Source organism: Staurois parvus, unplaced genomic scaffold, assembly GCF_062004578.1.
Source record: "Staurois parvus isolate SC_StPar_1 unplaced genomic scaffold, SC_StPar_1.0 ptg001471l, whole genome shotgun sequence".
NCBI classification, from domain to species: domain Eukaryota; kingdom Metazoa; phylum Chordata; class Amphibia; order Anura; family Ranidae; genus Staurois; species Staurois parvus.
Genome location: NW_028319267.1, coordinates 258072 through 330160, shown reverse-complemented (window position 1 = coordinate 330160; position 72089 = coordinate 258072). Strand labels below are relative to the sequence as shown.

Sequence of the window (72089 nt, the reverse complement as noted above, 5' to 3'; positions counted from 1 at the left end):
CCTCTGCCCTCCATCCTCCGCCCTCTTCCCTCCGTCCTCTTCCCTCCACCCTCTGCTCTCTATCCTCTGCCCTCTTCCCTCTGTCCTCCATCCTCCACCCTCTTCCCTCCATCCTCCGCCCTCTTCCTTCTGCCCTTCACCCTCTGCCCTCTTCCCTCCGCCCTCTTCCCTCCAGCCTCCACCCTCTTCCCTCTGCCCTCCATCCTTCGTCCTCTTCCCGCCGCCCTCTTCCCTCTGCCCTCTTCCCTCCGCCCTCTTCCTTCCATCCTCTGCCCTCTTCCCTCTGCCCTTCACCCTCCGCCCTCTTCCCTCCATCCTCCGCCCTCTGCCCTCCACCCTCCGCTCTCTTCCCTCCGTCCTCTTCCCTCCACCCTCTGCCCTTCATCCTCCGCCCTCTTCCCTCCGCCCTCTTCCCTCCACCATCTGCCCTCCATCCTCCGCCCTCTTCCCTCCGTCCTCTTCCCTCCGTCCTCTGCCCTCCATCCTCCGCCCTCTTCCCTCCACCCTCTGCTCTCTATCCTCCGCCCTCTGCCGTCCATTCTCAACCCTCTTCCCTCCATCCTCCGCCCTCTTCTCTCTGCCCTTCACCCTCCGCCCTCTTCCCTCCGCTCTCTTCCCTCCATCCTCCACCCTCTTCCCTCTGCCTTCCATCCTTCGCCCTCTTCCCTCCGCCCTCTTCCTTCAATCCTCCGCCCTCTTCCCTCTGCCCTTCACCCTCCGCCCTCTTCCCTCCATCCTCCGCCCTCTGCCCTCCACCCTCCGCCCTCTTCCCTCCGTCCTCTTCCCTCCACCCTCTGCCCTCCATCCTCCGCCCTCTTCCCTCCGTCCTCTTCCCTCCACCCTCCATCCTCCGCCCTCTTCCCTCCGCCCTCTTCCCTCCATCCTCCGCCCTCTTCCCTCCACCCTCCATCCTCCACCCTCTTCCCTCTATCCTCCACCCTCTTCTCTCTGCCCTTCACCCTCCGCCCTCTTCCCTCCGCCCTCTTCCCTCCATCCTCCACCCTCTTCCTTCTGCCCTCCATCCTTCGTCCTCTTCCCTCCGCCCTCTTCCCTCCATCCTCCGCCCTCTGCCCTTCACCCTCCGCCCTCTTCCCTCCATCCTCCGCCCTCTTCCCTGTGCCCTCCACCCTCTGCCCTCTTCCCTCCGTCCTCTTCCCTCCACCCTCTGCCCTCCATCCTCCGCCCTCTTCCCTCCGCCCTCTTCCCTCCACCCTCTGCTCTCTATCCTCCGCCCTCTTCCCTCCGCCCTCTTCCCTCCATCCTCCGCCCTCTTCCCTGTGCCCTTCACCCTCTTCCCTCCGCCCTCCGCCCTCTTCCCTCTGCCCTTCACCCTCCGCCTTCTTCCCTCCATGCTCCGCCCTCTTCCCTCCATCCTCCGCCCTCTTCCCTCTGCCCTTCACCCTCCGCCCTCTTCCCTCCATCCTCTTCCCTCCGCCCTCTTCCCTCCATCCTCCGCCCTCTTCCCTCCACCCTCTTCCCTCTGCCCTCCATCCTTTGTCCTCTTCCCTCCACCCTCTTCCCTCTGCCCTCCACCCTCCGCCCTCTTCCCTCAGATCCCCCCTTTGGCAGCTAGCTGGTAGACCTTCTCCCCCACTAGCTGTCACAATCTGACAAAAAGTCGGCCATGCGGCGCCCCACCCTTCTGGCCACATCACCCATTCACAGTGCTCCCTGAATGAGACAACAACAAATCCCGAGAACCTCTGCGGCTGTCAGCTTGTAGTTGTCAATATGCTATCATGGAGCTGGTGAGCACCTCAGGTAGGTCATTGAACCTCCTGTCAGTGTGTGACTACCTGCCTGTGTTGGATGGACAGACAGCTACACGGACAGTCTACAGGACAGTGGCATTCCACCCACCATCTGCTGACCATGGGGGCAATCTTTACAGGTCCCTAACAAGAAAAATAACAAATGCAGATTTTTTACCTGTTTATTTATTTTTTGTAAAGATCAACATATCAGGGGAGTAACGGGGGGGTTACTCCACAGCGAAAACTATCATTCTACCTCTTTACACGACTCTGGTCCGGCCACATCCGGAGTATTCAGTCCACTTCTGGTCACCAGTCCTCAGGAAGGATGAGCTGGAACTGGAGAGAGTCCACAGAAGGGCAACAAAGCTGATAAGGGGGATGGAGGAGCTCAGTTATGGGGGGTGGGGGAGCTTGGTTATGGGGGATGGAGGACACCAGTTATGGGGGATGGAGGATCCCAGGTATGGGGGATGGAGGATCCCAGCTATGGAGAACCTCAGGTTTTGGGGATGGAGGACCTCAGTTATGGGGGATGGTGGACTTCAGTTATGGGGGATGCAGGACCTCAGTTAAGGGGGATGGAGGACCCCAGTTATGGGGAATGGAGGATCCTAGTTATGGGGAATGGAGGAGCTCAGTTATCGGGGATGGAGGAGCTCAGTTACGGGGGATGGAGATGTTCATATTTGGGGGATGCAGGAGCTCAGTTATGGGGGCTGGAGGAGCTCAGTTATGGGGAATGGAGGCGCTCAGCTATGGAGGAGCCCATTTATGGGGAAAGGAGGAGCTCAGATAAGGGACATGAAGGACCTCAGTTATAGGGGATGGAGGAGTTCAGCTATGGAGGACAGAGGAAAACCTCAGGTATGTGGGCTGGAGGAGCTCATTTATGGTGAATGGAGGAGCCCAGTTGTGGGGACAGAGGAGCCCAGTTGTGGGGACAGAGGAGCCCAGTTGTGGGGAATGGAGGAGCCCAGTTGTGGGGGACGAAGGAGCCCAGTTGTGGGGAATGGAGGAGCCCAGTTGTGGGGGATGGAGGAGCCCAGTTGTGGGGGACGGAGGACCTTGGGTATGGGGGGTGGATGAGCTCAGTTATGAGAAATGACTGCACACAATAAATGTATTCTCCTGGAGGAAGAGATGCTAGAGGGGATAGCAATGTACAAACCTGTGAACGGACATTGGATGGAAACGTTTTCACGTAAGGTCATTCAAGAAGACACACGGCCACACGGATGGATGGGAAGCACTTCAATCTCACCCTGTGGAAGGGGATCTTTACCATCAGAGCAGTAAGGATGTGGAACTCCCTTCCATGGTTGGTGGTGTCAGGGAGGAGTGTTGATGAATTCAGAAAGGTCTGGATGTATCTCTCAGTGAACACAATGTAAGGAGATATGGAGGATGGCGGTGACATAAACACACACTCAGGTGGAAGATGAACATATACAGCCTAGTAGTGTCACACCCCCACTAGTTCAATACAAAGGGTGTCAGAAAACATGGCAGGACTTTAAAGGAATCACACAATTTATCACAAAAATTATTAATCTTTATTCACATTGAAAAGCAGTTTTAAAAAGACGGTATATATAAAAGCACAAGATATGATTTCACATCATCGTTGTAATTCAATGGATTTCTGCATGGGCAAAATAACTCAGGAATTTAAGTCAGTTAAGTTATTTTTATAAATTATGATTGTATCTATTTAGCTGACTAAATTAATTGTTCAGATATTCTGTGACAAATTTTAGTTCATTACCCTTGTGTCAGTCCACCAAGTTCAGCCTGAGAAATGGTTTCAAAAAACATGGCGGGATTTTAAAGGAATCACACAATTTATTTTGAAATGATTAATTTTTATTCACGTTGAAAAGCATTTTTAAAAAGATGGTATCTCTGCGCATGAATAAAAGCCTGAGATATGATTTCACATTACAGCGGGTTATCTCTTTGGTGTAACCTTCTGCCAATTATATTCTGTCCTTATTAACATGTACATGTATATCTGTTCCTTATGCTCAACGAGTTTCTTGAAAAATCTTCACTTCATCAGGAGCCATAGATAAGGTGTATGATTGTTCTAAATGTAAAAAAAAAAAGCATAATTACCAAAATCGTACAAATAACAAAATGTATTGTGTTTCAGCAATTAGACCCACATAGTTACCCAAATGTAAGCCGCATCCAGAGAAATGTGAACCACATTCAAAGCAACTGGTCATAACTAGGTGACTGTGGTGGAGTGATACTGTATATAGCTGTAATAGCCCACATGGAAGAAAAATATCGTTTAAATATATTTTAAAAATATTCTTCCCAAATATATTGACATATATTTGAAATACTACAATTTTGGCCGTATTGAATATATTTTATATATATATATATATACACATATATATATATATACATATATATATATACACACACACACACACATATACAAAAAATGCATTTCAACATTATTTTTTTTTAAATTGTTCATATTTGCTGTAATATATATATATATATATTTTAATATATTCTTATATTCTTCAGATTTTTCTAACATATGAAAAAAGTAAATTTAACATATATTTGTAGATGCATTCCAAAAATGTAGATTAAATGTATTTTTAAAGACATACAATATATTTGAAAATGTATTTTTAAATATTTTTTATATATATTTTGTAATAAAAATGCATTGCAACCTTCTGTGTCTGTGTCTGTGTGTATGTGTGTATATATATATATAATTTTTTTTAAATATATTGAATAAGGTCAAAATTGTAGTATTTCAAATATATGTCAATATATTTGGGAAGGATATTTTTTAAATATATTTTTTCTCCATGTGGGGGGGCATCAATTCTTTAATGGTGGTGGAGTAATACTGTATATAGCTGTAATAGCCCACATGGAAGAGAAATATATTTGAAATACTACAATTTTGGCCATACTCAATATATTTAAAAAAAAATATATATATATATAATTTTTTTTTTTTTTTATGAGTGACCTTGTTCGTTATTACATTTAAACGGAATTGTATAGAGAAATGTTTTTCCTCCAAACCCCATTTATGTGGTAATAAACACAGATTTGTATACTTCTTATGCACAGGTGAATAAAATAAGAGCCCTTATCAGTGAATTCCATGTTTTTGGTTTCTCAGGTCAATATACATAATATACACAATATACATAATATACACAATATACATAATATACACAATATACATAATATATACATAATATTGCCCCAAGTACGCTATAAACAAAAAAAGAGCAAAAAATTTGAAGAAAAAAAAAGTTTTTCATTGTTTCTATTATAAAATTTTGCAAACAGGTAACTTATCTCCCTCACTGATGTGTGTTGATGAGCCTTCACTGATAGGCAGCACTGATGGACACTGATAGGCAGCACTGATGGGCACTGATAGACAGCAATGATGGGCACTGATGGGCACTGATAGGCAGCACTGATGGGCACTGATAGGCAGCACTGATGGGCACTGATAGGCAGCACTGATGGGCACTGATAGACAGCAATGATGGGCACTGATGGGCACTGATAGGCAGCACTGATGGGCACTGATAGGCAGCACTGATGGGCACTGATAGGCAGCACTGATTAGCACTGATAGACAGCACTGATGAGGTAGCACCACTGAAGTGGCGCTGATGAAGCGGCACTGGTGAGCATTTATGAGGAGGTACTGATGATGTGCTGATATTCAGCACTGGTGGGCACTGATAGGCGGCACTGATGGACATGGATAGGTGGTAATGATGGGCACTGATGGGCGCACTGACAGATAGCACTGATGGGTGGCATTGCTGGGCACTGATGGGTGGCACTGCTGGGGACAACTGCTTGGTGGCACTGATGGGTGGCACTGCTGGGCACAACTGCTTGGCAACACTGCTGGGCAGTGCTGATCGGTAGCACTGGGCACTGATGGGTGGCACTGCTGGGCACAACTGCTTGGCTGCACTTCTGGGAAGTGCTGATGGGTAGCACTGCTGGGCACTGGTGGGAAGCACTACTGGGCACTGATCATCCCCAACAGGAGACTTGGCAAGGGGCTGGATTCCCTTAAAAAGTGTTGGAGCCTGCTCAGTAGCAGGAGAGTGGTGGAGGGAGAGAGGTGTGAGACAGAAAGATTTGAGACTGGAGGAAGAAGTCTGCCAGGAGGCCTGCTGGGATGGGGCCTGCCTGCGAGCCAGGAGCTGGAAAGGAGGAAAGCTCAGGACTCACTGGCCCACTAAGAGAGGACCACTGGTGAGGCAAGGAAGCCTTTTCTGCAAGCTGTGCAGGAGAGGATCGGACTGAGTACTCCTACACCCCCTGGGTGGATAGGGGAAGGAGCACTCTGGTGGGAAACCAGATTACCACCCTACTCGTGACTGTGCACTTTGCTTAAAGGAACAGGATCCAGGTCCCCTGCTCAGGAAGGAAAGCTGCCAGATTGCTGGGTGGAAGAGGAGTTCATGTTCAAGAGGAGGGAGGGGAGAGTGGTACAGGAGGAAGCGGCTGTGGGGGATGGAGTGGTAGGAAAAGTGGAGGAGATCGGCTGTTAGGTGAGGGTGGGGTAGGCTTCCCTGAAGAGATGGGTTTTCAGGGTGCGCCTAAAGGAGAGGAGAGTAGGTGATAGTCTGATGGGTTGGGGCAGGAAGTTCCAGAGGATGGGGGAAGTCCTGGAGAAGTCCTGCAGTCAGGCGTGGGAGGTGGAGACCAGGGAGCTAGAAAGTAGGAGGTCTTGTGAGGAGCGGAGATTACGGATTGGGTAGTATTTGGGTATCAGGTCGGTGAGGCAGTTTGGGGCGGAGTTATGAATGGCTTTGTATGTCTGTGTTAGTAGTTTGAATTTGATGCGTTGGGCAATCGGGAGCCAGTGGAGGGAATGACAGAGGGGGGTGGAAGACACTGAGTGGAGGCCAGTGGAGGGATTGGCAGAGAGGGGTGGAGGACACTGAATGGAGGCCAGTGGAGGGATTGGCAGAGAGGGGTGGAAGACACTGAGTGGAGGCCAGTGGAGGGATTGGCAGAGGGGGGTGGAAGACTCTGAGTGGAGGCCAGTGGAGGGATTGGCAGAGGGGGGTGGAGGACACTGAGTGGAGGCCAGTGGAGGGATTGGCAGAGAGGGGTGGAGGACACTGAATGGAGGCCAGTGGAGGGATTGGCAGAGGGGGGTGGAAGACACTGAGTGGAGGCCAGTGGAGGGATTGGCAGAGGGGGGTGGAAGACACTGAATGGAGGCCAGTGGAGGGATTGGCAGAGGGGGGTGGAGGACACTGAGTGGAGACCAGTGGAGGGATTGGCAGAGGGGGGTGGAAGACACTGAGTGGAGGCCAGTGGAGGGATTGGCAGAGGGGGGTGGAGGTCAGTGGAGGGATTGCAGAGAGGGGTGGAAGACACTGAGTGGAGGCCAGTGGAGGGATTGGCAGAGGGGGGTGGAGGACACTGAGTGGAGGTCAGTGGAGGGAATGACAGAGGGGGGTGGAGGACACTGAGTGGAGACCAGTGGAGGGATTGGCAGAGGGGGGTGGAAGACACTGAGTGGAGGCCAGTGGAGGGATTGGCAGAGGGGGGTGGAGGACACTGAGTGGAGGTCAGTGGAGGGATTGCAGAGAGGGGTGGAAGACACTGAGTGGAGGCCAGTGGAGGGATTGGCAGAGGGGGGTGGAGGACACTGAGTGGAGGTCAGTGGAGGGAATGACAGAGGGGGGTGGAGGACACTGAGTGGAGACCAGTGGAGGGATTGGCAGAGAGGGGGTGGAGGACACTGAGTGGAGACCAGTGGAGGGAATGACAGAGGGGGGTGGAGGACACTGAATGGAGGCCAGTGGAGGGATTGGCAGAGGGGGGTGGAGGACACTGAGTGGAGGTCAGTGGAGGGAATGACAGAGGGGGGTGGAGGACACTGAGTGGAGGCCAGTGGAGGGATTGGCAGAGGGGGGTGGAGGACACTGAGTGGAGGCCAGTGGAGGGATTGGCAGAGAGGGGTGGAGGACACTGAATGGAGGCCAGTGGAGGGATTGGCAGAGGGGGGAGGCAGATGCGGAGCGGTTGGTAAGGTGGATGAGTCTGGTCATTGAGTTCAGGATAGACTGAAGCAGGGATAGCCTGTGATGAGGTAGGCCGGTGAGGAGGGAGTTGCAGTAGTCCAGATGTGAGATAATAAGGGAGTCAATGAGTAGTTTAGTAGTGTCTGGGGTGAGGAACGAACGTATTTTGGAGATGTTGCGGAGGTGGAGCCTGCATGGGTTTGCCAACGATTGGACATGGGGTTGGAAGGACAGGTCTGAGTCTAGAGTGACACCCAGGACTTTGGCTTGTGGGGTGGGGACTGATGGTGGCGTTGTTGGTCATGATGGAGAGGGTGGGGGGGAGGGGGGCACGGGCTGGGGGGAAAATCAGGAGCTCGGTTTTGGAAAGGTTCAATTTGAGGAAATGGAGCGACATCCAGTCTGATATTCAAACCAAAATCTCTGTGTATCCCCAAAGAAAAGTAAATCTTTCACCCTTGAAAGTACAAACATCATAAACCTTTTCTACAATCCTTCCCCAAAACTCAGATTCTCTACTAGAGATTCCCCAAATGAATTCAAAGCAATGTCCACAAAAAGTCCACAAAATGTCCACAACGCAAAGTCCACAAAATGTCCACAACGCAAAGTCCACAAAATGTCCACTCTATTCAATCTTCCAGACGTGATAAGTATCCAATTCCCTACTTCAGGTCCAAGATACCTCAAAAAAATGAAACTAAATATAGTGCATTATCTTTCAAATAATATAATAATCTGTGAAGTCATGCAAAAAACACTGACAGGAGAGAGGAAGAGAAAAAATATATATATAAATGAAATAAATATATCCCAAATGATACAATATTGTAAACAATGTGTATGAAGTGAACCCACCGATATACCCAACGCGGGAGGTTAATATAGTTCACAAAAACCCAACTCGTGACATCGTGTATTAATCTCTCCAACAGGTGACATCACAGCAAATCCAATGATATAACTAATGATAAGGTGCACTAGTCCAAATTGGAGCCCCCACTCTGCTAGGATAACATGCGATACCCTCTTGCAGCTTGCACAGGCGTGTCACACAATCCAGAGGGAGAGATAACTTTCCTCTTATGGAATCCTCCGCGCTCCTCACACGGCAGAGAAGAGAACACTCAGTGGAGTAAATGAATAAAAATTCAAAATGTAATAACTGCTTACATATGAATAGATATAACCGTCCATCCTATTCAGAAAAGGTTTATGACATCCAGTCTGATACGTCGTTCAGTAGGTGGGTGATTCGGGCGGAGACTGAAGGGGTGAGGTGGGGGGCGGAGACTGAAGGGGTGAGGTGGGGGGTGGAGAGGTAAATTTGTGTGTCGTCGGCATAGAGGTGATAGCTGAAGCCGTGGGAGTGTATGAGTTGGCCGAAGGAGGAGGTGTAGATGGAGAAGAGAAGGGGCCCGAGGACCAAGCCTTGGGGGACCCCAACAGAGAGGGGGAGAGAGGAGGAGGTGGTGGCGTTATAGGTAACGCTGAAGGAGCGTTGGGATAGATAGGAGGAGAACCAGGAGAGGGCGGAGTCTTTGATGCAGAGGGAGTGCAGTTTATTAAGGAGGAGGGGGTGGTGGATGGTGTCGAAGGCAGCGGAGAGGTCGAGGAGTAGGAGGACTGAATAGTGGCCATTAGCTTTGGTGGTTAGCAGGTCGTTGGTGAGTTTGAGTAGGGCGGTTTCGGTAGAGTGTAGGGAGGTTTCGGTGGAGTGTAGGGCGGTTTCGGTAGAGTGTAGGGCGGTTTCGGTAGAGTGTAGGGCGGTTTTGGTGGAGTGTAGGGCGGTTTCGGTGGAGTGTAGGGGACGGAAGCCGGACTGTAGGGGATCGAGGCGGATGTTGTCAGTGAGGTGAGAGCATAGGCGGGTGTAGACTAGGGGCTCGAGGAGTTTGGATGTGAATGGCAGCAGGGAGATGGGTCTGAGGTTGTTTAGGTCGGTGGGGTCCAGGGAGGGTTTTTTGAGTATGGGGGTGATGTGCGCGTGCTTTAGGGGGGAGGGGAATGCACCAGTAGAGAGGGAGAGATTGAAGATGTGGGTGAGGGAGCGTAGGATGGAGGAGGGTGACCGGAGGAGTTGTGTGGGGACAGGGTCAAGGGGGCAAGTGGTGAGGCGGGCTTCTGAGAAGACCTTAGTGACCTCCTCAGTGGTGGCAAGGCTGAAGGAGCGGAGTGTTGGCGAGGTTATAGTGTGCGGGATGTTAGGTGTGGTGGGGGGCAGGGCGGTTGCAAGGTCAGAGGAGGGGAGAGTTGATGGGGTTATAGTGGGAGGAAGGCCAGGTGGGGAGGTAGGTTGAGCACTGGCGATGTCCTTACGGATTGCGTCAATCTTGTTTTGGAAGTGATTGGCAATCTCGTGGGCAGTGAGTGAGGTACTGGGTGGGGGTGAGAGTAGGGAGTTGAAAGTGGAGAAGAGCCGGCAAGGACAGTTGGAGAGGGTGTTGATGAGGGTTACGAAGTAGGCTTGTTTGGTGGGATGGAGGGAGGTGTAGGTGAGGAAGGCGGATTTGTAGAGGGAGAACGCTCGAGGCGATCTGGTTTTGCGCCATAATCGCTCGTCATGTAAGATTTTTAGTGTGGTCGTTCTGCCAGGGTTGAAGTGGTCGGGGTCCGATGTTACGTGTGGTCAGAGGTGCCAGGGAGTCTAAGGCAGCTGACAGCGAGTCGTTGTACGCAGTAGTGGCCAGGTCAGGGCATGACAGGGGAAGGATTCTGTCATACAGACGGTCAGCTGCAGAGTGGAGAGGGGCCGGGTTCAGGTTGCGGAGGTTACGGCTGGTGATGGTTTGACGTTTGGAGGGGTAGGTGTTAGAGGACGGGGAGACGGGAGAACTGTCTTGGAAATTCGCTTTAACGAATTTCTCCTTACCGTGAGTACTCGCAGTTGGATGTGCAGAAATCCCCCATAAAGCTGTGCGAATCTCGCTTACCACGACTGCAGCCAAACTACACGATTCCTGCCCATCCAAATACTTTGGTTCTGTTGAATTTGTGGGTGATGGAGCTCCGTTACCCTAGAATGATCACACGACACTCTAAGGCTGGTTGCAATCCACATAAGGGCCGGCTTTAGGCTCAGCTCTCTGTTTTATTAAGAATACACACATGCCCCCCACATGAATAAAGTCAAACCCTCCCACCGAACAATACAATGGGGATTGCCTATACAGAGGATATACATTCCAATTGGAGCATAGCCTTTGCTATTATCTATCACTGGTCCCCCCCCATGAGTCTTCTGAGGTCAGCAGACTTCCTCCCCTTCCCCCCTATGAGCCATCTGAGGTCATATTTCCTGTCCTACTAGCTTCTATTGGTATGTAAAAGCATCTCCCTAAAAATATCAGTCTGTACCTGGATGGGCCCGATACGATCTTTATTAAAACACATCCATCCAAGATACAGTTTCAAGTTGGTAATGGGTTGTAAGATATGCATAAGCCTACACGTGGAGTTCACACCACTTGCGCCTTGCGTTATGAAGCCCACGTGGTACCATGCTGCTGATATGTGGATACAGGCCCACGGTCTACTGACAGCAGCATTCGCATGGAATGCCGTGGTGGTATACACGCCGGTCTATAAGCGCAGATCTGCCATCTCATCCATTACCAAGCTGAGTACTGTAATACATACATTGTACATGCGCATGGCCCAATTGCAGCCTTCAGAGCTTTAATTAAGCCACACGAGAGACATATGAATAACACGAATACATGACACATTTAAAGTTCGACCAACAATACAAAATTTCCATGACAGAACGTAATGAGGTTGTGGTCAGAGAGAGGGAAGGGGGTGTTTGTGAGGTTGTGGAGGGTGCAGAGATGGGAGAAAATGAGGTCCAGGGTGTTTCCATTGGTGTGGGTGGAGGACTGTGTGCTGTGTGAGTGGAAAAGAAGAGGTTAGGTGGAGGAGTTGGGATGTAGCCGGATTGTTGGGATTGATAGGGATATTGAAGTCCCCAAGGATGATGGTGGGTAGCTCAGAGGAGAGGAAGAAGGGTAGCCAGGCGGAAAAGTCATCAAGGAAGCGGGGTACGGGTCCAGGAGGCCGATAGATGACTGCAATCCTCAGAGGGGTGGGAGGGAAGAGCCGGATGCAGTGGGCCTCGAAAGAGAAGGATAGAGAGGGGGGTTTGGGAGGACCTGGAAGGTGGTCAGCGGTGACAGGAGCACACCGACCCCACCACCTCTACGGCCGTTCGGTCTGGGTGAATGGGACCAGAGGAGACCTCCATAGGAGAGTGCCGCAGGGGAGGCGGAGTCAGTGGCTTGGACCCAGGTTTCAGTGACCGCTAGGAGGTTGAGGGAATCGGAGATAAAGAGGTCATGAATGGCGGTGAGCTTGTTGCAAACCAATCCGGCGTTCAGAAGTGCAACTGAGAGTGGAGGGGTGGATGCAGGGAGGAGGGGGACAGGTATAAGGTTGAGGGGGTTGCAGCGGTTCGTGGGGGTAGGAGGGTGCCTAGTGGGTGAGTGAGGTGGTGAAGGACCAGATCATTTGAGCCACAGTGCCTCCAATACAATCATAATTTATAAAAATAACTTAAGTGACTTAAATAATTATTCCTGAGTTATTTTGCCCAATCATATCTCAGGCTTTTATATATGTGCAGAGATACCGTCTTTTTAAAAATGCTTTTCAATGTGAATACAAATTAATCATTTTTAATATAAATTGTGTGATGCCTTTAAAATCCTGCCATGCTTTTAAAAACCCTTTCTCAGGCTGAACTTGATGGACTAGTGCAGGGGTGATGAACTAAAATTTGTCACAGAATATCTGAACAATAAAGTTAGTCAGCTAAATTTATTTTTTTCATAGATCAATGAAGCATAGCGGCTCCAATACAAACATAATTTCTAAAAATAATTTAACTGAGTTAAATAAATATTCCTGAGTTATTTTGCCCATGCAGAAATCCTTTGAATAACAACGATAAGATCAGTGTAAGTATGTACTGAGACTGAAAAAAAAAAAATGATATTTATTTACAATAAGTCACTTTACAAACACCTCTAACAGCCGGATTAATAGATTGATACAGACGCTTTATTTAAGTGTTGTTGCCTGGCGACCACTTCCTGTTATCTCACATATATATTCTTATTATTATAGCCAAATTTACCCCCCTAACTCCTCCCACAGTCCTTACACTCCATAGACAGTAATATACGGAAACGTGCGGATTGTTCCCGATTGGTGGGCTATTACTTTGTGGAACGTTTTGCCGAATGTTTCAGGAAATATCGCCGTTTTTGTGGTGAAATTGGTCCCATAGGAATGAATGGCGGAATGTTCAACACTAGAGTGTGAGCTGAAAAATCAGGACATGATATCTGAACTGCCGTCACTCCCTCATTGTCCCGCCCACCTATACAAATCTTATATGGAAACGTTCAGCTATCCCTCCTGCCACTAAAAATGTCCACGGCTAAGCCATAGTCCTGATAGTTTTCACAATGTGACCATTTGTTTGCAACTCACGCCGCCCATTGACATTCATTGACACTCCACTCTAGCCCAGTGGCAGACTGACCATTTGGAAACTCGGGCACTGCCGAGGGCCCGGGGTCAGTAGGGGGCCCCATGAGATGCCCCTGGTACCTTTTTCATAGGCTTTTGTGAGTTTGGGCAAGGACACAGGGGCCCCATGATCCCCTATTGCCCGGGGGCCCCATGAGTTGTCAGTCCGCCCCTGCTCTAGCCACCTCAAATTTGGAGGGCAATTTCTAAACTGCAACTGCGCCTTCGTTTTTAATATTTCAGAGACATACTATGCATCAAAATGTAGGTCTGGGTCTTGTGATTCTCACAATATAAAGCTCTTCTGTGTAGGATTTATAATTTTGAAACTACAACCGTTTGAAGGTGCCATCTGCCAGTGAAGTGAGCAAGTTGGAGCAGTTTGTTTTTAACCGCTCTTCTCTGCCCTTGCTGTAGAGTGAGTTGCCGTAGGAACCCAGGTGTGTGAGCAGGCAGCAGAGTGACAAGCCACTCCCCCCAGTTACTCCGCCCACTCTAGTTGTAGACTACTGGTGGAGGCAAGAACACTTCACACAGTTTCCCCAGAAATTGTAGCTTTTCTAGGTTGTAGGGAATTGCTTAGACTACTTGGATAAAACTCGGGGATCCATATATTGGATTGTGTTGAATAATTAATATTCCCTTTTGTAGATATCCTAAGTTATTCTAAAAAATATGTCCTAGCGTGATGAAGTCTCCCAATCTGTGTCTTCCGATGTGCCCCCCCCCCCCCCCCCCCCCGTCTACCTGACTTACTATTAATTACTATTATATTCAGTTGCAGATGATACAGTTGCAAGAAAAAGTATGTGAACCCCTTGGGATTCCGTGGAGTTTTGCATGAATTGGGCATAAAATGTGCTCTGAACGTCATCTAAGTCACAACAATAGAAGAACACAGTCTGCTGAACATAATACTACACAAACATTAGATGTTGCCATGGTTTCATTGCACATAACATGTAAACATTCACAGCGCAGGGAGGAAAAAGTATGTGAGGCCCTAGCTTAATGACTTCTCCCAGAGCTAATTGGAGCCAGGAGTGAGCCAACCTTGACTCCAATCAGTGTGATGATATTGGATGTGTTGCTGACACCTGTTTTGGGTTTACTGGTTTCAAGAAGCACTGTCTGATGTGAACCATGCCTCGCAGAAAAGAGCTCTCAGAAGACCTACGATCAAGAATTGTTGACTTGCATGAAGCTGGAAAGGGTTACAAAAGTATCTCCTTGAGCCTTGATGTTCCTGTGTCCACGGTAAGACAGACTGTCTACAAATGGAGAAAGTTTAGCACTGTTGCTACTCTCCCTAGGCGTGGTCGTCCTGTAAAAATGACTGCAAGAGCACAGCGCAGAATGCTGCATGAGGTAAAGAAGAATCCCAGAGTGTCAGCTAAAGACCTACAGAAATCTCTGGCACATGCTAACATTTTTGTTGACACATCTACAATAAGGAAAACATGAAACAAGAATGGAGTACATGGGAGGACACCACGGAGGAAGCCATTGCTGTCCAAAAAGAAGATTGCAGCACGTTTGAAGTTTGCAAAAGAGCACCTGGATGTTCCACAGCACTACTGGCAGAATATACTGTGGACAGATGACACCAAGATTGAGTTGTTTGGGAAGAACACACAACACTATGTGTGGAGAAAAAAAGGCCCAGCACACCAACATCAAAACCTCATCCCCACTGTGAAACATGGCGGAGGGAGCATCATGGTTTGGGGCTGCTTTGCTGCCTCAGGGCTGGACGGATTGTTGTCATTGATGGGAAAATGAATTGCAGAGTTTATCAAGACATTTTGCAGGAAAACGTACGACCATCTGTCCGCCAACTGAAGCTCCGCAGAGGATGGGTGATGCAACAGGACAATGATGACCCAAAGCATACAAGTCATTCAACAAAACAATGGCTGCAACAGCACAGAATACGCCTTCTGGAGTGGCCCAGTCAGAGTCCTGACCTCAACCCCATTGAAATGCTGTGGCATGACCTTAAGAGAGCGATTCACACCAGACATCCCAAGAATATTGCTACACTGAAACAGTTTTGTGAAGAGGAGTGGTCCAAAATGACTCCAGATCGTTGTGCAGGTCTGATCTGCAACTACAGGAAACGTTTGGTTGAGGTTATTGCTGCCAAAGGAGGGTCAACCAGTTATTAAGTCCAAAGGTTCACATACTTTTTCCTCCCTGCACTGTGAATGTTTATATGGTATGTGCAATGAAACCATGGCAACATCTAATGTTTGTGTAGTATTATGTTCAGCAGACTGTGTTCTTCTATTGTTGTGACTTAGATGACGTTCAGAGCACATTTTATGTCCAATTCATGCAAAACTCCACGTAATCCTAAGGGGTTCACATACTTTTTCTTGCAACTGTATATTCATAAACAAATCTCAGAAACCTGTCGCAGAAGGTGTCACCTCCTTTCTGATTGGTGGATCAGGTCGCTATTCCGGTGTATCTACGCATTATCTCACTTTGCCTCCGGGTGGCTCTCCGAGACTAGAAATCTTTGTACTCAGATTTTCAGAGAGAATGAATTTCCTACAACACCTCATCCTATAGCAACTCTTTTCTCATGTGATACTTCAATCATTTCCTATTAAGTTATGTTCGTTGGCCTGAAAACATAAAATGTCTTAGATCAGCGGTTGTCAACCTGGGGGTCGGGGCCCCTTTGGGGGTCGAACGACCATTTCCCAGGGGTCGCCTAAGACCATCGGAAAACACATATTTCCGATGGTCTTAGGAACCGAGACGCCGCTCCTGTCTCCGGCGATGTGTGGGCGGGATGATATGCTGCCCCTGTCACCGCCTCCTCGCCGCTGATTGGCCACCGGAACTGTAGCTCAGGAGAGGCACACAGGCGGCCAATCACCGGCGAGAAGGTGGAGCTTGGAGAGGAGGAGCCGAGCGGCAGCGCGCGGAGATCGAAGAAGATTGAGGGAGCTGCAGGAACGAGTGAAGAGAGAGGCCAGAGAAGGAAGACAGCTGACAGGTAAGTGCAAATTTTGCTGCTGCAGCCAGGAATGCAGGTTGTAGATGGGAGAGGGAGAGAGCGAGCCCAGGCTGGAGCAGGGGTCAGCAAGGTAAGTATCATTGGTGTCAGTGGGAGGGATAGTGCCCCATCATTTGTGTCACTAATACCAACGATGGGGCACTATTCCTCCCCCCACTGACACCAACGATGGGGCACTATTCCTCCCCCCACTGACACCAACGATGGGGCACTATTCCTCCCCCCACTGACACCAACGATGGGGCACTATTCCTCCCACTGACACCCACAATAGGGCACTATTCCTCCCACTGACACCCACAATAGGGCACTATTCCTCCCACTGACACCAATGATGGGGCACTATTCCTCCCACTGACACCAATGATGGGACACTATTCCTCCCACTGACACCAATGATGGGGCACTATTCCTCCCACTGACACCAATGATGGGGCACTATTCCTCCCACTCATACCAATGATGGGGCACTATTCCTCCCACTGACACCAATGATGGGGCACTATTCCTCCCACTGACACCAATGATGGGGCACTATTCCTCCCACTGACACCAATGATGGGGCACTATTCCTCCCACTGACACCAATGATGGGACACTATTCCTCCCACTGACACCAACGATGGGGCACTATTCCTCCCACTGACACCAATGATGGGGCACTATTCCTCCCACTGACACCAATGATGGGGCTCTATTCCTCCCACTGATACCGATGATGGGGCACTATTCCTCCCACTGATACCAATGACGGGGCACTATTCCTCCCACTGACACCAATGATGGGGCACTATTCCTCCCACTGATACCAATGATGGGGCACTATTCCTCCCACTGACACCAATGATGGGGCATTATTCCTCCCACTCATACCAATGATGGGGCACTATTCCTCCCACTGACACCAATGATGGGGCACTATTCCTCCCACTGATACCAATGATGGGGCACTATTCCTCCCACTGACACCAATGATGGGGCACTATTCCTCCCACTGATACCAATGATGGGGCACTATTCCTCCCACTGACACCAATGATGGGGCACTATTCCTCCCACTGATACCAATGATGGAGCACTACTCCCCCCACTGACACCAATGATGGGGCACTATTCCTCCCACTGACACCAATGATGGGACACTATTCCTCCCACTGACACCAATGATGGGGCACTATTCCTCCCACTGACACCAACGATGGGACACTATTCCTCCCACTGACACCAACGATGGGGCACTATTCCTTCCCCCACTGACACCAACGATGGGGCACTATTCCTCCCCCCACTGACACCAACGATGGGGCACTATTCCTCCCCCCACTGACACCAACGATGGGGCACTATTCCTCCCCCCACTGACACCAACGATGGGGCACTATTCCTCCCCCCACTGACACCAACGATGGGGCACTATTCCTCCCACTGACACCCACAATGGGGCACTATTCCCCCCACTGACACCCACAATAGGGCACTATTCCTCCCACTGATACCAATGATGGGGCACTATTCCTCCCACTGACACCAATGATGGGGCACTATTCCTCCCACTGACACCAACGATGGGGCACTATTCCTCCCACTGACACCCACAATGGGGCACTATTCCTCCCACTGACACCAATGATGGGGCACTATTCCTCCCACTGACACCAACGATGGGGCACTATTCCTCCCACTGACACCAATGATGGGACACTATTCCTCCCACTGACACCAATGATGGGGCACTATTCCTCCCACTGACACCAATGATGGGGCACTATTCCTCCCACTGACACCAATGATGGGGCACTATTCCTCCCACTGACACCAACGATGGGGCACTATTCCTCCCACTGACACCAATGATGGGACACTATTCCTCCCACTGACACCAATGATGGGACACTATTCCTCCCACTGACACCAATGATGGGGCACTATTCCTCCCACTGACACCAATGATGGGACACTATTCCTCCCACTGACACCAATGATGAGGCACTATTCCTCCCACTGACACCAATGATGGAGCACTATTCCCCCCACTGACACCAATGATGGGACACTATTCCTCCCACTGACACCAATGATGGGGCACTATTCCTCCCACTGACACCAATGATGGGGCACTATTCCTCCCACTGACACCAATGATGGGGCACTATTCCTCCCACTGACACCAATGATGGGGCACTATTCCTCCCACTGACACCAATGATGGGGCACTATTCCTCCCACTGACACCAATGATGGGGCACTATTCCCCCCACTGACACCAATGATGGGGCACTATTCCTCCCACTGACACCAATGATGGGGCACTATTCCTCCCACTGACACCAATGATGGGGCACTATTCCTCCCACTGACACCAATGATGGGGCACTATTCCTCCCACTGACACCAATGATGGGGCACTATTCCTCCCACTGACACCAATGATGGGGCACTATTCCTCCCACTGACACCAATGATGGGGCACTATTCCTCCCACTGACACCAATGATGGGGCACTATTCCTCCCACTGCAAAATTACAGTTATGAAGTAGCAACGAAAATAATTTTCTGGTTGGGGGTCACCACAACATGAGGAACTGTATTAAGGGGTCGCGGCATTAGAAAGGTTGAGAACCACTGCCTTAGAGGGTCCGGCCATTTTTTAATTTGTGGTCTCAGCATTTAAACGGATTTTTTTTTTAACTATCAAGAGATACATTTTATTCCATAATTACAATATTGATGATACACATAAAAGAAATACAATAATTTGCATACTTAAACCACGGCTTGATTGTGGCTACATTGTAACACCCCATATATGCAGTATATAAATAATGATTCAGGATAACTATAGTAGGTCTAATAAATCTTATTTAGATAATTTGATATTTTATATATATATATACAGTTGCAAGAAAAAGTATGTGAACCCCTTGGGATTCCGTGGAGTTTTGCATGAATTGGGCATAAAATGTGCTCTGAATGTCATCTAAGTCACAACAATAGAAGAACACAGTCTGCTGAACATAATACTACACAAACATTAGATGTTGCCATGGTTTCATTGCACATAACATGTAAACATTCACAGTGCAGGGAGGAAAAAGTATGTGAGGCCCTAGCTTAATGACTTCTCCCAGAGCTGATTGGAGCCAGGAGTGAGCCAACCTTGACTCCAATCAGTGGGATGATATTGGATGTGTTGCTGACACCTGTTTTGGGTTTACTGGTTTCAAGAAGCACTGTCTGATGTGAACCATGCCTTGCAGAAAAGAGCTCTCAGAAGACCTACGATCAAGAATTGTTGACTTGCATGAAGCTGGAAAGGGTTACAAAAGTATCTCCTTGAGCCTTGATGTTCATGTGTCCACGGTAAGACAGACTGTCTACAAATGGAGAAAGTTTAGCACTGCTGCTACTCTCCCTAGGCGAGGTCGTCCTGTAAAAATGACTGCAAGAGCCCAGCGCAGAATGCTGCATGAGGTAAAGAAGAATCCCAGAGTGTCAGCTAAAGACCTACAGAAATCTCTGGCACATGCTAACATTTTTGTTGACACATCTACAATCAGGAAAACATGAAACAAGAATGGAGTACATGGGAGGACACCACGGAGGAAGCCATTGCTGGCCAAAAAGAATATTGCAGCACGTTTGAAGTTTGCAAAAGAGCCCCTGGATGTTCCACAGCACTACTGGCAAAATATACTGTGGACAGATGACACCAAGATTGAGTTGTTTGGGAAGAACACACAACACTATGTGTGGAGAAAAAGAGGCACAGCACACCAACATCAAAACCTCATCCCCACTGTGAAACATGGCGGAGGGAGCATCATGGTTTGGGGCTGCTTTGCTGCCTCAGGGCTGGACGGATTGTTGTCATTGATGGGAAAATGAATTCCAGAGTTTAGACATTTTGCAGGAAAACGTACGACCATCTGTCCGCCAACTGAAGCTCCGCAGAGGATGGGTGATGCAACAGGACAATGATGACCCAAAGCATACAAGTCATTCAACAAAACAATGGCTGCAACAGCACAGAATACGCCTTCTGGAGTGGCCCAGTCAGAGTCCTGACCTCAACCCCATTGAAATGCTGTGGCATGACCTTAAGAGAGCGATTCACACCAGACATCCCAAGAATATTGCTACACTGAAACAGTTTTGTGAAGAGGAGTGGTCCAAAATGACTCCAGATCGTTGTGCAGGTCTGATCTGCAACTACAGGAAACGTTTGGTTGGGGTTATTGCTGCCAAAGGAGGGTCAACCACTTATTAAGTCCAAAGGATCACATACTTTTTCCTCCCTGCACTGTGAATGTTTACATGTTATGTGCAATTAAACCATGGCAACATCTAATGTTTGTGTAGTATTATGTTCAGCAGACTGTGTTCTTGGCTTGTTTACTGACCACACTTCTTCCTGATCCCAACCTGCGGCTGCTCCTTACCGACCTTGGCTTGTTTACTGACCACGCTTCCCCTTGATCCTTACCTGCTTATATGCTACTGGACCTCCACTTGCTCACCTCCTGGTGGGGGGATCCTGAGGACCGCGACCTGGTGCTAACACTCAGCAAAATCCATCTCCACCATCAGAAGCTCTGGTGAGCACCGGTTGGTACTTAGACTCCGCACCTCAGGTGAGCCCACTCCTCCACCACGGTGACCTGCCTGTGTACCTATCCTGCTGGTTTCAGGTGAGCCTTTCCACTGCTATAGCAACTGGTCTTCGAGTCTGACCCCGGATCATGACAGCCACACAGCTTGCTGAACACATCCCCACACACGCCAGCCAGAATGCTCACATTTGGCCAGCAACTAGGGTAAGTCCAAGTCCTTCAGCACTGTCATGCCCAAAACAATAGGTACCACTGAACTCAATGTGCTACAATTCACCACTACAGCTATTGACACCACCACCTAGTAGACTAGCTGAGTCTTCACCCAGCTGACAGCCTTCTATCAGGATGGGCAGGTTATTGGCCTCCTTGAGGAATAGCAAAGAGGGTTCCAGATGGTCTTGCGCCAAAATCCACTGAGCGTAGAAGTCATACTCTATGACAGTGGTATCAGAACCTGGGTCAATCAGGCACAAGACCTCTTGTCCATATTGATGGCGATCACTACTGGACTTGGCATGACCATAGACTCTGATTGGCTGGGACCTTGCTAACTCTCCCAGGGGTCATTTCTCTCCCATCTCACCCCAGGAGCTACTAGTTTAATGGTAGCCTGTATGTACTTTTGGATTTAGGCCAGCCAGTTCTTAGCTACATGTCCTGCATTTACTCCTCTGGGTCCCTCCATAATGGATTCTTCCCCTTAGAAGGAGGGGCGATTCCCATTTGAATGAGGACATTTCCTGTTTCAAGGAGGACATGTCCTGGGCAAGTTCCCTTAATGGCATATGTATGACCAAGGGGTCAAGGCCTCCTCTTTCGGGTGCAATGGGGTGATTCAAGAGAGCCATAGCCCATGGGCTGCTCCCTTGGTCTTGGTGCAATAGAAAGAAGGAAGTCTGTGATTCTGTGTGGACTACTGCAAGATTAATGCCCACTTATTGCCCAAGTGGAGGAGTCAGTCATAGCACTGGGCCAAGCTAAGTATTTCTCCACCCTTGAATTGGCAAGCAGCTACTGGCAAGTCCCAGTGAGAGATCAAGACCACGAAAAACTGCCTTCATCACATCTCTGGGACTATTCCAGTTAAACCATCTGCCCTTCGGGCTGAGCAATGGCCCAGTACAGAGCCTAATGGAGTGATTCCTGGCAGATTTAAACTTTGAGACTGTACTAGTCTACTTGGACGATATCATCATTTTCTCCAAAGCCTTTGAAGGCCATTTTAGGCACCTGGACTGGGTGTTGGTGAAGAATACCAAAAACAAAAGAGGCAGTGAACTGGATCCCAAGTAGGAGCGCACCCTCTATCAGGTTGAGAAGCAGCCCTTTCCTCTGACTCCAGTTTATGACATAATTTTGGAGGGCCCCAACCCTATCAAGAGATGGCTTCACCACAACCTGCTGAGCCCCTTTTTACATGGTGATTGCTCTTCCAAACCTGCTGGAGATAGAGAGGACTCAGACTCCATGGTTGTCCCACCAGTACAAGAAGTTCCCTATGAATGGTACCGACCTCCTCTCATGCTAGAGCCTCCAGCCCTGTCACTCTCAGAAGGAGGGAGCCCCAGTGCAGTGCCTGTGAACAGCCCATGGGCCCCTGCAGATCCAACTGATCGAGTAGCCTGTATGAAAGGAATTGTGACTACTCCATACAACTCCCAGCTACCTGAGGGTCCAGAATGACCAGCAGAAGATGATTATGCAATTGGAGATTTCACAGTGGACACTGAATCTTGCCTCCCCGAGCAGTGTAACCATGGCAGCGTCCTGCAAAGTACTCGGATTAGTTGTTTGAAATGTTACCCATGTTTATTATCACTTCCATTGTCCTTTGCAGTGTTACGATGCCGAGGACCAGCATGTGGGGTGGGGGAGCGTAGGCAGATGCAGTCTATTTTCTCCACTGCAGTCACCTGTAGCAACAATGCAGGTGGAGGAGGAAATCGAGAGGCGTCTTGCTCCTTTATGATCTCCTTGGTCACAGAGAGGCAGCATCCGATCCCATGCTGGCATCCTATGTGATCTTGGCAGCCATCTTGGGTCAGGCAGAGTCTATTTAAGTAGGGACAGATCACCCATCTACAGAGACACTATTTAGAGCCAGGAAAATGTTCCAGAAGAGTGTCACGTACCTGATTGGAGACTGAAATGACGAGGTCGGCCTCACTTGTGTCACTATCCCTGACCCCAATGGAAGCGGAACAGAGGGAGTCTAGGGACCAGGGGGACAAGAGCGCCAGCAGATGTTTGAAGCACTTGTAGGTGGAGTCTTTAAAAGACTGATGGACTGATGGACCACCGATTCAGGAACAGTAGTGGTATGCTGGTATGGTAGGTCACCAGGCTCAAGGCATGAGGCAAGGTCTCTGGTACTCACAAACCCAGTCAGCTGGGAGCTGATGAATGTCCAATGGCTGGAGGTGACCAAGGTCCCATTGCTCAGTCGTAAGAGACAAGCACTGAAGCAATGCCAACAGCTCTGGACCTAGAAAGAACCACATTTTAGCAGCACTTGGTGTCTTCAAAAGGCCAGGAGGCTGGGATGGGAGATAGGAGCAGTGTCATAGTAATAGCCGAGGACATCAACGGGCGGACAGCGAGGTACCAAATCATAAGCAAGCCAAAGTCAGGAGCAGAGCCGAAGTCAGGAACCAGTATCAAGCAGGAGAGCAATCAGAGTCAGGTCAGGAACAAGCCGGGTCAGCAACAAGGAAATCACACAGGAACAAGCAGGAAACTGGGAACAGCTGAAGACCAGTCAGCACTCAGCACAGGCAGAGGCACCTTTTAAATAGTCCATCTGGTGCCAATTTATGCGTGTGCGCGATCGTGCATTTCTATGCGCATGCGCACGACTGGTCACTCTTCTCCGGACATTTCCGTGCGCATTTGTATTCGCCAACCGTCCCACAGGAATTCCCTTTTGGTAAGGAAAGTGCCGAGACACGCCATCCTTCTGGAACTCTCCCCACTTGGGATTGGACCAGCCAGGCCACATTCAGACCCTCAACTTAGATGCTGTCAGCTGATCCGAGACCTTCTGCCACTTCTGTGAGCGCCCCCGCCTGCCTTCCTGCCGGGCTTGTTGTGTTTCTGCCACTTCTGTGAGCGCCCCCGCCTGCCTTCCTGCCTTCCTGCCTTCCTGCCGGGCTTGTTGTGTTTCTGCCACTTCTGTGAGCGCCCCCGCCTGCCTTCCTGCCGGGCTTGTTGTGTTTCTGCCACTTCTGTGAGCGCCCCCGCCTGCCTTCCTGCCTTCCTGCCGGGCTTGTTGTGTTTCTGCCACTTCTGTGAGCGCCCCCGCCTGCCTTCCTGCCTTCCTGCCGGGCTTGTTGTGTTTCTGCCACTTCTGTGAGCGCCCCCGCCTGCCTTCCTGCCGGGCTTGTTGTGCAGAACTAAACTTCAATTTCAATACAGTTCTGTTTTCTGTAACCCGCACCACCCCGCACCATTCTGCACCTCCCCGCACCACCCTGCACCTCCCCGCACCTCCCCGCACCACTCTGCATCACCCCGCACCACCCTGCACCACCCCGCACCACCCTGCACCACCCCGCACCTCCCCGCACCACCCTGCATCACCCCGCACCACTCCGCACCTCCCCGCACCACCCTGCATCACCCCGCACCTCCCCGCACCACCCTGCATCACCCCGCACCTCCCCGCACCACCCCGCACCACTGTGCATCACCCTGCACCACCCCGCACCACTCTGCATCACCCCGCACCACCCCGCATCACCCCGCACCTCCCTGCACCACCCTGCATCACCCCGCACCACCCCGCACCACCCCGCACCTCCCCGCATCACCAAAAAAACCTAAAAACGTGTATACATGTAAAAGACGTGAAGACTGGCTGAGCGATGGTCTGTTATCTGCCGTCACTCTTTTATGTTTCTATGGAACTATTTGATGCAGAAATGTTCTGTTTGGGTGGAAAGATGAATCCTGAGAATGAAGTGAATTCTAAACGATTTTCTCTTTGCAGCTCTTCCCGGATCGAACAAATCGGAACATGAAAAAGCAGTTGGTGGTTATGGTTAGTAAAGTATTGCAGACATTTCTATATCTACACAGTCCAGGATAGGAGGAGATATCTCCAGTAGGTGGGGCTCCCTCCATAATTGGTATGGTCTCTGCATTTCTATTGGTGTTCCTCATCATCCCATCCAATAGGATTCTCACACCCTCAATACCTCAACATTCCCTGACCACTGCGTCTACACTCCTCAACACTGCCTGACCACTGCGTCTACACTCCTCAACACTGCCTGACCACTGCGTCTACACTCCTCAACACTGCCTGACCACTGCGTCTACACTCCTCAACATTCCCTGACCACTGCGTCTACACTCCTCAACACTGCCTGACCACTGCGTCTACACTCCTCAACGTTCCCCCACCACTGCGTCTACACTCCTCAACATTCCCCCACCACTGCGTCTACACTCCTCAACGTTCCCCCACCACTGCGTCTACACTCCTCAACGTTACCCCACCACTGCGTCTACACTCCTCAACATTACCCCACCACTGCGTCTACACTCCTCAACATTCCCCACCACTGCGTCTACACTCCTCAACACTGCCTGACCACTGCGTCTACACTCCTCAACACTGCCTGACCACTGCATCTACACTCCTCAACATTCCCCCACCACTGCATCTACACTCCTCAACACTGCCTGACCACTGCGTCTACACTCCTCAACATTACCCCACCACTGCGTCTACACTCCTCAACATTCCCCCACCACTGCATCTACACTCCTCAACATTACCCCACCACTGCGTCTACACTCCTCAACATTCCCCCACCACTGCGTCTACACTCCTCAACGTTCCCCGACCACTGCGTCTACACTCCTCAACGTTCCCCCACCACTGCGTCTACACTCCTCAACGTTACCCCACCACTGCGTCTACACTCCTCAACATTCCCTGACCACTGCGTCTACACTCCTCAACGTTCCCCCACCACTGCGTCTACACTCCTCAACACTGCCTGACCACTGCGTCTACACTCCTCAACACTGCCTGACCACTGCGTCTACACTCCTCAACGTTCCCCCACCACTGCGTCTACACTCCTCAACACTGCCTGACCACTGCGTCTACACTCCTCAACGTTCCCCCACCACTGCGTCTACACTCCTCAACGTTCCCCCACCACTGCGTCTACACTCCTCAACACTGCCTGACCACTGCGTCTACACTCCTCAACACTGCCTGACCACTGCGTCTACACTCCTCAACACTGCCTGACCACTGCGTCTACACTCCTCAACGTTCCCCCACCACTGCGTCTACACTCCTCAACGTTCCCCCACCACTGCGTCTACACTCCTCAACGTTACCCCACCACTGCGTCTACACTCCTCAACATTACCCCACCACTGCGTCTACCCTCCTCAACATTACCCCACCACTGCGTCTACACTCCTCAACGTTACCCCACCACTGCGTCTACACTCCTCAACATTACCCCACCACTGCGTCTACACTCCTCAACGTTACCCCACCACTGCGTCTACACTCCTCAACATTACCCCACCACTGCGTCTACACTCCTCAACATTCCCCCACCACTGCGTCTACACTCCTCAACGTTACCCCACCACTGCGTCTACACTCCTCAATGTTACCCCACCACTGCGTCTACACTCCTCAACGTTCCCCCACCACTGCGTCTACACTCCTCAACATTACCCCACCACTGCGTCTACACTCCTCAACATTCCCCCACCACTGCGTCTACACTCCTCAACGTTCCCCCACCACTGCGTCTACACTCCTCAACGTTACCCCACCACTGCATCTACACTCCTCAACATTACCCCACCACTGCGTCTACCCTCCTCAACGTTCCCCCACCACTGCGTCTACACTCCTCAACGTTCCCCCACCACTGCGTCTACACTCCTCAACATTACCCCACCACTGCATCTACACTCCTCAACATTACCCCACCACTGCGTCTACCCTCCTCAACGTTCCCCCACCACTGCGTCTACACTCCTCAACGTTCCCCCACCACTGCGTCTACACTCCTCAACGTTCCCCCACCACTGCGTCTACACTCCTCAACATTACCCCACCACTGCGTCTACACTCCTCAACATTACCCCCACCACTGCGTCTACACTCCTCAACACTGCCTGACCACTGCATCTACACTCCTCAACATTACCCCACCACTGCGTCTACACTCCTCAACATTACCCCACCACTGCGTCTACACTCCTCAACATTACCCCCACCACTGCATCTACACTCCTCAACACTGCCTGACCACTGCGTCTACACTCCTCAACATTACCCCACCACTGCGTCTACACTCCTCAACATTACCCCACCACTGCGTCTACACTCCTCAACGTTACCCCACCACTGCGTCTACACTCCTCAACGTTACCCCACCACTGCGTCTACACTCCTCAACACTGCCTGACCACTGCGTCTACACTCCTCAACGTTACCCCACCACTGCATCTACACTCCTCAACACTGCCTGACCACTGCGTCTACACTCCTCAACACTGCCTGACCACTGCGTCTACACTCCTCAACATTCCCCCACCACTGCGTCTACACTCCTCAACACTGCCTGACCACTGCGTCTACACTCCTCAACATTCCCCCACCACTGCGTCTACACTCCTCAACATTACCCCACCACTGCGTCTACACTCCTCAACATTACCCCACCACTGCGTCTACACTCCTCAACATTACCCCACCACTGCGTCTACACTCCTCAACACTGCCTGACCACTGCGTCTACCCTCCTCAACATTACCCCACCACTGCATCTACACTCCTCAACATTACCCCACCACTGCGTCTACCCTCCTCAACGTTCCCCCACCACTGCGTCTACACTCCTCAACGTTCCCCCACCACTGCGTCTACACTCCTCAACGTTCCCCCACCACTGCGTCTACACTCCTCAACATTACCCCACCACTGCGTCTACACTCCTCAACATTACCCCCACCACTGCGTCTACACTCCTCAACACTGCCTGACCACTGCATCTACACTCCTCAACATTACCCCACCACTGCGTCTACACTCCTCAACATTACCCCACCACTGCGTCTACACTCCTCAACATTACCCCACCACTGCGTCTACACTCCTCAACATTACCCCACCACTGCGTCTACACTCCTCAACGTTACCCCACCACTGCGTCTACACTCCTCAACGTTACCCCACCACTGCGTCTACACTCCTCAACACTGCCTGACCACTGCGTCTACACTCCTCAACACTGCCTGACCACTGCGTCTACACTCCTCAACGTTCCCCCACCACTGCGTCTACACTCCTCAACGTTCCCCGACCACTGCGTCTACACTCCTCAACGTTCCCCCACCACTGCATCTACACTCCTCAACGTTACCCCACCACTGCGTCTACACTCCTCAACATTCCCTGACCACTGCGTCTACACTCCTCAACGTTCCCCCACCACTGCGTCTACACTCCTCAACACTGCCTGACCACTGCGTCTACACTCCTCAACACTGCCTGACCACTGCGTCTACACTCCTCAACGTTCCCCCACCACTGCGTCTACACTCCTCAACACTGCCTGACCACTGCGTCTACACTCCTCAACGTTCCCCCACCACTGCGTCTACACTCCTCAACGTTCCCCCACCACTGCGTCTACACTCCTCAACACTGCCTGACCACTGCGTCTACACTCCTCAACACTGCCTGACCACTGCGTCTACACTCCTCAACACTGCCTGACCACTGCGTCTACACTCCTCAACGTTCCCCCACCACTGCGTCTACACTCCTCAACGTTCCCCCACCACTGCGTCTACACTCCTCAACGTTACCCCACCACTGCGTCTACACTCCTCAACATTACCCCACCACTGCGTCTACCCTCCTCAACATTACCCCACCACTGCGTCTACACTCCTCAACATTACCCCACCACTGCGTCTACACTCCTCAACATTCCCCCACCACTGCGTCTACACTCCTCAACGTTACCCCACCACTGCGTCTACACTCCTCAACATTACCCCACCACTGCGTCTAAACTCCTCAACATTCCCCCACCACTGCGTCTACACTCCTCAACGTTACCCCACCACTGCGTCTACACTCCTCAATGTTACCCCACCACTGCGTCTACACTCCTCAACGTTCCCCCACCACTGCGTCTACACTCCTCAACATTACCCCACCACTGCGTCTACACTCCTCAACATTCCCCCACCACTGCGTCTACACTCCTCAACGTTCCCCCACCACTGCGTCTACACTCCTCAACGTTACCCCACCACTGCATCTACACTCCTCAACATTACCCCACCACTGCGTCTACCCTCCTCAACGTTCCCCCACCACTGCGTCTACACTCCTCAACGTTCCCCCACCACTGCGTCTACACTCCTCAACATTACCCCACCACTGCATCTACACTCCTCAACATTACCCCACCACTGCGTCTACCCTCCTCAACGTTCCCCCACCACTGCGTCTACACTCCTCAACGTTCCCCCACCACTGCGTCTACACTCCTCAACGTTCCCCCACCACTGCGTCTACACTCCTCAACATTACCCCACCACTGCGTCTACACTCCTCAACATTACCCCCACCACTGCGTCTACACTCCTCAACACTGCCTGACCACTGCATCTACACTCCTCAACATTACCCCACCACTGCGTCTACACTCCTCAACATTACCCCACCACTGCGTCTACACTCCTCAACATTACCCCCACCACTGCATCTACACTCCTCAACACTGCCTGACCACTGCGTCTACACTCCTCAACATTACCCCACCACTGCGTCTACACTCCTCAACATTACCCCACCACTGCGTCTACACTCCTCAACGTTACCCCACCACTGCGTCTACACTCCTCAACGTTACCCCACCACTGCGTCTACACTCCTCAACACTGCCTGACCACTGCGTCTACACTCCTCAACGTTACCCCACCACTGCATCTACACTCCTCAACACTGCCTGACCACTGCGTCTACACTCCTCAACACTGCCTGACCACTGCGTCTACACTCCTCAACATTCCCCCACCACTGCGTCTACACTCCTCAACACTGCCTGACCACTGCGTCTACACTCCTCAACATTACCCCACCACTGCGTCTACACTCCTCAACATTACCCCACCACTGCGTCTACACTCCTCAACATTACCCCACCACTGCGTCTACACTCCTCAACACTGCCTGACCACTGCGTCTACACTCCTCAACACTGCCTGACCACTGCGTCTACACTCCTCAACATTACCCCACCACTGCGTCTACACTCCTCAACATTACCCCACCACTGCGTCTACACTCCTCAACATTACCCCACCACTGCGTCTACACTCCTCAACATTACCCCACCACTGCGTCTACACTCCTCAACGTTACCCCACCACTGCGTCTACACTCCTCAACGTTACCCCACCACTGCGTCTACACTCCTCAACACTGCCTGACCACTGCGTCTACACTCCTCAACACTGCCTGACCACTGCGTCTACACTCCTCAACGTTCCCCCACCACTGCGTCTACACTCCTCAACGTTCCCCGACCACTGCGTCTACACTCCTCAACGTTCCCCCACCACTGCATCTACACTCCTCAACGTTACCCCACCACTGCGTCTACACTCCTCAACATTCCCTGACCACTGCGTCTACACTCCTCAACGTTCCCCCACCACTGCGTCTACACTCCTCAACACTGCCTGACCACTGCGTCTACACTCCTCAACACTGCCTGACCACTGCGTCTACACTCCTCAACGTTCCCCCACCACTGCGTCTACACTCCTCAACACTGCCTGACCACTGCGTCTACACTCCTCAACGTTCCCCCACCACTGCGTCTACACTCCTCAACGTTCCCCCACCACTGCGTCTACACTCCTCAACACTGCCTGACCACTGCGTCTACACTCCTCAACACTGCCTGACCACTGCGTCTACACTCCTCAACACTGCCTGACCACTGCGTCTACACTCCTCAACGTTCCCCCACCACTGCGTCTACACTCCTCAACGTTCCCCCACCACTGCGTCTACACTCCTCAACGTTACCCCACCACTGCGTCTACACTCCTCAACATTACCCCACCACTGCGTCTACCCTCCTCAACATTACCCCACCACTGCGTCTACACTCCTCAACATTACCCCACCACTGCGTCTACACTCCTCAACATTCCCCACCACTGCGTCTACACTCCTCAACGTTACCCCACCACTGCGTCTACACTCCTCAACATTACCCCACCACTGCGTCTAAACTCCTCAACATTCCCCCACCACTGCGTCTACACTCCTCAACGTTACCCCACCACTGCGTCTACACTCCTCAATGTTACCCCACCACTGCGTCTACACTCCTCAACGTTCCCCCACCACTGCGTCTACACTCCTCAACATTACCCCACCACTGCGTCTACACTCCTCAACATTCCCCCACCACTGCGTCTACACTCCTCAACGTTCCCCCACCACTGCGTCTACACTCCTCAACGTTACCCCACCACTGCATCTACACTCCTCAACATTACCCCACCACTGCGTCTACCCTCCTCAACGTTCCCCCACCACTGCGTCTACACTCCTCAACGTTCCCCCACCACTGCGTCTACACTCCTCAACATTACCCCACCACTGCATCTACACTCCTCAACATTACCCCACCACTGCGTCTACCCTCCTCAACGTTCCCCCACCACTGCGTCTACACTCCTCAACGTTCCCCCACCACTGCGTCTACACTCCTCAACGTTCCCCCACCACTGCGTCTACACTCCTCAACATTACCCCACCACTGCGTCTACACTCCTCAACATTACCCCCACCACTGCGTCTACACTCCTCAACACTGCCTGACCACTGCATCTACACTCCTCAACATTACCCCACCACTGCGTCTACACTCCTCAACATTACCCCACCACTGCGTCTACACTCCTCAACATTACCCCCACCACTGCATCTACACTCCTCAACACTGCCTGACCACTGCGTCTACACTCCTCAACATTACCCCACCACTGCGTCTACACTCCTCAACATTACCCCACCACTGCGTCTACACTCCTCAACGTTACCCCACCACTGCGTCTACACTCCTCAACGTTACCCCACCACTGCGTCTACACTCCTCAACACTGCCTGACCACTGCGTCTACACTCCTCAACGTTACCCCACCACTGCATCTACACTCCTCAACACTGCCTGACCACTGCGTCTACACTCCTCAACACTGCCTGACCACTGCGTCTACACTCCTCAACATTCCCCCACCACTGCGTCTACACTCCTCAACACTGCCTGACCACTGCGTCTACACTCCTCAACATTACCCCACCACTGCGTCTACACTCCTCAACATTACCCCACCACTGCGTCTACACTCCTCAACATTACCCCACCACTGCGTCTACACTCCTCAACACTGCCTGACCACTGCGTCTACACTCCTCAACACTGCCTGACCACTGCGTCTACACTCCTCAACATTACCCCACCACTGCGTCTACACTCCTCAACATTACCCCACCACTGCGTCTACCCTCCTCAACATTACCCCACCACTGCATCTACACTCCTCAACATTACCCCACCACTGCGTCTACCCTCCTCAACGTTCCCCCACCACTGCGTCTACACTCCTCAACGTTCCCCCACCACTGCGTCTACACTCCTCAACATTACCCCACCACTGCGTCTACACTCCTCAACATTACCCCCACCACTGCGTCTACACTCCTCAACACTGCCTGACCACTGCATCTACACTCCTCAACATTACCCCACCACTGCGTCTACACTCCTCAACATTACCCCACCACTGCGTCTACACTCCTCAACATTACCCCCACCACTGCATCTACACTCCTCAACACTGCCTGACCACTGCGTCTACACTCCTCAACATTACCCCACCACTGCGTCTACACTCCTCAACGTTACCCCACCACTGCGTCTACACTCCTCAACGTTACCCCACCACTGCGTCTACACTCCTCAACACTGCCTGACCACTGCGTCTACACTCCTCAACACTGCCTGACCACTGCGTCTACACTCCTCAACATTCCCCCACCACTGCGTCTACACTCCTCAACACTGCCTGACCACTGCGTCTACACTCCTCAACATTCCCCCACCACTGCGTCTACACTCCTCAACATTACCCCACCACTGCGTCTACACTCCTCAACATTACCCCACCACTGCGTCTACACTCCTCAACATTACCCCACCACTGCGTCTACACTCCTCAACACTGCCTGACCACTGCGTCTACACTCCTCAACGTTCCCCCACCACTGCGTCTACACTCCTCAACACTGCCTGACCACTGCGTCTACACTCCTCAACGTTCCCCCACCACTGCGTCTACACTCCTCAACACTGCCTGACCACTGCGTCTACACTCCTCAACACTGCCTGACCACTGCGTCTACACTCCTCAACACTGCCTGACCACTGCGTCTACACTCCTCAACGTTCCCCCACCACTGCGTCTACACTCCTCAACGTTCCCCCACCACTGCGTCTACACTCCTCAACATTACCCCACCACTGCGTCTACCCTCCTCAACATTACCCCACCACTGCGTCTACACTCCTCAACATTACCCCACCACTGCGTCTACACTCCTCAACATTCCCCCACCACTGCGTCTACACTCCTCAACGTTACCCCACCACTGCGTCTACACTCCTCAACATTACCCCACCACTGCGTCTACACTCCTCAACATTCCCCCACCACTGCGTCTACACTCCTCAACGTTACCCCACCACTGCGTCTACACTCCTCAATGTTACCCCACCACTGCGTCTACACTCCTCAACATTACCCCACCACTGCGTCTACACTCCTCAACGTTACCCCACCACTGCGTCTACACTCCTCAACGTTACCCCACCACTGCGTCTACACTCCTCAACGTTCCCCCACCACTGCGTCTACACTCCTCAACGTTCCCCCACCACTGCGTCTACACTCCTCAACATTACCCCACCACTGCGTCTACACTCCTCAACATTCCCCCACCACTGCGTCTACACTCCTCAACGTTCCCCCACCACTGCGTCTACACTCCTCAACGTTACCCCACCACTGCGTCTACACTCCTCAACATTACCCCACCACTGCGTCTACACTTCTCAACATTCCCCCACCACTGCGTCTACGCTCCTCAACGTTACCCCACCACTGCGTCTACACTCCTCAACGTTACCCCACCACTGCGTCTACACTCCTCAACGTTCCCCCACCACTGCGTCTACACTCCTCAACATTACCCCACCACTGCGTCTACACTCCTCAACATTCCCCCACCACTGCGTCTACACTCCTCAACGTTACCCCACCACTGCGTCTACACTCCTCAACGTTACCCCACCACTGCGTCTACACTCCTCAACATTACCCCACCACTGCGTCTACACTCCTCAACACTGCCTGACCACTGCGTCTACACTCCTCAACATTCCCCCACCACTGCGTCTACACTCCTCAACACTGCCTGACCACTGCGTCTACACTCCTCAACATTACCCCACCACTGCGTCTACACTCCTCAACATTACCCCACCACTGCGTCTACATTCCTCAACATTACCCCACCACTGCGTCTACACTCCTCACCGTTACCCCAACACTGCGTCTACACTCCTCAACGTTACCCCACCACTGCGTCTACACTCCTCAACGTTCCCCCACCACTGCGTCTACACTCCTCAACGTTCCCCCACCACTGCGTCTACACTCCTCAACGTTCCCCCACCACTGCGTCTACACTCCTCAACGTTCCCCCACCACTGCGTCTACACTCCTCAACATTACCCCACCACTGCGTCTACCCTCCTCAACATTACCCCACCACCACGTCTACACTCCTCAACATTACCCCACCACTGCGTCTACCCTCCTCAACGTTCCCCCACCACTGCGTCTACACTCCTCAACATTACCCCACCACTGCGTCTACACTCCTCAACATTACCCCCACCACTGCGTCTACACTCCTCAACACTGCCTGACCACTGCATCTACACTCCTCAACATTACCCCACCACTGCGTCTACACTCCTCGACATTACCCCACCACTGCGTCTACACTCCTCAACATTACCCCCACCACTGCATCTACACTCCTCAACACTGCCTGACCACTGCGTCTACACTCCTCAACATTACCCCACCACTGCGTCTACACTCCTCAACATTACCCCACCACTGCGTCTACACTCCTCAACGTTACCCCACCACTGCGTCTACACTCCTCAACGTTACCCCACCACTGCGTCTACACTCCTCAACACTGCCTGACCACTGCGTCTACACTCCTCAACGTTACCCCACCACTGCATCTACACTCCTCAACACTGCCTGACCACTGCGTCTACACTCCTCAACACTGCCTGACCACTGCGTCTACACTCCTCAACATTCCCCCACCACTGCGTCTACACTCCTCAACACTGCCTGACCACTGCGTCTACACTCCTCAACATTCCCCCACCACTGCGTCTACACTCCTCAACATTACCCCACCACTGCGTCTACACTCCTCAACATTACCCCACCACTGCGTCTACACTCCTCAACATTACCCCACCACTGCGTCTACACTCCTCAACACTGCCTGACCACTGCGTCTACACTCCTCAACATTACCCCACCACTGCGTCTACACTCCTCAACATTACCCCACCACCGCGTCTACACTCCTCAACATTACCCCACCACTGCGTCTACACTCCTCAACATTACCCCACCACTGCGTCTACACTCCTCAACGTTACCCCACCACTGCGTCTACACTCCTCAACACTGCCTGACCACTGCGTCTACACTCCTCAACATTCCCTGACCACTGCGTCTACACTCCTCAACACTGCCTGACCACTGCGTCTACACTCCTCAACACTGCCTGACCACTGCGTCTACACTCCTCATTACCCCACCACTGCGTCTACACTCCTCAACGTTACCCCACCACTGCGTCTACACTCCTCAACGTTCCCCCACCACTGCGTCTACACTCCTCAACGTTCCCCCACCACTGCGTCTACTCTCCTCAACATTACCCCACCACTGCGTCTACACTCCTCAACGTTACCCCACCACTGCGTCTACACTCCTCAACACTGCCTGACCACTGCGTCTACACTCCTCAACACTGCCTGACCACTGCGTCTACACTCCTCAACGTTCCCCCACCACTGCGTCTACACTCCTCAACATTACCCCACCACTGCGTCTACACTCCTCAACATTACCCCACCACTGCGTCTACACTCCTCAACATTACCCCACCACTGCGTCTACACTCCTCAACGTTACCCCACCACTGCGTCTACACTCCTCAACGTTACCCCACCACTGCGTCTACACTCCTCAACGTTCCCCCACCACTGCGTCTACACTCCTCAACACTGCCTGACCACTGCGTCTACACTCCTCAACATTCCCCCACCACTGCGTCTACACTCCTCAACATTCCCCCACCACTGCGTCTACACTCCTCAACGTTACCCCACCACTGCATCTACACTCCTCAACGTTACCCCACCACTGCATCTACACTCCTCAACGTTACCCCACCACTGCGTCTACACTCCTCAACGTTCCCCCACCACTGCATCTACACTCCTCAACACTGCCTGACCACTGCGTCTACACTCCTCAACATTCCCCCACCACTGCGTCTACACTCCTCAACGTTACCCCACCACTGCGTCTACACTCCTCAACACTGCCTGACCACTGCGTCTACACTCCTCAACATTCCCCCACCACTGCGTCTACACTCCTCAACGTTACCCCACCACTGCATCTACACTCCTCAACGTTACCCCACCACTGCGTCTACACTCCTCCAACATTACCCCACCACTGCGTCTACACTCCTCAACATTACCCCACCACTGCGTCTACACTCCTCAACACTGCCTGACCACTGCGTCTACACTCCTCAACATTCCCCCACCACTGCGTCTACACTCCTCAACATTCCCTGACCACTGCGTCTACACTCCTCAACATTACCCCACCACTGCATCTACACTCCTCAATATTACCCCACCACTGCGTCTACACTCCTCAACGTTACCCCACCACTGCATCTACACTCCTCAACGTTACCCCACCACTGCGTCTACACTCCTCAACGTTACCCCACCACTGCGTCTACACTCCTCAACGTTACCCCACCACTGCGTCTACACTCCTCAACGTTACCCCACCACTGCGTCTACACTCCTCAACATTCCCCCACCACTGCGTCTACACTCCTCAACGTTACCCCACCACCGCGTCTACACTCCTCAACATTACCCCACCACTGCGTCTACACTCCTCAACGTTACCCCACCACTGCGTCTACACTCCTCAACATTACCCCACCACTGCGTCTACACTCCTCAACACTGCCTGACCACTGCGTCTACACTCCTCAACATTACCCCACCACTGCGTCTACACTCCTCCAACATTCCCCCACCACTGCGTCTACACTCCTCAACATTACCCCACCACTGCGTCTACACTCCTCAACGTTACCCCACCACTGCGTCTACACTCCTCAACATTACCCCACCACTGCGTCTACACTCCTCAACATTACCCCACCACCGCGTCTACACTCCTCAACATTACCCCACCACTGCGTCTACACTCCTCAACGTTACCCCACCACTGCGTCTACACTCCTCAACGTTACCCCACCACTGCGTCTACACTCCTCAACGTTCCCCCACCACTGCGTCTACACTCCTCAACGTTCCCCCACCACTGCGTCTACACTCCTCAACATTACCCCACCACTGCGTCTACACTCCTCAACGTTACCCCACCACTGCGTCTACACTCCTCAACACTGCCTGACCACTGCGTCTACACTCCTCAACACTGCCTGACCACTGCGTCTACACTCCTCAACATTACCCCACCACTGCGTCTACACTCCTCAACATTACCCCACCACTGCGTCTACACTCCTCAACACTGCCTGACCACTGCGTCTACACTCCTCAACGTTCCCCCACCACTGCGTCTACACTCCTCAACATTACCCCACCACTGCGTCTACACTCCTCAACATTACCCCACCACTGCGTCTACACTCCTCAACATTACCCCACCACTGCGTCTACACTCCTCAACATTACCCCACCACTGCCTCTACACTCCTCAACGTTACCCCACCACTGCGTCTACACTCCTCAACGTTACCCCACCACTGCGTCTACACTCCTCAACGTTCCCCCACCACTGCGTCTACACTCCTCAACACTGCCTGACCACTGCGTCTACACTCCTCAACATTCCCCCACCACTGCGTCTACACTCCTCAACATTCCCCCACCACTGCGTCTACACTCCTCAACATTCCCCCACCACTGCGTCTACACTCCTCAACATTCCCCCACCACTGCGTCTACACTCCTCAACGTTACCCCACCACTGCATCTACACTCCTCAACGTTACCCCACCACTGCATCTACACTCCTCAACGTTACCCCACCACTGCATCTACACTCCTCAACACTGCCTGACCACTGCGTCTACACTCCTCAACATTCCCCCACCACTGCGTCTACACTCCTCAACGTTACCCCACCACTGCGTCTACACTCCTCAACACTGCCTGACCACTGCGTCTACACTCCTCAACATTCCCCCACCACTGCGTCTACACTCCTCAACGTTACCCCACCACTGCATCTACACTCCTCAACGTTACCCCACCACTGCGTCTACACTCCTCCAACATTACCCCACCACTGCGTCTACACTCCTCAACGTTACCCCACCACTGCGTCTACACTCCTCAACATTACCCCACCACTGCGTCTACACTCCTCAACGTTACCCCACCACTGCGTCTACACTCCTCAACGTTACCCCACCACTGCGTCTACACTCCTCAACGTTACCCCACCACTGCGTCTACACTCCTCAACATTACCCCACCACTGCGTCTACACTCCTCCAACATTACCCCACCACTGCGTCTACACTCCTCAACGTTACCCCACCACCGCGTCTACACTCCTCCAACATTACCCCACCACTGCGTCTACACTCCTCAACATTACCCCACCACTGCGTCTACACTCCTCAACACTGCCTGACCACTGCGTCTACACTCCTCAACATTCCCCCACCACTGCGTCTACACTCCTCAACATTACCCCACCACTGCGTCTACACTCCTCCAACGTCACCCCACCACTGCGTCTACACTCCTCAACGTTACCCCACCACCGCGTCTACACTCCTCCAACATTACCCCACCACTGCGTCTACACTCCTCAACATTCCCCCACCACTGCGTCTACACTCCTCAACATTACCCCACCACTGCGTCTACACTCCTCAACATTCCCCCACCACTGCGTCTACACTCCTCAACGTTACCCCACCACTGCGTCTACACTCCTCAACGTTACCCCACCACTGCGTCTACACTCCTCAACGTTACCCCACCACTGCGTCTACACTCCTCAACGTTACCCCACCACTGCGTCTACACTCCTCAACGTTACCCCACCACTGCGTCTACACTCCTCAACGTTCCCCCACCACTGCGTCTACACTCCTCAACGTTACCCCACCACTGCGTCTACACTCCTCAACATTCCCCCACCACTGCGTCTACACTCCTCAACATTCCCCCACCACTGCGTCTACACTCCTCAACGTTACCCCACCACTGCATCTACACTCCTCAACGTTACCCCACCACTGCATCTACACTCCTCAACGTTACCCCACCACTGCATCTACACTCCTCAACACTGCCTGACCACTGCGTCTACACTCCTCAACATTCCCCCACCACTGCGTCTACACTCCTCAACGTTACCCCACCACTGCGTCTACACTCCTCAACACTGCCTGACCACTGCGTCTACACTCCTCAACATTCCCCCACCACTGCGTCTACACTCCTCAACGTTACCCCACCACTGCATCTACACTCCTCAACGTTACCCCACCACTGCGTCTACACTCCTCCAACATTACCCCACCACTGCGTCTACACTCCTCAACGTTACCCCACCACTGCGTCTACACTCCTCAACATTACCCCACCACTGCGTCTACACTCCTCAACGTTACCCCACCACTGCGTCTACACTCCTCAACGTTACCCCACCACTGCGTCTACACTCCTCAACGTTACCCCACCACTGCGTCTACATTCCTCAACATTACCCCACCACTGCGTCTACACTCCTCCAACATTACCCCACCACTGCGTCTACACTCCTCAACGTTACCCCACCACCGCGTCTACACTCCTCCAACATTACCCCACCACTGCGTCTACACTCCTCAACATTACCCCACCACTGCGTCTACACTCCTCAACACTGCCTGACCACTGCGTCTACACTCCTCAACATTCCCCCACCACTGCGTCTACACTCCTCAACATTACCCCACCACTGCGTCTACACTCCTCCAACGTCACCCCACCACTGCGTCTACACTCCTCAACGTTACCCCACCACCGCGTCTACACTCCTCCAACATTACCCCACCACTGCGTCTACACTCCTCAACATTCCCCCACCACTGCGTCTACACTCCTCAACATTACCCCACCACTGCGTCTACACTCCTCAACATTCCCCCACCACTGCGTCTACACTCCTCAACGTTACCCCACCACTGCGTCTACACTCCTCAACGTTACCCCACCACTGCGTCTACACTCCTCAACGTTACCCCACCACTGCGTCTACACTCCTCAACGTTACCCCACCACTGCGTCTACACTCCTCAACGTTACCCCACCACTGCGTCTACACTCCTCAACGTTCCCCCACCACTGCGTCTACACTCCTCAACGTTACCCCACCACTGCGTCTACACTCCTCAACATTCCCCCACCACTGCGTCTACACTCCTCAACATTCCCCCACCACTGCGTCTACACTCCTCAACGTTACCCCACCACTGCATCTACACTCCTCAACGTTACCCCACCACTGCATCTACACTCCTCAACGTTACCCCACCACTGCATCTACACTCCTCAACACTGCCTGACCACTGCGTCTACACTCCTCAACATTCCCCCACCACTGCGTCTACACTCCTCAACGTTACCCCACCACTGCGTCTACACTCCTCAACACTGCCTGACCACTGCGTCTACACTCCTCAACATTCCCCCACCACTGCGTCTACACTCCTCAACGTTACCCCACCACTGCATCTACACTCCTCAACGTTACCCCACCACTGCGTCTACACTCCTCCAACATTACCCCACCACTGCGTCTACACTCCTCAACGTTACCCCACCACTGCGTCTACACTCCTCAACATTACCCCACCACTGCGTCTACACTCCTCAACGTTACCCCACCACTGCGTCTACACTCCTCAACGTTACCCCACCACTGCGTCTACACTCCTCAACGTTACCCCACCACTGCGTCTACACTCCTCAACATTACCCCACCACTGCGTCTACACTCCTCCAACATTACCCCACCACTGCGTCTACACTCCTCAACGTTACCCCACCACCGCGTCTACACTCCTCCAACATTACCCCACCACTGCGTCTACACTCCTCAACATTACCCCACCACTGCGTCTACACTCCTCAACACTGCCTGACCACTGCGTCTACACTCCTCAACATTCCCCCACCACTGCGTCTACACTCCTCAACATTACCCCACCACTGCGTCTACACTCCTCCAACGTCACCCCACCACTGCGTCTACACTCCTCAACGTTACCCCACCACCGCGTCTACACTCCTCCAACATTACCCCACCACTGCGTCTACACTCCTCAACATTACCCCACCACTGCGTCTACACTCCTCAACGTTACCCCACCACTGCGTCTACACTCCTCAACGTTACCCCACCACTGCGTCTACACTCCTCAACGTTACCCCACCACTGCGTCTACACTCCTCAACGTTACCCCACCACTGCGTCTACACTCCTCAACGTTACCCCACCACTGCGTCTGCACTCCTCAACGTTACCCCACCACTGCGTCTACACTCCTCAACGTTACCCCACCACTGCGTCTACACTCCTCAACGTTACCCCACCACTGCGTCTACACTCCTCAACGTTACCCCACCACTGCGTCTACACTCCTCAACGTTACCCCACCACTGCGTCTACACTCCTCAACGTTACCCCACCACTGCGTCTACACTCCTCAACGTTACCCCACCACTGCGTCTACACTCCTCAACGTTACCCCACCACTGCGTCTACACTCCTCAACGTTACCCCACCACTGCGTCTACACTCCTCAACATTACCCCACCACTGCGTCTACACTCCTCAACGTTACCCCACCACTGCGTCTACACTCCTCAACATTACCCCACCACTGCCTCTACACTCCTCAACGTTACCCCACCACTGCGTCTACACTCCTCAACATTACCCCACCACTGCGTCTACACTCCTCCAACATTACCCCACCACTGCGTCTACACTCCTCAACGTTACCCCACCACTGCGTCTACACTCCTCAACATTACCCCACCACTGCGTCTACACTCCTCCAACATTACCCCACCACTGCGTCTACACTCCTCAACGTTACCCCACCACCGCGTCTACACTCCTCCAACATTACCCCACCACTGCGTCTACACTCCTCAACATTACCCCACCACTGCGTCTACACTCCTCAACACTGCCTGACCACTGCGTCTACACTCCTCAACATTCCCCCACCACTGCGTCTACACTCCTCAACATTCCCTGACCACTGCGTCTACACTCCTCAACATTACCCCACCACTGCATCTACACTCCTCAACATTACCCCACCACTGCGTCTACACTCCTCAACGTTACCCCACCACTGCATCTACACTCCTCAACGTTACCCCACCACTGCGTCTACACTCCTCAACGTTACCCCACCACTGCGTCTACACTCCTCAACGTTACCCCACCACTGCGTCTACACTCCTCAACGTTACCCCACCACTGCGTCTACACTCCTCAACATTCCCCCACCACTGCGTCTACACTCCTCAACGTTACCCCACCACCGCGTCTACACTCCTCAACATTACCCCACCACTGCGTCTACACTCCTCAACGTTACCCCACCACTGCGTCTACACTCCTCAACATTACCCCACCACTGCGTCTACACTCCTCAACACTGCCTGACCACTGCGTCTACACTCCTCAACATTACCCCACCACTGCGTCTACACTCCTCCAACATTCCCCCAACACTGCGTCTACACTCCTCAACATTACCCCACCACTGCGTCTACACTCCTCAACATTACCCCACCACTGCGTCTACACTCCTCAACGTTCCCCTACCACTGCGTCTACACTCCTCAACATTACCCCACCACTGCGTCTACACTCCTCAACATTACCCCACCACCGCGTCTACACTCCTCAACATTACCCCACCACTGCGTCTACACTCCAACATTACCCCACCACTGCGTCTACACTCCTCAACATTCCCCCACCACTGCGTCTACACTCCTCAACGTTACCCCACCACTGCGTCTACACTCCTCAACATTACCCGACCACCGCGTCTACACTCCTCAACGTTACCCCACCACTGCGTCTACACTCCTCACCGTTACCCCACCACCGCGTCTACACTCCTCAACGTTCCCCCACCACCGCGTCTACACTCCTCAACGTTACCCCACCACTGCGTCTACACTCCTCAACGTTCCCCCACCACTGCGTCTACACTCCTCAACACTGCCTGACCACTGCGTCTACACTCCTCAACATTCCCCCACCACTGCGTCTACGCTCCTCCAACATTACCCCACCACTGCGTCTACACTCCTCAACGTTACCCCACCACCGCGTCTACACTCCTCAACGTTACCCCACCACTGCGTCTACCCTCCTCAACGTTACCCCACCACTGCGTCTACACTCCTCAACATTACCCCACCACTGCGTCTACACTCCTCAACGTTACCCCACCACTGCGTCTACACTCCTCAACATTACCCCACCACTGCGTCTACACTCCTCAACATTACCCACCACTGCGTCTACACTCCTCAACATTCCCCACCACTGCGTCTACACTCCTCAACATTCCCCCACCACTGCGTCTACGCTCCTCAACAATACCCCACCACTGCGTCTACACTCCTCAACATTACCCCACCACTGCGTCTACACTCCTCAACACTGCCTGACCACTGCGTCTACACTCCTCAACATTACCCCACCACTGCGTCTACACTCCTCAACATTACCCCACCACTGCGTCTACACTCCTCAACGTTACCCCACCACTGCGTCTACACTCCTCAACATTACCCACCACTGCGTCTACGCTCCTCAACATTACCCCACCACTGCGTCTACACTCCTCAACATTACCCACCACTGCGTCTACGCTCCTCAACATTACCCCACCACTGCGTCTACACTCCTCAACATTCCCCCACCACTGCGTCTACACTCCTCAACATTCCCCCACGACTGCGTCTACACTCCTCAACGTTACCCCACCACTGCGTCTACACTCCTCAACATTACCCACCACTGCGTCTACACTCCTCAACATTACCCACCACTGCGTCTACGCTCCTCAACATTACCCCACCACTGCATCTACAGTCCTCAACATTACCCCACCACTGCGTCTACACTCCTCAACATTACCCCACCACTGCGTCTACACTCCTCAACATTACCCCACCACTGCGTCTACACTCCTCAACATTCCCCCACCACTGCGTCTACACTCCTCAACATTCCCCCACGACTGCGTCTACACTCCTCAACGTTACCCCACCACTGCGTCTACACTCCTCAACATTCCCCCACCACTGCATCTACACTCCTCAACGTTACCCCACCACTGCATCTACACTCCTCAACATTACCCCACCACTGCGTCTACACTCCTCAACATTCCCCCACCACTGCGTCTACACTCCTCAACATTCCCCCACCACTGCGTCTACACTCCTCAACGTTACCCCACCACTGCGTCTACACTCCTCAACATTCCCCCACCACTGCCTCTACACTCCTCAACGTTACCCCACCACTGCATCTACACTCCTCAACATTACCCCACCACTGCGTCTACACTCCTCAACGTTACCCCACCACCGCGTCTACACTCCTCAACGTTACCCCACCACCGCGTCTACACTCCTCAACATTACCCCACCACCGCGTCTACACTCCTCACCGTTACCCCACCACCGCGTCTACACTCCTCAACGTTACCCCACCACTGCGTCTACACTCCTCAACATTACCCCACCACTGCGTCTACACTCCTCAACATTACCCCACCACTGCGTCTACACTCCTCAACATTCCCCCACCACTGCGTCTACACTCCTCCAACATTACCCCACCACTGCGTCTACACTCCTCAACATTACCCCACCACCGCGTCTACACTCCTCAACATTACCCCACCACTGCGTCTACACTCCTCAACATTACCCCACCACTGCGTCTACACTCCTCCAACGTCACCCCACCACTGCGTCTACACTCCTCAACGTTACCCCACCACCGCGTCTACACTCCTCCAACATTACCCCACCACTGCGTCTACACTCCTCAACATTCCCCCACCACTGCGTCTACACTCCTCAACATTACCCCACCACTGCGTCTACACTCCTCAACATTACCCCACCACTGCGTCTACACTCCTCAACGTTACCCCACCACTGCGTCTACACTCCTCAACGTTACCCCACCACTGCGTCTACACTCCTCAACGTTACCCCACCACTGCGTCTACACTCCTCAACGTTACCCCACCACTGCGTCTGCACTCCTCAACGTTACCCCACCACTGCGTCTACACTCCTCAACGTTACCCCACCACTGCGTCTACACTCCTCAACGTTACCCCACCACTGCGTCTACACTCCTCAACGTTACCCCACCACTGCGTCTACACTCCTCAACGTTACCCCACCACTGCGTCTACACTCCTCAACGTTACCCCACCACTGCGTCTACACTCCTCAACGTTACCCCACCACTGCGTCTACACTCCTCAACATTACCCCACCACTGCGTCTACACTCCTCAACGTTACCCCACCACTGCGTCTACACTCCTCAACATTACCCCACCACTGCCTCTACACTCCTCAACGTTACCCCACCACTGCGTCTACACTCCTCATTACCCCACCACTGCGTCTACACTCCTCAACGTTACCCCACCACTGCGTCTACACTCCTCATTACCCCACCACTGCATCTACACTCCTCAACATTACCCCACCACTGCGTCTACACTCCTCAACACTGCCTGACCACTGCGTCTACACTCCTCAACGTTCCCCCACCACTGCGTCTACACTCCTCAACATTACCCCACCACTGCGTCTACACTCCTCAACATTACCCCACCACTGCGTCTACACTCCTCAACATTACCCCACCACTGCGTCTACACTCCTCAACATTACCCCACCACTGCCTCTACACTCCTCAACGTTACCCCACCACTGCGTCTACACTCCTCAACGTTACCCCACCACTGCGTCTACACTCCTCAACGTTCCCCCACCACTGCGTCTACACTCCTCAACACTGCCTGACCACTGCGTCTACACTCCTCAACATTCCCCCACCACTGCGTCTACACTCCTCAACATTCCCCCACCACTGCGTCTACACTCCTCAACATTCCCCCACCACTGCGTCTACACTCCTCAACATTCCCCCACCACTGCGTCTACACTCCTCAACGTTACCCCACCACTGCATCTACACTCCTCAACGTTACCCCACCACTGCATCTACACTCCTCAACGTTACCCCACCACTGCATCTACACTCCTCAACACTGCCTGACCACTGCGTCTACACTCCTCAACATTCCCCCACCACTGCGTCTACACTCCTCAACGTTACCCCACCACTGCGTCTACACTCCTCAACACTGCCTGACCACTGCGTCTACACTCCTCAACATTCCCCCACCACTGCGTCTACACTCCTCAACGTTACCCCACCACTGCATCTACACTCCTCAACGTTACCCCACCACTGCGTCTACACTCCTCCAACATTACCCCACCACTGCGTCTACACTCCTCAACGTTACCCCACCACTGCGTCTACACTCCTCAACATTACCCCACCACTGCGTCTACACTCCTCAACGTTACCCCACCACTGCGTCTACACTCCTCAACGTTACCCCACCACTGCGTCTACACTCCTCAACGTTACCCCACCACTGCGTCTACACTCCTCAACATTACCCCACCACTGCGTCTACACTCCTCCAACATTACCCCACCACTGCGTCTACACTCCTCAACGTTACCCCACCACCGCGTCTACACTCCTCCAACATTACCCCACCACTGCGTCTACACTCCTCAACATTACCCCACCACTGCGTCTACACTCCTCAACACTGCCTGACCACTGCGTCTACACTCCTCAACATTCCCCCACCACTGCGTCTACACTCCTCAACATTACCCCACCACTGCGTCTACACTCCTCCAACGTCACCCCACCACTGCGTCTACACTCCTCAACGTTACCCCACCACCGCGTCTACACTCCTCCAACATTACCCCACCACTGCGTCTACACTCCTCAACATTCCCCCACCACTGCGTCTACACTCCTCAACATTACCCCACCACTGCGTCTACACTCCTCAACATTCCCCCACCACTGCGTCTACACTCCTCAACGTTACCCCACCACTGCGTCTACACTCCTCAACGTTACCCCACCACTGCGTCTACACTCCTCAACGTTACCCCACCACTGCGTCTACACTCCTCAACGTTACCCCACCACTGCGTCTACACTCCTCAACGTTACCCCACCACTGCGTCTACACTCCTCAACGTTCCCCCACCACTGCGTCTACACTCCTCAACGTTACCCCACCACTGCGTCTACACTCCTCAACATTCCCCCACCACTGCGTCTACACTCCTCAACATTCCCCCACCACTGCGTCTACACTCCTCAACGTTACCCCACCACTGCATCTACACTCCTCAACGTTACCCCACCACTGCATCTACACTCCTCAACGTTACCCCACCACTGCATCTACACTCCTCAACACTGCCTGACCACTGCGTCTACACTCCTCAACATTCCCCCACCACTGCGTCTACACTCCTCAACGTTACCCCACCACTGCGTCTACACTCCTCAACACTGCCTGACCACTGCGTCTACACTCCTCAACATTCCCCCACCACTGCGTCTACACTCCTCAACGTTACCCCACCACTGCATCTACACTCCTCAACGTTACCCCACCACTGCGTCTACACTCCTCCAACATTACCCCACCACTGCGTCTACACTCCTCAACGTTACCCCACCACTGCGTCTACACTCCTCAACATTACCCCACCACTGCGTCTACACTCCTCAACGTTACCCCACCACTGCGTCTACACTCCTCAACGTTACCCCACCACTGCGTCTACACTCCTCAACGTTACCCCACCACTGCGTCTACACTCCTCAACATTACCCCACCACTGCGTCTACACTCCTCCAACATTACCCCACCACTGCGTCTACACTCCTCAACGTTACCCCACCACCGCGTCTACACTCCTCCAACATTACCCCACCACTGCGTCTACACTCCTCAACATTACCCCACCACTGCGTCTACACTCCTCAACACTGCCTGACCACTGCGTCTACACTCCTCAACATTCCCCCACCACTGCGTCTACACTCCTCAACATTACCCCACCACTGCGTCTACACTCCTCCAACGTCACCCCACCACTGCGTCTACACTCCTCAACGTTACCCCACCACCGCGTCTACACTCCTCCAACATTACCCCACCACTGCGTCTACACTCCTCAACATTCCCCCACCACTGCGTCTACACTCCTCAACATTACCCCACCACTGCGTCTACACTCCTCAACATTCCCCCACCACTGCGTCTACACTCCTCAACGTTACCCCACCACTGCGTCTACACTCCTCAACGTTACCCCACCACTGCGTCTACACTCCTCAACGTTACCCCACCACTGCGTCTACACTCCTCAACGTTACCCCACCACTGCGTCTACACTCCTCAACGTTACCCCACCACTGCGTCTACACTCCTCAACGTTCCCCCACCACTGCGTCTACACTCCTCAACGTTACCCCACCACTGCGTCTACACTCCTCAACATTCCCCCACCACTGCGTCTACACTCCTCAACATTCCCCCACCACTGCGTCTACACTCCTCAACGTTACCCCACCACTGCATCTACACTCCTCAACGTTACCCCACCACTGCATCTACACTCCTCAACGTTACCCCACCACTGCATCTACACTCCTCAACACTGCCTGACCACTGCGTCTACACTCCTCAACATTCCCCCACCACTGCGTCTACACTCCTCAACGTTACCCCACCACTGCGTCTACACTCCTCAACACTGCCTGACCACTGCGTCTACACTCCTCAACATTCCCCCACCACTGCGTCTACACTCCTCAACGTTACCCCACCACTGCATCTACACTCCTCAACGTTACCCCACCACTGCGTCTACACTCCTCCAACATTACCCCACCACTGCGTCTACACTCCTCAACGTTACCCCACCACTGCGTCTACACTCCTCAACATTACCCCACCACTGCGTCTACACTCCTCAACGTTACCCCACCACTGCGTCTACACTCCTCAACGTTACCCCACCACTGCGTCTACACTCCTCAACGTTACCCCACCACTGCGTCTACACTCCTCAACATTACCCCACCACTGCGTCTACACTCCTCCAACATTACCCCACCACTGCGTCTACACTCCTCAACGTTACCCCACCACCGCGTCTACACTCCTCCAACATTACCCCACCACTGCGTCTACACTCCTCAACATTACCCCACCACTGCGTCTACACTCCTCAACACTGCCTGACCACTGCGTCTACACTCCTCAACATTCCCCCACCACTGCGTCTACACTCCTCAACATTACCCCACCACTGCGTCTACACTCCTCCAACGTCACCCCACCACTGCGTCTACACTCCTCAACGTTACCCCACCACCGCGTCTACACTCCTCCAACATTACCCCACCACTGCGTCTACACTCCTCAACATTACCCCACCACTGCGTCTACACTCCTCAACGTTACCCCACCACTGCGTCTACACTCCTCAACGTTACCCCACCACTGCGTCTACACTCCTCAACGTTACCCCACCACTGCGTCTACACTCCTCAACGTTACCCCACCACTGCGTCTACACTCCTCAACGTTACCCCACCACTGCGTCTGCACTCCTCAACGTTACCCCACCACTGCGTCTACACTCCTCAACGTTACCCCACCACTGCGTCTACACTCCTCAACGTTACCCCACCACTGCGTCTACACTCCTCAACGTTACCCCACCACTGCGTCTACACTCCTCAACGTTACCCCACCACTGCGTCTACACTCCTCAACGTTACCCCACCACTGCGTCTACACTCCTCAACGTTACCCCACCACTGCGTCTACACTCCTCAACGTTACCCCACCACTGCGTCTACACTCCTCAACGTTACCCCACCACTGCGTCTACACTCCTCAACATTACCCCACCACTGCGTCTACACTCCTCAACGTTACCCCACCACTGCGTCTACACTCCTCAACATTACCCCACCACTGCCTCTACACTCCTCAACGTTACCCCACCACTGCGTCTACACTCCTCAACATTACCCCACCACTGCGTCTACACTCCTCCAACATTACCCCACCACTGCGTCTACACTCCTCAACGTTACCCCACCACTGCGTCTACACTCCTCAACATTACCCCACCACTGCGTCTACACTCCTCCAACATTACCCCACCACTGCGTCTACACTCCTCAACGTTACCCCACCACCGCGTCTACACTCCTCCAACATTACCCCACCACTGCGTCTACACTCCTCAACATTACCCCACCACTGCGTCTACACTCCTCAACACTGCCTGACCACTGCGTCTACACTCCTCAACATTCCCCCACCACTGCGTCTACACTCCTCAACATTCCCTGACCACTGCGTCTACACTCCTCAACATTACCCCACCACTGCATCTACACTCCTCAACATTACCCCACCACTGCGTCTACACTCCTCAACGTTACCCCACCACTGCATCTACACTCCTCAACGTTACCCCACCACTGCGTCTACACTCCTCAACGTTACCCCACCACTGCGTCTACACTCCTCAACGTTACCCCACCACTGCGTCTACACTCCTCAACGTTACCCCACCACTGCGTCTACACTCCTCAACATTCCCCCACCACTGCGTCTACACTCCTCAACGTTACCCCACCACCGCGTCTACACTCCTCAACATTACCCCACCACTGCGTCTACACTCCTCAACGTTACCCCACCACTGCGTCTACACTCCTCAACATTACCCCACCACTGCGTCTACACTCCTCAACACTGCCTGACCACTGCGTCTACACTCCTCAACATTACCCCACCACTGCGTCTACACTCCTCCAACATTCCCCCAACACTGCGTCTACACTCCTCAACATTACCCCACCACTGCGTCTACACTCCTCAACATTACCCCACCACTGCGTCTACACTCCTCAACGTTCCCCTACCACTGCGTCTACACTCCTCAACATTACCCCACCACTGCGTCTACACTCCTCAACATTACCCCACCACCGCGTCTACACTCCTCAACATTACCCCACCACTGCGTCTACACTCCAACATTACCCCACCACTGCGTCTACACTCCTCAACATTCCCCCACCACTGCGTCTACACTCCTCAACGTTACCCCACCACTGCGTCTACACTCCTCAACATTACCCGACCACCGCGTCTACACTCCTCAACGTTACCCCACCACTGCGTCTACACTCCTCACCGTTACCCCACCACCGCGTCTACACTCCTCAACGTTCCCCCACCACCGCGTCTACACTCCTCAACGTTACCCCACCACTGCGTCTACACTCCTCAACGTTCCCCCACCACTGCGTCTACACTCCTCAACACTGCCTGACCACTGCGTCTACACTCCTCAACATTCCCCCACCACTGCGTCTACGCTCCTCCAACATTACCCCACCACTGCGTCTACACTCCTCAACGTTACCCCACCACCGCGTCTACACTCCTCAACGTTACCCCACCACTGCGTCTACCCTCCTCAACGTTACCCCACCACTGCGTCTACACTCCTCAACATTACCCCACCACTGCGTCTACACTCCTCAACGTTACCCCACCACTGCGTCTACCCTCCTCAACATTACCCCACCACTGCGTCTACACTCCTCAACATTACCCCACCACTGCGTCTACACTCCTCAACGTTACCCCACCACTGCGTCTACACTCCTCAACGTTACCCCACCACTGCGTCTACACTCCTCAACGTTACCCCACCACTGCGTCTACACTCCTCAACATTACCCCACCACTGCGTCTACACTCCTCCAACATTACCCCACCACTGCGTCTACACTCCTCAACGTTACCCCACCACCGCGTCTACACTCCTCCAACATTACCCCACCACTGCGTCTACACTCCTCAACATTACCCCACCACTGCGTCTACACTCCTCAACACTGCCTGACCACTGCGTCTACACTCCTCAACATTCCCCCACCACTGCGTCTACACTCCTCAACATTACCCCACCACTGCGTCTACACTCCTCCAACGTCACCCCACCACTGCGTCTACACTCCTCAACGTTACCCCACCACCGCGTCTACACTCCTCCAACATTACCCCACCACTGCGTCTACACTCCTCAACATTACCCCACCACTGCGTCTACACTCCTCAACGTTACCCCACCACTGCGTCTACACTCCTCAACGTTACCCCACCACTGCGTCTACACTCCTCAACGTTACCCCACCACTGCGTCTACACTCCTCAACGTTACCCCACCACTGCGTCTACACTCCTCAACGTTACCCCACCACTGCGTCTGCACTCCTCAACGTTACCCCACCACTGCGTCTACACTCCTCAACGTTACCCCACCACTGCGTCTACACTCCTCAACGTTACCCCACCACTGCGTCTACACTCCTCAACGTTACCCCACCACTGCGTCTACACTCCTCAACGTTACCCCACCACTGCGTCTACACTCCTCAACGTTACCCCACCACTGCGTCTACACTCCTCAACGTTACCCCACCACTGCGTCTACACTCCTCAACGTTACCCCACCACTGCGTCTACACTCCTCAACGTTACCCCACCACTGCGTCTACACTCCTCAACATTACCCCACCACTGCGTCTACACTCCTCAACGTTACCCCACCACTGCGTCTACACTCCTCAACATTACCCCACCACTGCCTCTACACTCCTCAACGTTACCCCACCACTGCGTCTACACTCCTCAACATTACCCCACCACTGCGTCTACACTCCTCCAACATTACCCCACCACTGCGTCTACACTCCTCAACGTTACCCCACCACTGCGTCTACACTCCTCAACATTACCCCACCACTGCGTCTACACTCCTCCAACATTACCCCACCACTGCGTCTACACTCCTCAACGTTACCCCACCACCGCGTCTACACTCCTCCAACATTACCCCACCACTGCGTCTACACTCCTCAACATTACCCCACCACTGCGTCTACACTCCTCAACACTGCCTGACCACTGCGTCTACACTCCTCAACATTCCCCCACCACTGCGTCTACACTCCTCAACATTCCCTGACCACTGCGTCTACACTCCTCAACATTACCCCACCACTGCATCTACACTCCTCAACATTACCCCACCACTGCGTCTACACTCCTCAACGTTACCCCACCACTGCATCTACACTCCTCAACGTTACCCCACCACTGCGTCTACACTCCTCAACGTTACCCCACCACTGCGTCTACACTCCTCAACGTTACCCCACCACTGCGTCTACACTCCTCAACGTTACCCCACCACTGCGTCTACACTCCTCAACATTCCCCCACCACTGCGTCTACACTCCTCAACGTTACCCCACCACCGCGTCTACACTCCTCAACATTACCCCACCACTGCGTCTACACTCCTCAACGTTACCCCACCACTGCGTCTACACTCCTCAACATTACCCCACCACTGCGTCTACACTCCTCAACACTGCCTGACCACTGCGTCTACACTCCTCAACATTACCCCACCACTGCGTCTACACTCCTCCAACATTCCCCCAACACTGCGTCTACACTCCTCAACATTACCCCACCACTGCGTCTACACTCCTCAACATTACCCCACCACTGCGTCTACACTCCTCAACGTTCCCCTACCACTGCGTCTACACTCCTCAACATTACCCCACCACTGCGTCTACACTCCTCAACATTACCCCACCACCGCGTCTACACTCCTCAACATTACCCCACCACTGCGTCTACACTCCAACATTACCCCACCACTGCGTCTACACTCCTCAACATTCCCCCACCACTGCGTCTACACTCCTCAACGTTACCCCACCACTGCGTCTACACTCCTCAACATTACCCGACCACCGCGTCTACACTCCTCAACGTTACCCCACCACTGCGTCTACACTCCTCACCGTTACCCCACCACCGCGTCTACACTCCTCAACGTTCCCCCACCACCGCGTCTACACTCCTCAACGTTACCCCACCACTGCGTCTACACTCCTCAACGTTCCCCCACCACTGCGTCTACACTCCTCAACACTGCCTGACCACTGCGTCTACACTCCTCAACATTCCCCCACCACTGCGTCTACGCTCCTCCAACATTACCCCACCACTGCGTCTACACTCCTCAACGTTACCCCACCACCGCGTCTACACTCCTCAACGTTACCCCACCACTGCGTCTACCCTCCTCAACGTTACCCCACCACTGCGTCTACACTCCTCAACATTACCCCACCACTGCGTCTACACTCCTCAACGTTACCCCACCACTGCGTCTACACTCCTCAACATTACCCCACCACTGCGTCTACACTCCTCAACATTACCCACCACTGCGTCTACACTCCTCAACATTCCCCACCACTGCGTCTACACTCCTCAACATTCCCCCACCACTGCGTCTACGCTCCTCAACAATACCCCACCACTGCGTCTACACTCCTCAACATTACCCCACCACTGCGTCTACACTCCTCAACACTGCCTGACCACTGCGTCTACACTCCTCAACATTACCCCACCACTGCGTCTACACTCCTCAACATTACCCCACCACTGCGTCTACACTCCTCAACGTTACCCCACCACTGCGTCTACACTCCTCAACATTACCCACCACTGCGTCTACGCTCCTCAACATTACCCCACCACTGCGTCTACACTCCTCAACATTACCCACCACTGCGTCTACGCTCCTCAACATTACCCCACCACTGCGTCTACACTCCTCAACATTCCCCCACCACTGCGTCTACACTCCTCAACATTCCCCCACGACTGCGTCTACACTCCTCAACGTTACCCCACCACTGCGTCTACACTCCTCAACATTACCCACCACTGCGTCTACACTCCTCAACATTACCCACCACTGCGTCTACGCTCCTCAACATTACCCCACCACTGCATCTACAGTCCTCAACATTACCCCACCACTGCGTCTACACTCCTCAACATTACCCCACCACTGCGTCTACACTCCTCAACATTACCCCACCACTGCGTCTACACTCCTCAACATTCCCCCACCACTGCGTCTACACTCCTCAACATTCCCCCACGACTGCGTCTACACTCCTCAACGTTACCCCACCACTGCGTCTACACTCCTCAACATTCCCCCACCACTGCATCTACACTCCTCAACGTTACCCCACCACTGCATCTACACTCCTCAACATTACCCCACCACTGCGTCTACACTCCTCAACATTCCCCCACCACTGCGTCTACACTCCTCAACATTCCCCCACCACTGCGTCTACACTCCTCAACGTTACCCCACCACTGCGTCTACACTCCTCAACATTCCCCCACCACTGCCTCTACACTCCTCAACGTTACCCCACCACTGCATCTACACTCCTCAACATTACCCCACCACTGCGTCTACACTCCTCAACGTTACCCCACCACCGCGTCTACACTCCTCAACGTTACCCCACCACCGCGTCTACACTCCTCAACATTACCCCACCACCGCGTCTACACTCCTCACCGTTACCCCACCACCGCGTCTACACTCCTCAACGTTACCCCACCACTGCGTCTACACTCCTCAACATTACCCCACCACTGCGTCTACACTCCTCAACATTACCCCACCACTGCGTCTACACTCCTCAACATTCCCCCACCACTGCGTCTACACTCCTCCAACATTACCCCACCACTGCGTCTACACTCCTCAACATTACCCCACCACCGCGTCTACACTCCTCAACATTACCCCACCACTGCGTCTACACTCCTCAACATTACCCCACCACTGCGTCTACACTCCTCCAACGTCACCCCACCACTGCGTCTACACTCCTCAACGTTACCCCACCACCGCGTCTACACTCCTCCAACATTACCCCACCACTGCGTCTACACTCCTCAACATTCCCCCACCACTGCGTCTACACTCCTCAACATTACCCCACCACTGCGTCTACACTCCTCAACATTACCCCACCACTGCGTCTACACTCCTCAACGTTACCCCACCACTGCGTCTACACTCCTCAACGTTACCCCACCACTGCGTCTACACTCCTCAACGTTACCCCACCACTGCGTCTACACTCCTCAACGTTACCCCACCACTGCGTCTGCACTCCTCAACGTTACCCCACCACTGCGTCTACACTCCTCAACGTTACCCCACCACTGCGTCTACACTCCTCAACGTTACCCCACCACTGCGTCTACACTCCTCAACGTTACCCCACCACTGCGTCTACACTCCTCAACGTTACCCCACCACTGCGTCTACACTCCTCAACGTTACCCCACCACTGCGTCTACACTCCTCAACGTTACCCCACCACTGCGTCTACACTCCTCAACATTACCCCACCACTGCGTCTACACTCCTCAACGTTACCCCACCACTGCGTCTACACTCCTCAACATTACCCCACCACTGCCTCTACACTCCTCAACGTTACCCCACCACTGCGTCTACACTCCTCATTACCCCACCACTGCGTCTACACTCCTCAACGTTACCCCACCACTGCGTCTACACTCCTCAACATTCCCCAACCACTGCGTCTACACTCCTCAACATTACCCCACCACTGCGTCTACACTCCTCACCGTTACCCTCATGGTCCTCAACGCTGCCCGTTTCTTTGTGCTTCTTCATAAGAGGTTGTACAGAACATGTTGGAACTCCATTCTGGTTTGAAATATTTGCCTGTGAAAGACCTTGCTGATGCAATAGAACTGCCTTGTGCCTCGTTGCTGTGCTCAGTCCTGTCATGGTGTATGACATGTGACATGGAACTGTCTTCCACAAACGCACCTTAGTAGCAGAGTTTGGCTGTTCCTCACCCAGTTTTGAACCTCCTACACAGCTGTTTCAGTTAGTGACCATTTCACCCTACATATGAGATTGATGATCATTAGCACCTGCTGGATATATTTGGTTAATCACACACCTGACTCTAATCCTACAAAATCCCCAACTTTGTGCAAGTGTAAGAATCCACGCTGGTCACACCAAATATTGATTGCATTACATCTTCTTTTCTCTCACTTTGCATTTTGTAAATTGATAAAAATAAAACGAGAGTCGGACGCCCTTCAGCAGCCCGCAGTCCCCACTACTGTGCCTGTCTCTGACAATGATCCGGGAACGAGAGTCGGACGCCCTTCAGCGGCCCGCAGTCCACAATGATCCGGGAACGAGAGTCGGACGCCCTTCAGCAGCCTGCAGTCCACAATGATCCGGGAACGAGAGTCGGACGCCCTTCAGCAGCCCGCAGTCCCCACTACTGTGCCTGTCTCTGACAATGATCCGGGAACGAGAGTCGGACGCCCTTCAGCAGCCCGCAGTCCCCACTACTGTGCCTGTCTCTGACAATGATCCGGGAACGAGAGTCGGACGCCCTTCAGCAGCCCGCAGTCCTCACTACTGTGCCTGTCTCTGACAATAATCCGGGAACGAGAGTCGGACGCCCTTCAGCAGCCCGCAGTCCTCACTACTGTGCCTGTCTCTGACAATGATCCGGGAACAAGAGTCGGACGCCCTTCAGCAGCCCGCAGTCCCCACTACTGTGCCTGTCTCTGACAATGATCCGGGAACGAGAGTCGGACGCCCTTCAGCAGTCCGCAGTCCCCACTACTGTGCCTGTCTCTGACAATGATCCGGGAACGAGAGTCGGACGAGCTTCAGCAGCCCGCAGTCCCTACTACTGTGCCTGTCTCTGACAATGATCCGGGAACGAGAGTCGGACGCCCTTCAGCAGCCCGCAGTCCCCACTACTGTGCCTGTCTCTGACAATGATCCGTGAACGAGAGTCGGACGCCCTTCAGCAGCCCGCAGTCCCCACTACTGTGCCTGTCTCTGACAATGATCCGTGAACGAGAGTCGGACGCCCTTCAGCAGCCCACAGTCCCCACTACTGTGCCTGTCTCTGACAATGATCCGGGAACGAGAGTCGGACGCCCTTCAGCAGCCCGCAGTCCCCACTACTGTGCCTGTCTCTGACAATGATCCGTGAACGAGAGTCGGACGCCCTTCAGCAGCCCGCAGTCCCCACTACTGTGCCTGTCTCTGACAATGATCCGGAACCGAGAGTCGGACACCCTTCAGCAGCCCGCAGTCTCCACTACTGTGCCTGTCTCTGACAATGATCCGTGAACGAGAGTCGGACGCCCTTCAGCAGCCCGCAGTCTCCACTACTGTGCCTGTCTCTGACAATGATCCGTGAACGAGAGTCGGACGCCCTTCAGCAGCCCGCAGTCCCCACTACTGTGCCTGTCTCTGACAATGATCCGGAACCGAGAGTCGGACGCCCTTCAGCAGCCCGCAGTCCCCACTACTGTGCCTGTCTCTGACAATGATCCGGGAACGAGAGTCGGACGCCCTTCAGCAGCCCGCAGTCCCCACTACTGTGCCTGTCTCTGACAATGATCCGTGAACGAGAGTCGGACGCCCTTCAGCAGCCCGCAGTCCCCACTACTGTGCCTGTCTCTGACAATGATCCGGAACCGAGAGTCGGACACCCTTCAGCAGCCCGCAGTCTCCACTACTGTGCCTGTCTCTGACAATGATCCGTGAACGAGAGTCGGACGCCCTTCAGCAGCCCGCAGTCTCCACTACTGTGCCTGTCTCTGACAATGATCCGTGAACGAGAGTCGGACGCCCTTCAGCAGCCCGCAGTCCCCACTACTGTGCCTGTCTCTGACAATGATCCGGAACCGAGAGTCGGACGCCCTTCAGCAGCCCGCAGTCCCCACTACTGTGCCTGTCTCTGACAATGATCCGGAACCGAGAGTCGGACGCCCTTCAGCAGCCCGCAGTCCCCACTACTGTGCCTGTCTCTGACAATGATCCGGGAACGAGAGTCGGACGCCCTTCAGCAGCCCGCAGTCCCCACTACTGTGCCTGTCTCTGACAATGATCCGGGAACGAGAGTCGGACACCCTTCAGCAGCCCGCAGTCCCCACTACTGTGCCTGTCTCTGACAATGATCCGGGAACGAGAGTCGGACGCCCTTCAGCAGCCCGCAGTCCTCACTACTGTGCCTGTCTCTGACAATGATCCGGGAACGAGAGTCGGACACCCTTCAGCAGCCCGCAGTCCACAATGATCCGGGAACGAGAGTCGGACACCCTTCAGCAGCCCGCAGTCCTCACTACTGTGCCTGTCTCTGACAATAATCCGGGAACGAGAGTCGGACGCCCTTCAGCAGCCCACACTGCTGTGCCTCACCTGCTCCCCATTCTCAGTCACCGACTGGCATGTGTGTGACTTCTGTCAGGGGGCGGTGCCGCCCACATTAAGAATGCCGCCCTAGGCAAACGCCTTGTTTGCCTTGCACCCCTGACCCCTTGAACATAAATTTTCTCTGCAAGCCAAAATTCTTCCTAAACAAAAATGTAAAAATTACCCCCCATGCTGAAATTACCCTTCTAGCTAAAATCTTTTTCTCCCCCAAATCCTCACTCTCTGCACAAATTTTTTCCCCCCCAAATCTCTCCACCAGCATAAATTTCTCCGCCCCAATTCCTCCTACTAGCAGAAATCCTCACCCGAGAAAAAATCTTCTCTCCCCCAAACCCCCGCTACCAGCACAAATTCTCTCCCTCTCCCAGCACAAGACGCCCCTCTGCCAAATCCCCCCTTCCAGCACAAATCATCTTCCCCACATCAGATTCCCCCTCTCCAATCCCACCTCCTAGTACAAAATTTTGCTCCCCAGGTCATTGTGTCCCCAGCACAACAGAATATTGGGGACGCTCTTTTTCCCAGCCCCCCCCTTGTCTTGTGATACATCAGAGTTGAGAAGGAACCTCGGGGCAGCTTCTTTGGGTATAAATGTTAATGCTATGACAGGCAGCCTGGGGGGGAGCGATGCTGGGGGGGGAGCGATGTGGGGGGGGGGAGCGATGTGGGGGGGGAGCGATGCTGGAGGGAGCGGTGCCGGGGGGAGCAATGCTGGGGGGGGAGCGGTGCCGGGGGGGGAATGGTGCCGGGGGGAGCGATGCTGGGGGGGGAGCGGTGCCGGGGGGGGGGAATGGTGCCGGGGGGAGTGATGCTGGGGTGGGAGCGATGTGGGGGGGGAGCGATGCTGGAGGGAGCGGTGCCGGGGGGAGCAATGCTGGGGGGGAGCGATGCTGGGGGGGTGAGTGGTGCCGGGGGGGGAATGGTGCCGGGGGGAGCGATGCTGGGGGGGGAGCGATGTGGGGGGGGAGCGATGTGGGGGGGGAGCGATGCTGGAGGGAGCGGTGCCGGGGGGAGCAATGCTGGGGGGGGAGTGGTGCCGGGGGGAGCGATGCTGGGGGGGGAGCGGTGCCGGGGGGGGAATGGTGCCGGGGGGAGTGATGCTGGGGGGGCACATGCTCTCGGTTCCCATGGATGGTTGTGACTGGACATCAGAGACCAGCTTGTCTGATGCTGTCAGTCCATCTGTATCGGTACACGTGGTGACAACATCCTGATCCTCATCATCCTGACATTTCTCCATTGTGTTGTGTCGGTGAAAGTCTCACTCTGCTCACCACCTGGCTGTACGTATTCCTGTTCACCGTCTTCCCTTTTAGGGATGAGCTGAGTTGCCCCCCCCCCCGGGTCTGCTGTGTACTCAGGGGGACCTTGGAGGGGTCATTTTCCAGCCATTAAAAATGTATCTTTTTTATGTGTAAATTTCCGTTTTTTCTGTAGCACATCCTATGGCAAGAGTGAAAAATTTGCTTAGAGGCCTCCAGAAATGCAAAGTTTGAGACCAGAATGGTTTTTAGGGGGTCCTCCTTGCAAAAAAAAAACAACAAAAGAATGAGGTCCCCCCCAGGAAATCCATCACAAAATAATAACATACTAATAAAACCAAAGACATGATTCTAGACAAGTCCTTTGATTCAAAAGAGTCCCACAATGAACATCCACAATCATCACATCTTCCACCTCAATCATGGTGCCCAACACCCACTAATAGGAAAAAAATGATCCACCAAAATGTGTCTAGATGATTTTCAGGAAATAGAGGCTTGAGGTCCCTCCAAACATTCCATACTGAACCCTAATCTGAGAATGCAACCTGGACAGAGAAGGTGGTGAGGAGCGAATCCCCCAGGAAAGCTCCTGCCCCCCATGTTGATGGGGACAAGGGCCTCTTTGGCCACCACAGACATAGATGGTCCTCGGATTGATTTGTTGTACAGAGGAGTGAACACCCTAAGGGCTCATTGACAAAAATCATATCTTCTATCATGTGACCACAGTGGGCTGAATTCTGATTGGTTGTTGGGCTCAGGTCACATGGTACATCCCCGTTACTCTGTATAAATAACTTGTATCAATGGAAGATGAAACCTAACTCCGTGTCTTCTCCTCTTTTCAGCACCCATGGTCTATCCTGGTAAGGAGCTCCATTATTAAGTCTTTTTATGTTTCCATCATTCTGTATTGAAAACGTCACTTAAAGTGGAACTCTAGCCAAAGTTTTCTTTTAGCTGCAATGTCTAAAGGTAAGTGTCTGTGTTCTCCCCATTACTTCCTGTCCGTGTGACACCATATCAGATTCTGATTAAAGCGGTGTCACCTGGAGAGAATGTGAGGGAAATCACCCAGCAGGGACAGTCAGCCATAAACCCCTTTCCTGCTCCACCCAGAGAACGTTTGTCTGGAGTTACACCCCATGAGAATTAATACAATGTAAGCCGTGTGTAGGGGGGCGGCCATGACAGTACCAGAGGAGAAGAGCAAGGCCCTCCCCTGCTACCCAACACACCTCTGTGATCTCTCCTCCATCATTCCCCAGTACAGCTCTGTGATCTCTCTTCCATCATCCTCCAGTACAGCTCTGTGATCTCTCTTCCATCATCCTCCAGTACAGCTCTGTGATCACTCCTCCATCATCTTCCAGTACAGCTCTGTGATCTCTCTTCCATCATCCTTCAGTACAGCGCTGTGATATCTCTTCCATCATCCTCCAGTACAGCGCTGTGATATCTCTTCCATCATCCCCCAGCACAGCTCTGTGATCTCTCCTCCATCATCCTCCAGTACAGCTCTGTGATCTCTCTTCCATCACCCTCCAGTACAGCTCTGTGATCTCTCCTCCATCACCCTCCAGTACAGCTCTGTGATCTCTCCTCCATCATCCTCCAGTACAGCTCTGTGATCTCTCTTCCATCACCCTCCAGTACAGCTCTGTGATCTCTCCTCCATCACCCTCCAGTACAGCTCTGTGATCTCTCCTCCATCATCCCCCAGCACAGCTCTGTGATCTCTCTTCCATCACCCTCCAGTACAGCTCTGTGATATCTCTTCCATCATCCCCCAGCACAGCTCTGTGATCTCTCCTCCATCATCCTCCAGTACAGCTCTGTGATCTCTCTTCCATCACCCTCCAGTACAGCTCTGTGATCTCTCCTCCATCACCCTCCAGTACAGCTCTGTGATCTCTCCTCCATCATCCTCCAGTACAGCTCTGTGATCTCTCTTCCATCATCCCCAGTACAGCTCTGTGATCTCTCTTCCATCATCCTCCAGTACAGCTCTGTGATCTCTCTTCCATCATCCCCAGTACAGCTCTGTGATCTCTCTTCCATCACCCTCCAGTACAGCTCTGTGATCTCTCCTCCATCACCCTCCAGTACAGCTCTGTGATCTCTCCTCCATCATCCTCCAGTACAGCTCTGTGATCTCTCCTCCATCATCCTCCAGTACAGCTCTGTGATCTCTCTTCCATCATCCTCCAGTACAGCGCTGTGATCTCTTTTCCATCATCCTCCAGTACAGCTCTGTGATCTCTTGTCCATCATCCTCCAGTACAGCTCTGTGATCTCTCGTCCATCACCTTCCAGTACAGCTCTGTGATCTCTCGTCCATCATCCTCCAGTACAGCTCTGTGATCTCTTGTCCATCATCCTCCAGTACAGCTCTGTGATCTCTTCCATCACCCTCCGGTACAGCTCTGTGATTTCTCTTCCATTATCCACCGGTACAGCTCTGTGATCTCTCCTCCATCACCCTCCAGTACAGCTCTGTGATCTCTCCTCCATCACCCTCCAGTACAGCTCTGTGATCTCTCCTCCATCATCCTCCAGTACAACTCTGTGATCTCGATGTCCATCATCCTCCAGTACAGCTCTGTGATCTCTTGTCCATCATCCTCCAGTACAGCTCTGTGATCTCTCCTCCATCATCCTCCAGTACAACTCTGTGATCTCGATGTCCATCATCCTCCAGTACAGCTCTGTGATCTCTCCTCCATCACCCTCCAGTACAGCTCTGTGATCTCTCCTCCATCACCCTCCAGTACAGCTCTGTGATCTCTCCTCCATCATCCTCCAGTACAACTCTGTGATCTCGATGTCCATCATCCTCCAGTACAGCTCTGTGATCTCTCGTCCATCATCCTCCAGTTCAGCTCTGTGATCTCTCCTCCATCATCCCCCAGCACAGCGCTGTGATCTCTTTTCCATCATCCTCCAGTTCAGCTCTGTGATCTCTCCTCCATCATCCTCCAGTACAGCTCTGTGATCTCTCCTCCATCATCCTCCAGTGCAGCTCTGTGATCTCTCCTCCAGTACATCTCTGTGATCTCTCCTCCATCATCCTCCAGTACAGCTCTGTGATCTCTCCTCCATCATCCTCCAGTGCAGCTCTGTGATCTCTCCTCCAGTACAGCTCTGTGATCCCCCCCTCCACCCTGGTATATATATATATATATTATATATGAGATATCTCTCTCCACAATGCTGTAATTGAATTCTTTTTTCTGTCAGGGATGAAGCGTATAAAGAATTCCGATGGAGGTCCCTCAGGTAAAGACATCATTTCTCTCGTATTTGTTACTCTATGATCAGTCTGCGTCCAATCAGCCTTCACTAAACCGGCCGGACGGTGGCAGTACAGGGACGGGTGGACGTTTATGAACGGCCTCCCCGCACCCTGCTTGTGCGCGCTCCCTGGGAGCGCGCAGCACCGCAATCCGGTGCCCGCTGTGTCCTCCAGACACAGTGAAACACCGATCGTCGGACGGGACCTCTGTGTGAGGTCAGATCATCTGATCACCGATTGGCCAATCAGTGATCACATGCAAAGTAGTAAGCAAGATGTCACTTGTGACATCATTGCTTACTACGTGTGAAATCTGTGAATGGTCACCGAGGTCACATGGTACAGGGCTATTCACAACAGGCTTGTACCATGTGACAAGCTGTGACCAATCACAGCTCACTCAGTACTTCTCAATGGCTGCAGGAATGCAGACAGAGAGAAATGATTGCTTGTTCAGCCTTTATGGGTGTAAAAGCAATCAGTGTAAAAAAAAAAAAAGAAAAATCTTCATCTCCCCCCACAAGTAGTACAGTGTCACCATGGTGACCCCACACTGCTAGGGTGACAGGATGTAAAAAAATTAAAAAATAAATAATATAACAAAATAAAACAAAAATGTAAAAAAAATGTTTAAAAATTATAATTTTTGGTTATAAACTAATTTGGCTTATTTTTTTGTTTTACTAAAAAGATAACGGAATAAATTTTGGCCGAGATTTATGATGAAATATTTATTTGCAAAAATTTATAAGAAAAACACTTTTTTTCAAAATTTTGGGACTTTTTCATTTACATAGCAAAAAAAATAAAAAATCCCAGCGGTGAATAAATACCACCAAAATAAAGCTTTATCTGTCTCAAAAAAATGGTAAAAATTCATATGGGTACAGTGTTGCATGACCGCGCAATTGCAAGGTAGAAGTGTTTGCTACTGGGTCACCGTACTGCTCACTGTGACAACACTGCCATTCGTCGGCCACATACTGAACATTATATACAATGTGAGATTACAGTACACAACGGGAATATTCCGGCCGATTTCCTGTCCATGTGTTGTATCCGAAGAACCTCACAGACAACGTTCTCACCGAATTCTGGTTTTCTATTATGTTCCTGCAGATATGGTCAGTTACCCATTACCACCAGATGATGATCTCAAGTTCACTGAGAACTCAGGTAGAGACATTATTGATCTATTATTTTATGTTCAATATGTATCCAATCAGTCTTCAATAAACTCCTCTCAGATATCAGGACAAGGGGGTGGAGGCATCTCAGGGGCTTCTCAGTTTATAATGTGACCTTGGACTTTGGAGGAGACGACATCTTGTCTCTGGTATAGACTCTGCTCTAGGAGGACGGACACTAGGAAAACCAAAGGCAGAGCTGGTAGTGGTGCCTATAACCCGGCACATGCTGAGTACGCCCAGTTTGACCCAATGTCCTCAGGAGGTGGGACACTAGGAAAGTGAAAGGCACAGCTGGTCCTAGTTTATTTGATTCCAGCGGCTGATGACAAGTCCAAAAGAGTATGTACAAAATTATTCAATAAAATAAGAACACCTATTGATCCCCTTTTGAATATCCTTTCCTTCTGCTCCTAACAAGCACATAGACACTCCGCACATCCAGCATACATAGCCGATTGACACCATACTGCCCAAAGTATTGGGCCACCAGCCTTCCCACACACATAAACTTTAATGGCCTCTCATTCTTAGTCCGTAGGGTTCAATATTGATTTGGCCCCGCTCTTCCACGCACATGACCTTTAATGGCCCCCCCAGTCTTAGTCCGTAGGGTTCAATATTGAGTTGGCCCCGCCCTTTCCACACACATGACATTTAATGGCCTCCCAGTCTTAGTCCGTAGGGTTCAATATTGAGTTGGCCTTACCCTTTCCAAGCACATGACCTTTAATGCCCCCCCAGTCTTAGTCCGTAGGGTTCAATATTGAGTTGGCCCCACCCTTTCCACACACATGACCTTTAATGGCCTCCCAGTCTTAGTCCATAGGGTTCAATATTGAGTTGGCCCCACCCTTTCCACACACATGACCTTTAATAGCCCCCCAGTCTTAGTCCGTAGGGTTCAATATTGAGTTGGCCCAGCCCTTTCCAAGCACATGACCTTTAATGCCCCCCCAGTCTTAGTCCGTAGGGTTCAATATTGAGTTGGCCCCGCCCTTCCCACACACATGACCTTTAATGGCCTCCCAGTCTTAGTCCGTAGGGTTCAAAATTGAGTTGGCCCCGCCCTTTCCACACACATGACCTTTAATGGCCTCCCAGTCTTAGTCCGTAGGGTTCAATATTGAGTTGGCCCCGCCCTTTGCAGCTATAACAGCTTCAACTCTTCTGGGAAGGCCGTCCACAAGGTTTAGGAGGGTGTCTATGGGAAGGTTGGACCATTCTTCCAGAAGCACATTTGTCGGGTCAGGCACTGATGTCGGGGGAGGAGGCCTGATGTCGGGGGAGGAGGCCTGGCTCGCAGTCTCCGCTCTAATTCATCCCAAAGGTGTTCTATGGGGTTGAGGTCAGGACTCTGTGCAGGACAGTCAAGTTCCTCCACCCCAAACTGGCTCCTCCATGTCTTTATGGACCTTGCTTTGTGCACTGGTAGGCAGTCATGTTGGAACAGGAAGGGGCCATCCCCAAACTCCTCCCACAAAGTTGGGAGCATGAAATTGTCCAAAATGTCGCCTTAAGAGTTCCCTTCACAGGAACTAGGGGGCCAAGCCCAACCCCTGAAAAACACCCCCACACCATAATTCTCCCTCCACCAAACCTTACACTTGGCACAATGCAGTCAGGCAAGTACCGTTCTCCTGGCTAAACAATATGGTAGTGTGACAAGAGCATCACCACCCAGAAAAAAGAGGTTACTTAGGAAATCCACGCGGAGTAATATGGGTTCAAAAATTAACAAACAGTACTTTATACTAAATAAATAAGTAATTTATACTTTATACTAAATAAAGTACTGTTTGTTAATTTTTGAACCCATATTACTCCACGTGGATTTCCTAAGTAACCTCTTTTTTCTGGGTGGTGATGCTCTTGTCACACTACCATATTGTTTAGTATGCATTTCTCGGGTTTATGGATCCACACTTCTATGATAAGTGAGTCGGAGATATCATTATGACACAAGTTACTTGTGCCATTATAGGTGGCTTTTTTCTGTTTTATTTTTGCGACTGTTCTCCTGGCAACCACCAAACCCAGACACATCCATCGGATTGCCCGACAGAGAAGTGTGATTGGTCACTCCAGAGAACGCATCTCCACTGCTCTAGAGTCCAGTGGCGGCGTGCTTTACACCACGGCATCCGACACTTTGCATTGCACTTGGTGATGGAAGGCTTGGATGCAGCTGCTCGGCCATGGAAACCCATTCCATGAAGCTCTCTACGCACTGTTGTTGGGCTCATCTGAAGGCCACACCAAGTTTGGAGGTCTTTAGCTATTGACTCTGCAGACAGTTGGTGACTTCTGCGCACTGTGCGCTTCAGCATGCTCTGACCCCACCCTGTCATGTGACGTGGCCTACCACTTGGTGGCTGAGTTGCTGGTGTTCCCAGTTGCTTCCACTTTGTTATAATCCCACTAACAGTTGAGCGTGGAATATTTAGTAGCCAGGAAATGTCACGGATGGACTTATTGCCCAGGTGGCCACCTATCACGGGACCACGCTTGGAGTCACTGAGCTCCTGAGAGCGACCCATTCTTTCACCAATGTTTGTAGAAGCCGTCTGCATGCCTAGGGGCTTGATTGTATACACCTGTGTCCATGGAGGGGATTGGAGCACCTGAATCACAGGATATGGAGGGGATTGGAACACCTGAATCACATGATTGGGAGGGGATTGGAACACCTGAATCACATGATTGGGAGGGGATTGGAACACCTGAATCACATGATATGGAGGGGATTGGAACACCTGAATCACATGATATGGAGGGGAATGGAACACCTGAATCACATGATATGGAGGGGATTGGAACACCCGAATCACATGATTGGGAGGGGATTGGAACACCCGAATCACATGATTTGGAGGGGATTGGAACACCCGAATCACATGATTTGGAGGGGATTGGAACACCCGAATCACATGATTTGGAGGGGATTGGAACACCCGAATCACATGATATGGAGGGGATTGGAACACCTGAATCACATGATATGGAGGGGATTGGAACACCTGAATCACATGATATGGAGGGGATTGGAACACCTGAATCACATGATATGGAGGGGATTGGAACACCTGAATCACATGATATGGAGGGGATTGGGACACCTAAATCACATGATTGGGAGGGGATTGGAACACCTGAATCACATGATTTGGAGGGCGGGGACAATACTTTTGGCAATATAGTGTTTATACACCTTTTTGTCTTCCATGTATTTCTGTTTGCTTCCTTCCTGGGTCTTTCCTTCCATCATATTTTTCTTTTTGCAACCAAATCTTCCCTTTTTATACAGTTTTTTCATTATTTACTTCTAAGCAAAGGAACTGATTGGTTAATCAAACCCTTGTAGCGGTACCCCCAAAGGAGCCGGCGGTATGTAAGGTCCCTTAAGTAGTTTCCCCAAGATTTCCCTGCAGCCAGACACACAGGCACTCCGTTGGCTCAATGACCAGTCTAGGTGTAGGCTTTCCTGATACTTTGTTGCAGAACGTGACCTTGGATAGGTGTAGGCTTTCCTGATACTTTGTTGCAGAACTTGACCTTGGATAGGTGTGGGCTTTCCTGATACTTTGTTGCAGAACTTGGATAGGTGTAGGCTTTCCTGATGCTTTGTTGCAGAACGTGACCTTGGATAGGTGTAGGCTTTCCTGATGCTTTGTTGCAGAACTTGACCTTGGATAGGTGTGGGGTAACTGTGGGATGTTCTAGTAACTTTAAGGAGCGATTAGAGGACACTAAAGTCCCTCAGAGTCCTTCCACAAAACTGAGCTATACCAGGATGCCATGGACAATGTCCCCCTTTGAGTATTGCTGACTCTAGCACAAGAGGGGATTTCTCACACCAGTCTGTACTCAGTAATGTCCTCGGACAATTAAACATCTTCTTCCACTATCTTCCAGACACCTCCCCCAGCTGAAAGTCCCTCAGCTCCAGCAAGAAGAAGAATAGCCCCCCCACTAGCCGAACTGGGACCTCGTTCCACAGCAAGCATGTGGCAGGCCTGGCAGCAGTCCCCAAGGCTGTGATCTCCTCCTTCTAGAAGAAGACTCCTCTGCTCCAAGTTTCAGAGAATTTATACCCCCTCCCAGCCGCCATCTTGGCACACCGTCCCCAGGGATTGGCCAGGGCTGCATAAATGTTCAGCTGCTGATTTGAATCTCCTTGCCCTCTATCTGGTAGAATTCATCCAGCCAAACAGGGGGAAGCAGTCAACCCTAAAGCCAGTGAAATACAGAACAGACCAAAGTAATTGCATGCAGATACACTGATCACAGTGAGCAAAGAACTACATTTACCTACCCTAGAACCTACCTGGGAGGGTGCTACAGTTACTTCCCTGACAGAAGGTGGTTTTTAGGATTGCCATATCTTTGACCTGAAGGATGTCATAGTTGGGGGCTCTAAAGCCGGCCTTACACAGCCCTGTCAGCACCACCCGGCTCATCGACTCAACAAAAGTCGAAATTCAATGGAAATCTGCTGAACAGTGACTGCATCCTATCAGAGGAGGTCACTGGTTGGTATTCAGGCAGCCATGGTTGCTGCAGCTGCCAGAATACAGTAGCCAGCAATGGAGATTCCTTCATCCATACTGTTTAGCATGAATGGGAAGTAGACTGGAGGTGGGCTGAACAAGAGAAATTGAACCATGTATGGCTAGCTTTCATCACCCCATCCTCCACAAGGACAAGGGGGTTCTTCTGAAGTTAGTATTGTTTTTCCATCTCTGAGAGATCAATGTGTTGCCTCCTCTTGTTCATTTCTCTCATCCCAGATTGCTTTTCACTCCCTGAATGTCACACAGTGGCCAGTATTCATCTGTCCTCCATGGCTTCCTTCTGTAAGGTGGACTTAGGTGTGGTCATTTCTGAGGGTTCCCACATTGTCTATTACACGATGGACTTCCCAGATGATATCCCGATCGAACTCAACCAACAGACAGTGTTCCATGGTCCATGTCACTGCTCATTCTTACAGGTCAGAAGGTACCTGGTGGGCACCAGACATCTGTCTACAGGTATGAAGAGCTGGTTCCTGGTCCTCAAATCACACATTCACCATGTTCTATCACCGGTGGCTGTGGAAACCAGCTAAGACATGACACCTAAAGGGTTGCCTCCTGGTATAATCCACTGTTTAAGGATGTTTTTGGGCATCTCAGATGTCTACTGTGTACCCAATGAAATTGGAAAAAAAATAATTATTACTCAGTGTAAAGGGTAAAATCTTTTCCTCCTGTAGTCCTGTAGTATCTTCTTTAACCCCTTCCTGCCTACCGGACACTTCTACCTCTTTCCTGCCTACCAGGCACTTCTACCCCCTTCCTGCCTACAGGGCACTTCTACCCCCTTCCTGCCTACAGGGCACTGTCACCCCCTTCCTGCCTACAGGGCACTTCTACCCCCTTCCTGCCTACAGGGCACCTCTACCCCCTTCCCGCCCACAGGGCACCTCTACCCCCTTCCCGCCCACCGGGCACCTCTACCCCCTTCCCGCCCACAGGGCACTTCTACCCCCTTCCTGCCTACCGGACACTTCTACCCCCTTCCTGCCTACCGGGCACTTCTACCCCCTTCCTGCCTACCGGACACTTCTACCTCCTTCCTGCCTACTGGGCACTGTCACCCCCTTCCTGCCTACCGGACACTTCTACCCCCTTCCTGCCTACAGGGCACTGTCACCCCCTTCCTGCCTACTGGGCACTTCTACCCCCTTCCTGCCTACCGGGCACTTCTACCCCCTTCCTGCCTACCGGGCACTGTCACCCCCTTCCTGCCTACAGGGCACTTCTACCCCCTTCCTGCCTATTGGGCACTTCTACCCCCTTCCTGCCTACCGGGCACTTCTACCCCCTTCCTGCCTACCGGGCACTGTCACCCCCTTCCTGCCTACAGGACACTTCTACCCCCTTCCTGCCCACCGGGCACTTCTACCCCCTTCCGGCCCACCGGACACTTCTACCCCCTTCCTGCCTACCGGGCACTTCTACCCCCTTCCTGCCTACAGGACACTTCTACCCCCTTCCTGCCTACCGGGCACTTCTACCCCCTTCCTGCCTACCGGGCACTTCTACCCCCTTCCTGCCTACAGGACACTTCTACCCCCTTCCTGCCTACAGGGCACTTCTACCCCCTTCCTGCCTACCGGGCACTTCTACCCCCTTCCTGCCTACAGGGCACTTCTACCCCCTTCCTGCCTACCGGGCATTTCTACCCCCTTCCTGCCTACCGGGCACTGTCACCCCCTTCCTGCCCACAGGGCACCTCTACCCCCTTCCCGCCCACCGGGCACCTCTACCCCCTTCCCGCCCACAGGGCACTTCTACCCCCTTCCTGCCTACCGGACACTTCTACCCCCTTCCT

The 72089-nt window shown here is 52.6% G+C and overlaps 1 long non-coding RNA gene across 1 annotated transcript; it reads left to right on the top strand.

Moving 5' to 3' along the window:
* The first annotated feature begins 24810 nt into the window (after positions 1-24810).
* Positions 24811-65703, top strand: LOC149435805 (uncharacterized). Its single transcript, XR_016308366.1, has 4 exons — positions 24811-25032; positions 62078-62095; positions 64470-64508; positions 65644-65703. It is a non-coding gene; the product is annotated as an uncharacterized LOC149435805 (long non-coding RNA).
* Positions 65704-72089: the final 6386 nt, after the last annotated feature.